Source organism: Juglans regia, chromosome 13 (genome assembly GCF_001411555.2).
Source record: "Juglans regia cultivar Chandler chromosome 13, Walnut 2.0, whole genome shotgun sequence".
Lineage (NCBI taxonomy): Eukaryota > Viridiplantae > Streptophyta > Magnoliopsida > Fagales > Juglandaceae > Juglans > Juglans regia.
In genome coordinates, this window is record NC_049913.1 from 4944257 (window position 1) to 5013231 (window position 68975).

At 36.5% G+C, this 68975-nt stretch overlaps 8 protein-coding genes, 1 non-coding gene and 1 pseudogene across 24 annotated transcripts; 6 read left to right on the forward strand and 4 right to left on the reverse strand.

Moving 5' to 3' along the window:
* Positions 1-1769: 1769 nt before the first annotated feature.
* Positions 1770-5407, forward strand: LOC109020162 (4-hydroxy-3-methylbut-2-enyl diphosphate reductase, chloroplastic-like). Its single transcript, XM_019002578.2, has 10 exons — positions 1770-2192; positions 2567-2763; positions 3196-3375; positions 3483-3614; positions 3704-3778; positions 3868-3973; positions 4085-4179; positions 4403-4588; positions 4724-4810; positions 5120-5407. The coding sequence occupies exons 1-10, from the start codon at positions 1922-1924 to the stop codon at positions 5183-5185; spliced, it is 1395 nt and encodes a 464-aa protein (XP_018858123.1). The 5' UTR covers positions 1770-1921; the 3' UTR covers positions 5186-5407.
* A 1896-nt stretch (positions 5408-7303) lies between these two features.
* Positions 7304-9249, reverse strand: LOC109020161 (annotated as a pseudogene).
* A 150-nt stretch (positions 9250-9399) lies between these two features.
* Positions 9400-10547, forward strand: LOC109020165 (transcription termination factor MTEF1, chloroplastic). The gene has a single exon (XM_019002589.2). It carries the CDS (start codon positions 9499-9501, stop codon positions 10327-10329), a length of 831 nt encoding a protein of 276 aa, XP_018858134.2. The 5' UTR covers positions 9400-9498; the 3' UTR covers positions 10330-10547.
* Positions 10548-10591: 44 nt separating this feature from the next.
* LOC109020166 (phospholipase A-2-activating protein) lies at positions 10592-31923 on the reverse strand. Of its 6 annotated transcripts, none has more exons than XM_035684196.1 (24): positions 31746-31923; positions 31117-31448; positions 30029-30132; positions 29814-29882; positions 27552-27612; positions 26398-26537; positions 19727-19916; positions 19315-19376; positions 18691-18779; positions 17710-17782; positions 17565-17624; positions 17220-17366; positions 17083-17121; positions 16858-16895; positions 16111-16197; positions 15809-15974; positions 15405-15530; positions 15062-15198; positions 13892-13968; positions 13463-13532; positions 12768-12833; positions 11632-11781; positions 10968-11057; positions 10592-10862 (listed from the first exon to the last, which is right to left on the reverse strand). In XM_035684196.1, the coding sequence occupies exons 1-22, from the start codon at positions 31803-31805 to the stop codon at positions 11647-11649; spliced, it is 2328 nt and encodes a 775-aa protein (XP_035540089.1). In that variant the 5' UTR covers positions 31806-31923; the 3' UTR covers positions 10592-10862; positions 10968-11057; positions 11632-11646. The 6 variants fall into 6 exon arrangements, with proteins under 6 accessions (XP_035540089.1, XP_035540087.1, XP_035540091.1 ...); XM_035684194.1 differs by having other exon boundaries at positions 16858-16898; XM_035684198.1 differs by having other exon boundaries at positions 15453-15530; positions 31746-31922.
* A 658-nt stretch (positions 31924-32581) lies between these two features.
* On the forward strand, positions 32582-37496 carry LOC109020163 (probable 1-acyl-sn-glycerol-3-phosphate acyltransferase 5). Of its 7 annotated transcripts, none has more exons than XM_035684202.1 (5): positions 32582-32750; positions 32984-33012; positions 34245-35199; positions 35386-35516; positions 36837-37496. In XM_035684202.1, exons 3-5 carry the CDS (start codon positions 34628-34630, stop codon positions 37259-37261), a joined length of 1128 nt encoding a protein of 375 aa, XP_035540095.1. In that variant the 5' UTR covers positions 32582-32750; positions 32984-33012; positions 34245-34627; the 3' UTR covers positions 37262-37496. The 7 variants fall into 7 exon arrangements, with proteins under 7 accessions (XP_035540095.1, XP_018858125.1, XP_018858126.1 ...); XM_019002580.2 differs by lacking the exon at positions 32984-33012 and having other exon boundaries at positions 34245-34346; positions 34468-35199; XM_019002581.2 differs by lacking the exon at positions 32984-33012 and having other exon boundaries at positions 34245-34346; positions 34550-35199.
* A 224-nt stretch (positions 37497-37720) lies between these two features.
* On the reverse strand, positions 37721-41368 carry LOC109020164 (UPF0496 protein At4g34320-like). 3 transcript variants are annotated; one of them, XM_019002588.2, is made up of 2 exons: positions 41084-41368; positions 37721-39159 (listed from the first exon to the last, which is right to left on the reverse strand). In XM_019002588.2, the coding sequence occupies exon 2, from the start codon at positions 39026-39028 to the stop codon at positions 37904-37906; it is 1125 nt and encodes a 374-aa protein (XP_018858133.1). In that variant the 5' UTR covers positions 39029-39159; positions 41084-41368; the 3' UTR covers positions 37721-37903. The 3 variants fall into 3 exon arrangements, with proteins under 3 accessions (XP_018858133.1, XP_018858132.1, XP_018858131.1); XM_019002587.2 differs by having other exon boundaries at positions 37721-39162; positions 41084-41211; XM_019002586.2 differs by having other exon boundaries at positions 37721-39209; positions 41084-41211.
* A 2382-nt stretch (positions 41369-43750) lies between these two features.
* Positions 43751-44083, forward strand: LOC109020160 (putative lipid-transfer protein DIR1). Its single transcript, XM_019002577.1, has one exon. It carries the CDS (start codon positions 43751-43753, stop codon positions 44081-44083), a length of 333 nt encoding a protein of 110 aa, XP_018858122.1.
* Positions 44084-52041: 7958 nt separating this feature from the next.
* Positions 52042-52178, forward strand: LOC118344351. The gene has a single exon (XR_004798123.1). It is a non-coding gene; the product is annotated as a small nucleolar RNA snoR83 (small nucleolar RNA).
* Positions 52179-54371: 2193 nt separating this feature from the next.
* Positions 54372-63346, reverse strand: LOC109012423 (dolichyl-diphosphooligosaccharide--protein glycosyltransferase 48 kDa subunit-like). Of its 2 annotated transcripts, XM_018994046.2 has the most exons (13): positions 62954-63346; positions 62448-62584; positions 62151-62276; positions 61615-61668; positions 61368-61481; positions 57188-57243; positions 57073-57114; positions 56807-56882; positions 56564-56635; positions 56343-56468; positions 56116-56220; positions 55531-55614; positions 54372-54708 (listed from the first exon to the last, which is right to left on the reverse strand). In XM_018994046.2, exons 1-13 carry the CDS (start codon positions 63219-63221, stop codon positions 54661-54663), a joined length of 1308 nt encoding a protein of 435 aa, XP_018849591.1. In that variant the 5' UTR covers positions 63222-63346; the 3' UTR covers positions 54372-54660. The 2 variants fall into 2 exon arrangements, with proteins under 2 accessions (XP_018849591.1, XP_018849589.1); XM_018994044.2 differs by lacking the exon at positions 62151-62276 and having other exon boundaries at positions 62954-63315.
* A 1431-nt stretch (positions 63347-64777) lies between these two features.
* Positions 64778-68162, forward strand: LOC109012422 (NEDD8-conjugating enzyme Ubc12). Of its 2 annotated transcripts, none has more exons than XM_018994042.2 (6): positions 64778-64899; positions 66458-66571; positions 66935-67043; positions 67187-67265; positions 67364-67480; positions 67556-68162. In XM_018994042.2, exons 2-6 carry the CDS (start codon positions 66463-66465, stop codon positions 67691-67693), a joined length of 552 nt encoding a protein of 183 aa, XP_018849587.1. In that variant the 5' UTR covers positions 64778-64899; positions 66458-66462; the 3' UTR covers positions 67694-68162. The 2 variants fall into 2 exon arrangements, with proteins under 2 accessions (XP_018849587.1, XP_018849588.1); XM_018994043.2 differs by having other exon boundaries at positions 64792-65001.
* Positions 68163-68975: the final 813 nt, after the last annotated feature.

Here is a 68975-nt window from a genome sequence, read left to right on the forward strand (position 1 = left end):
GGCTTGAAGATGTTGCAGTGGGAGAAAGCTCTTATGAAATCGAGTAGTGCCTTTCTGTAACACTTCCAAACGGAAATAAGCACACACACAGGGAAAGAGCTCACTTCGAGGGTGAGCACCTCCAGAAAAAGGGGGAGAAACAGATAAGGAAAATAAGAAAACTAGGTTTTCATTCAGAATAATCATGCCTGCATACGTAGCTACAGTGACTTAAATACTAGGGTTTTCAATAAAAGGCCTCAGCCTTAATACAAACGCAACGTAACAACTGGAATCAAATGAAGGCCCAATTACTTAGGGCTCTCAACTGCAATTAACGAAATAACAAAAGCAATAACATTCGGCCCAAGCCCGGCCCATGATCTTCACTTAAGCACTTCAGAAGGCAAGTACACTACATGGAACTGAAGTAAACACTTCTCTTCCTCAGCAGTTCCTTATCCTCCGTAGACTTGCACGTGGGTTAGGGTTTCATCCCTAACCCTTCCCATCGTCTTCTTCCTCTAATCTCTCGGCACCACCGCTTACGGATGCTCCACGCCGGACTCGTTACACTTTCCGATCTCCAGATTCAATAGAATTTTGTCTAGGGACCTTTGAGACAGCATGGAATCCATCCTCATTGGAGTGATTTTGCTACGTTGGGATTTGCTTTTGGATACCTCTATTATTTTGTTCCCTCAAAATTACCACTAGTTCAAATTGGTTTTTTGTGCATTTTTTATTTTTATTTTTTTAAATATTTAAAAAAAAAACACTAATGCACTAGTGGTAACATTTTTAACCATTTAGAAAAAATTCAAATACACTAGTAATAACTTTGAGGGGGCAAAAAGATGATGTTAACTAGCATTATTCTTGGGACATTTATTCATCCTACTTGGGAGACTATTTTCATTATTGGGAGTTGCTGTAATGTATTTTTATAGTTGTCATCGGACTATTTAGCTTAGGTTTAGATAGTGAGTCAAGATGAAAGTTGAGAGTTGAATAAAATATTATTTTTTAATATAATTACTATTTTAAAATTTAAAAAAATTGAATTGTCTATTGTATTTTTTGTAAAAATTTGTAAAAATTATAATTATGAGATGAGATGAATTGATGGCTCCTCTCAATCCAAACCGAAGTGTTTAGAGAAATAATAAAGTCATAAATAGAGCACACAAAAATAAATTTATAAATTGACATATGAGTTACATAGTTCTCTGCACTATTCCTTCTAGTTTGTGACATAGACAACTATCCTCTAAACATTTTCCCTCTTGTTCTTTCCTTTATCCTACCATTCTCATGGACTTTTTTTTTCCCCCTTCTTTTGGAAACTTGAATACAAGATCATTGATCTTATAATTCATACTTACACAGTTGATGTAATTATTTTAAATGATTTTATATATCAACTACTGAATTAGAAAGTTATTTAAATTAAGACATGTTTTTTTTTTCTTTTATGAATTGAGATTCCATTTAAACTTGTGTCTAAACTCGATGCTGTAATTTAAATCAAGATAAACATAGAAATAAGTATTTGTACAGAAATTATTAAATTTAAAAATTAGATGTGATAAATATTAAATATGCTGAGATTTATGTCTACATGTATTTGATATTTCCATATAATTTGGATTGAAAAGAGAAAAAGGGGAATATATGGTCCTATTTTAATTCAAGAGTCTAGAAAGCAAGCAAAGCCGCACGTTTTAAGTAATTTTAAGAAAGAATTTAAGGGCAAAATGTGATCCACGAATCATGAGAATTACTACAGAAAACAACAAAACAAACAAAAATAAAACAAGAAACACGAGGTGGGTGGCTGCCTGCGGATAAAGCCAACAGTACTCTGGTCTCGGCAATCACTTGTTATCGTGCGCCTGCCTCTCTCTCTCTCTCTCTATCTTGCTCTCTCTCAGTCCGTGCCATGGCGATCTCTCTTCAACTCTGCCGAATTCCTACTCGAAAGGACCTCTTCTTTCCCGAGAGCCTCTCAGGAGCCGGAGCTAATCGTTTCCGGAAGCCTCTTTCCGTCCGATGTGCCGGCGATTCTTCATCTCCTTCGTCTTCGGTGGCGGTCGACTCCGATTTCGATGCGAAGGTTTTCAGGAAGAACTTGACGAGGAGCGATAATTATAATCGGAAAGGCTTCGGTCGCAAGGAGGAGACACTGGAGCTCATGGACCGCGAGTACACCAGTGAGTTTTTTAATCAAATCGCTCGGAAGAGCTTATTATGCGTTTGAATTTTTGTAAAATTGTTTTTTTTTTGGATAATAATGCAAAATGATTTTAAGATTATAATTGGAGCGACTTTACAACAACCGGAGCTTGGTTCATGTAAGGTCCAGGTTACAATTATATATGCAAATCACTATTGGCTCGAACGTATTCTGAATTTAATATCTACCAACTCGCGCTAACGTTAGCATGAGCTTTTCGGAAATTTACCCTGTTATAGTCCATTTGTCAATTCCTTCCAATGAGAAATGTGGCTGTACATTATTTTCTTACGTTTTGGTGCTTTGATTGGGGTTGTGGTTTGTGTGCTAATTCTGTATTGAAAATTTCAGGTGACATCATAAAGACTTTGAAGGAAAATGGAAATGAGTATAAATGGGGAAATGTTACCGTGAAGCTGGCGGAAGCTTACGGTTTTTGCTGGGGCGTTGAGCGGGCTGTCCAAATTGCTTATGAAGCGAGGAAACAATTTCCAGATGAGAGGATTTGGATTACTAATGAGATTATTCATAACCCAACTGTTAATAAGGTCACTAAACTTTATAACCAATCTTCATGGTCATTTGAATTTAATGGAACTTGCTAAATTTGTTTCGTGTTGCTTTGAGTGTTTGCTGGTGTTGGATTCCTGCGAAGATAGGAGTAGAAATTATGATTTAATTCTTCTTAGAAAAATGGTTGTTTCGTATATGACCAATTACATCAGTTATGGGCGTACATATTATGCACTAAAAGAGTTTTTGGCACAAGAGTCCTTCTCTAAAAGTACTTTTAAAAAATCACATTGATGTCTGGAAACCACCAGCTGCAAGCCTAATCTGTCTTACTTTTTGATTTGTACTTTATCGTTTTTCTCGTCTAATTGTGCAACTAGTTGGTTTTTTTGAGTTTGGATACCGTGTATAAAATCTATATTTATTTCTCATAACCTTCACTAATGTGGTCTTTATATTTATTGCAGCGGTTAGAGGAGATGGAGGTGCAGAATATTCCCATTCAGGAAGGGGAGAAGCAGTTCGATGTTGTTGACAAGGGTGATGTTGTCATTTTGCCTGCTTTTGGAGCTGCAGTGGAAGAGATGTTGACTTTGAGTGACAAAAATGTACAAATTGTGGACACAACTTGTCCATGGGTGTCTAAGGTATCTTCTGCAGATATTAGCCTCTTGTTTAATGGGTGCATATTTTCTTTTTAAATTCTTCATCTTTTTTAATAATTCAAGTTATATCTTTATAAATTTGTTTGTAGGTCTGGAATATTGTTGAGAAGCATAAGAAAGGAGATTACACCTCAATCATTCATGGAAAATATGCTCATGAGGAAACTGTAGCAACTGCATCTTTTGCAGGGAAGTATATTATTGTCAAGAGTATGGCAGAGGTATATCCTAGATGCAGCTAATAGCTTCTTTCTTTTTGCACTTTTGTACAAGGAATATTTTTTTTTCATATGGACTTTTAAGAATGCAGGCAATGTATGTATGTGACTACGTTCTTGGGGGTGAACTTAATGGATCTAGCTCAACCAAAGAGGAATTTCTACAAGTACAGATATTTTTGCTAATTTGAGCTTTAATTTCAGGCATTTTTGGCGTAATGCAGATTTTTAGTGATTATCATTGTCTTGCCTGCAGAAATTTAAAAATGCAGTCTCAAAGGGCTTTGATCCAGATAATGACTTGGTAAAAGTTGGCATTGCAAATCAGACAACAATGCTTAAGGGAGAAACAGAAGAGATTGGTTAGTTTTGTAGTTATGCTAATTCAATTCTTATTTTCTCAAGAAGCTGCTACTTGTGATATTTGTCCAAAATTTCCACTTATCTCCCAAAAAAAACTTCCAATTTCACAGGGAAGTTAGTAGAAAGGACAATGATGCGCAAGTATGGAGTGGAAAACGTTAATGAGCACTTCATAAGCTTCAATACCATTTGTGATGCTACTCAAGTAATTTTCTTTTCCCGAATCCTATGGTTTTGCTTGGTCAGTCCTCCTTGTTAGCTGTACTATTGTAGGAAGAGAAGATATTTCTTATAACCCCCATTAGCAGCACACCACCTGACCTCTCAACTGCTCATGTGTGGCCAACTTGCAGAGCAGCCAAAGCAAAGTTGCTTTGAGGCTTTCTGATCTTTTAGGCAGCTAATTTAGTAGTTTGTTTCATTTGCAGGAGCGTCAAGATGCGATGTATAAGCTGGTGGACGAAAAGCTAGATCTTATGTTGGTGGTTGGTGGGTGGAACTCAAGCAATACCTCACACCTACAAGAGATTGCAGAGGCCCGTGGAATCCCCTCATATTGGATCGACAGTGAACAGAGAATAGGTCCTGGAAATAAAATAGCTTATAAGCTCAATGTAAGCATGGATGCATAGAGTTCCATTTTTTCAACTGGTTTTTAGATTCCAAGTCTTTTGTTGTCTGCCTTTCCTCTGATTTCATTTTCATTTAAGTTACTGTCTTTGAATTGTTTTGCTGTGAATTTCTGATAGCATGGCGAGTTGGTTGAAAAAGAAAACTGGCTACCGAAGGGTCCCATAACACTCGGTGTAACATCTGGTGCCTCAACTCCAGATAAGGTAATTTTCTTGGAGGCAGAAGTTGTTATAATCCTGGAAAGCCATTTTTGAGCCGAGCTTTGTTATTCATCATCACCACACATCACAATTTTTTTTGAATTTTTTTTGGGTTTTATTCTTCTTAAACTAATTGAATTCTTCTAGTCATTTGATAAGAGAAAAAAATAAAAAAAAGTGTGTTGTGGTGTGTGAGGATGATGAATAGAAATTTTCTTTTGAGCTAGGTCAACTTCCATTACCGTGCCAGATTTTGAATGCTATTGGGTATAGAAGTAATATAAACTTTGTCTCCTTTTGGATTTTAACCAGGTTGTTGAGGATGTTCTTATCAAGGTGTTCGACATGAAACGTGAAGAAGCCTTGCAACTGGTGTAATTTAGGTTGGTCTAGATGTATGCATCAGCTAGCTTAAACATTATGGTTGGAATGTTCAGAATTTATCAATAGATATTCTAAACTTAGTGCCCCTATGCGACTGCCTTCGGTTCTGATGCAGAGAATGTTGTACATAATTCCGTTGTGTCTTCAAGATGACTCTTTACAGACATGATGCAAAAGAAAATGTTGGGCATCAATGAAATTGCCCATTTAAGCATAGATGCTGCTTTACATAATTTTCCTGTTAAAAAATAGTCTGTCATGGCGTCATATATATATATATATATATATATATGCATAAAAAATAGTTCCATATCGTGTTTAATTCCCTGTATTACAAACATAGGTCCTGCTTTACATAAGTTTCATTGCAGAGAATGCAATAAAACTGTTTCATTCTCCTGTCCTTTTCCCTTCATTTCATTTTTCGGCAGATAAAGACAGGCACAAGTTCTTGTGGCTTGGAACCTTGCCCTGGCCGAAAAATGCCTGTACGGCTGCACCTATACCTTTAGAAGGACAACTTCAATGGCTGAACCAAAGTTTAATTGAACCAACTTGGGATGGAGTGCTTCTCTTATTTCCTATGCTAGACATTTAGGTTGCATTTGAGCAACTTCTTGGCCTTGACTAAAAAGTTCAAAATAGCGATCCAATATCCTCACTTCAAGTGCACTTTCTTTCCATTCCCATGCCTCATAAGCTAGCCACAAATTCTGTCAGGTTCCTTGGAATGAGATGATACAACTATTTCTGGAAACTGATCAAGCAAGCGATTCATCTCTTCTGGAAATTCAGCCTTTGCTCGGTTCGTTTTTCATACTACAATAACTGTTGTTCCATCTTGTATTGCCCAAATCTTTTGATTGCCGACGGAAGAAAATATGAACAGATGAGTATGAACAAACTGGAATCATGTTTTCAACAAAACTATATTGAACCAAAACTAGAATTGAAAAATGAAAATTTTAGCATTAACATCTTTGTACCCTTAGATTAGATTAATTATGATGCAGGGAATAGCGTTCTTTGACGTAAAGTTCATCATCATTGTAACGGGTGTCAAAATGTAAATAGCATATAACAGTTTGAAGAACCTGTATCAAAATTAAAGCATTCGTTGCAATCCTCGAAACAAACATAGCCAATCTCTATCAAATACACACAAATTATACCTGTGAATGAGATAGATAGCTGATGCAAGTTGTGAGCATTAAAGCACCAAATCCAGCTTAAACAATTGGCACTCGGGGGTCAGTCTGAGATGAAAGCATGCTTAGTTCCAACACAAACAAAAATAAGCAGTCAAGAACAATCCATATTGCTTATGAAATTAGTTAATTTGAGTCATCACCTTCAAGTCGAGGCCACTGCTGCCTATTGCATCTGCAATAATAATTCTTGTGCCATCTATGCCAATTTGGAGCTTGAAGCTAGGCCGTCTAACTCCCGCAAATTTCCCTTTCCTGATCGTATAGGATAATTGACTGTAGATCACGAGCAAGCATTGATCTGAGTTTCCAGCGAAAGAGGCAAAAAGAAATTAGATTAGTGAGAAAACACTGAAAAGGGAAAAAAGCATGGCTCAGCCTACAAAATACGTGCATTCCCTCATCCCTAGAAGAATCAGCATATCCAGTCATTGAGAAATACACACATTCCTTTCACACTAGGAGACTCAACATGTTGGGTAAGAAGGTCACAAAAAGCTTCTTGTCTCCATTGAATTTTAGAGGTGCCATAGCCAGATTGAAAGGTCCTTCATCATCCTCAGGTATTTGGAGTGCTGAAAAACTCCAATCTGTCTGGTATATGGTAATCCCATCGTACCTTTTTTTCTTAGGACTAAGAAAATTTTATTGAACAAGTAACAAGGCAAAGCAAAGTACAGATGAAGTATGCAAAAAACTGAACAGTAATCCCATCATACCTTAAAGGATCATTAACGCTAATGGTTTTCCTCATTACCTCCTTCCCATCAATGTCAAACAGTGATCGGCATGAAACTGGGACACCTACAAAGCCAGAGAAAAAAAAAATAATTCCAAGAGGAGGCTTCATCACTAAAAGATTACCGAAGGAACATAATCCATTAGAATGCTGTAGCCTATAGGGCTTCATCACGATAGAGTTATGAACACCCACTAACCCATGGATCTTGGTCTGAAATCTGTGGCGAATGGAAAAAGAAAAATATATTTACTTGAAAATAATTCCTGGAAGCCTTTGATAAAATAGAAGATTTAGACACAGAACCATTAAAACTTGTGAAAAGCTATTTTCGTCTTGATGGATTTTTACTGATGTAAAACAAAATCGATATTTATCTCTCCACTGTCGTAGTAGTCCATGTAGAATCTGTTTACATGAACCTCAGTATTATAGAGAGAAACCCACTCGGGCCTAGTATATCTCCAACAAAAAAATTCAGCCCCTGTGGAACTGTGACTGAACCTCTGAAGCTCCCAGCAGCACTAAGAGTTCCACCAGCCATTATCAGTAGCATTGCTAAGTGTACTCCAATTAGGGCAAATCGACAGGCAAGTCAGGTCCTTTCAAGAAAACCTACGGCAACCACAAATTGGATTGCATTCCGGGTATTGTTAATATAAGGTATTCCCAGAATTTTTCTCCTCCTAGTAAAATGAACGTCTACCCAAAAGAACATGCATGAACTTTTGTGTCCATGTACGGAATACAACAACTTACACCAATTAAATTAAAGGAAAAGTGAACGAGAGTAAGAAAACAGAGCAAGCAACATAAGATGGTATTACCTCGTATCCAGATTCCATCAGAATAACACATATATCTTGAACTGATGCTCTGGGCAGAATGTCTGAATATTCTTGCTTACGAATAGCCTCAACAGAGTCTAAAAAACTCCATCTACACATTTCAGTTAGGTTTTGATATTGAAAAGTTTCTCCCATTTATTCCTAGAAAAAGAGGATACAAATATGAGAGTGATTCAATTAGATCTTCTTGCAATCTTGACCAAAGGGATCTGTGTTGTGTAAGTGCAGGCCAAGATTGATGCACCCAGGAGAACCAATGTTTCAAGGGAACTGGGAGACGTGTACATGTGGTCAAACCCAAGAGTGAGAACCCATCTCCAAGTGAAGAATCCCAATAACGGATTGCCTTCAGGGTACTTTTGAAAGTAGTAGTCTGGAGCTTCGCCTTGATCAATGACAGTACCTGTAGAAGCATTGGATAGAAACAAGAACTATTTTTAATTATAATGCATCAGGGAACACTTTTAGATAATACTAGCAAGTACTAGTATATGAAGCTAAAGCAGCTTGACAAAAGCGCCATCTCCTTATGCCCTACAATATCATTTACAAAATACAAGGCATATTCTAACGGTTTGTATATACATGAAGCGAAAGAGTACGAAAAGGCATTGTTTTTGGCGTACCAAGTTTAAAATGCCAATATCAACGCAATCAGCAATTTATATAGACAAAACTCAAAGGAAATGAAGGCATTTTTGTTAGAACCACGACCTTGTATTTATATACCCGATCGTCCCCAATTCCCAAAAACAGGGAAGGATTAAAAAAAGGATAAATCATAATTGGATGAATTAGGCAAAACATACCCAGGGCCATTAGACCAGCGAGAGTGGACATTTCTCCAATAGCCAAAGGCAGATTAGACAAAATCTCCAGAACCTCAACAGCCCCATCACACCACCTCCACTCCCTGACTTTACTGGAAACTTCCCATTTCCAGCGACTGCACCGCATTCCTCTCCCAGCTGTGGCGCGGCGTCACCTCCGATAGCACAATCTTCTTGGATGTCTTAAAAGTGTCTTCAGCTTGCAAATGAGGGAGAATGAGAGAACTCTTGAACCGTGAAGACTCTTTGAGTTTTGGAACTACGGGGAAATGGTTGAGGTTTGAAGGTGGAGCGGAGAAGATTGGATTGAGGAAGAGGGTATTAGGTAGATATGGGAATCGGGCTTTGGTGGGCTTTAAAGCCTCCATTGTGTAGATTATGGAACGGTCTCCCAGTTTCAGAACTGAACACCGTTTGCAAGTGCCGACTGCCTCTAGAAGATTTTTATTATCGTATAAGAAAAGCAGATTTTTATTTTAATAAAATACCATACTCTCTGTTTCACTGTTGGTACGTTTTAAAATGGAGTTAATATTTTTTGTATTTTATATCTTCTTAAAACTTTATGTAACCATTGCTGGCGTGTCGTTGTCGTACCCACTCATCATCTTCTTCATCCTCCCCAAAACACCGTCCGACCACAAAACGCCCTCTTCAAAAATCCCTCAATAACTAAAGAAGCATGCTTCACACCCTCTCCCTCTCCATCCCATCCATCTCCAACCGCAAGCCCATATCTTCTTCTCTCCCTGCAAATCCTGTACCTCTCTACCTCAAGTTCCGTACTTCCCACCGCGAGAACCTCCGCTACCTCAAAGCCCTCCGCATACTCCACCCCTCCACCAACAACACTAAGCTCCCCTCCCCAGACGCCGTCGATCACATTCTCGCAACCGTACATTTCCTCAAGTCCAAGGGCTTCACCGACTCCGACTTCTCACGTCTCGTCCTCCTTTGCCCCCAGCTCTTCTCCACCACCTTCGAGCCAACCGACGTCACTCCGGTATTCGACTTCTTGACTACGGAGTTACCCGCTTCACCCGAAGACTCATGCGAATTGATCCTCCGGTGCCCAAGCATTCTCTTCTCCGACGTCGAGTTCTGTCTCCGCCCGACGCTTAATTATCTGAGGAAGTTGGGGGTACAGAACCTGAGCACGCCTAGTAATCTGAACGCGCATCTTTTGAACACGGGGGTGGAGAAGCTGCGCAAGAAGATTGGCTTCCTGCGGAGCATAGAGTTCTCGCACGAGGAGGCGGCTAACGTATGCGTTAGATTGCCGGCGATATTTGGTTACAGCCTTGATAATAATCTGTGGCCAAAGTACAAGTATTTGTTGAATGAGATGGAGAGGAGTGTGGAGGAACTGAAGAGGTTCCCGCAGTACTTCGCGTTCAGTTTGGAGAAGCGGATAGTGCCGAGGCATTTGCACTTGAAAGAAAAGAATGTTCGCCTTCCATTGAATAGAATGTTGCTTTGGGGTGACCAAAAATTCTATGCCAAGTGGAAGTGAAATTTGGCAGTAATTCTTTTCCTTCTCTCTTTTTTGTTTATATCTTCTCCCTTCTTTTTTTTTTTTTTTAAAAATATATAAATTATATATTAAGAATGTACTTAAAATCCTTTGCATGCTTTACCACATGAAGCTTTGTTATGCGACCTGATGAAACTTTGAGACTCATCTCAATAGAATTGTACCTTAGTACGGGGTCCTGTATTGAAGGAGCAAAATCCTCTCAAATCTCTTTTCTTGCATTACCGCAAGGTGGTAGTAATACTTTCAAGACATTGAATTGAAACCCATTAAAAGGAAACATTAACTTTGATATTTTACTCACTATGATTGCACGCATATGAAGAACAAAAGCTACAGATTATCCCGAAATGTGAAACTCCCATCTCTTTGAAGCTATATTATTTCAATCAAGGGTCGGTCTGCGCATATGGTAGGTACAACTGAGGCCAGCTACACAATTAAAGAGGCATCACGCACCATTTTGTAGCAAAGACGAACTCCATGGGCCTGAGCTAGATTCGGTTAAATTCCTTGAAATAGAAAATGAAAGCTCGTGACAATCACATTCTCGGCCGTCTACATCAATTTCAGTATTTCCTTGTACACGACAGGAAAACAGAGACCCGGTTTCTCACCTTCGTAATTCTGTGGAGTCTGTCTAATCAACCTTCTCGAATGTTCATCTCTTTATTAAGTATCAATTCAAGCCGTTGATGTAACCAAACCTGAAAAGTTGAAAAATGGGTATCAGCTACGTATACTAAACTCAGCAAAACAAGCCTGAAACCTCTCACTTCGCGGGATTGGCCTCAGAAATCCCCTTTTGCTATTGTGATTTATCAAGGACCATGTACTTCATTCAAAACATAACCGCATTGGCCATGTATGACCGTGCATACATACAGTATAGTGTTATGGCAGGCAGATGAAGATTCCAACCAAATCCCCAAGAACCTCTGAATACCTTGGGGCTCTATATTTCTTCCGTCCAATTTGTTAATAGAATAGCTTCCCAACTCAGGCTGGGTGGCGGCGGCAAGTATATTATAATCTTTAACCGACTCTTAAATCAGCTAAGCCAATTACTGACGCATGTCTCATGTCTACCTATGACAAATTGCTAGGGAACATCATAAACCACATTGTGGAAGCTATCTCCAGAACAGTGTGCATCTGTGTGTGTGTTTCATGCTTGCATTAGTATGTGCGCATGTCATCTAGAGATGCACGCATGCATCTCCCAGTCTTTCATATCATACACATTTCACAGGATTTGTCGAGAATTAGAATATTAGTTACCAGCATCTAAGAGTTTCAACTCTTTCTAGTTAACACTTCAATGTCAGCTCCAATTTCTGCAATTTTGGCTTCTTTAGAAGCTTTTGCTGCTTTGGCAATACTCTCAACATCCAATTCCAAGGCAATTCTTCTCACAAGACCCTCGAGCATCTGCATCACGGTAAACAGCAAAGATATTACTAAAGAAAACAATTGGTCAGCTAAAAGGATAAATGCTATTAAGAGACATAAATGTGACCAAAACATTGTCTCGATGCAACGAGTCTACGTTTGCTATTCAACCAGTTCGAATTATGTTTAATAAGTTCTATTCATTGACTCTTTCTCACTAAATTCCAAACTCTCTCCCTCTTCATGCTTAACATTATAGATCCAGGCATTCGGCTTCATGGATGCACAACATCATGTACAAGAGACAAAATATTTGTTTTTTTTTTTGTTTTTTTGTTTTTTTTTTAATAATTAAAAATTTATTATTATCAATTGACATGACCAAATACATTGGGTGTATACAAGAGAGAACACCTAGCCCATAATAGAGTACCCCTAATAACCAGTAAGTCCATCCAATATACACAAGCCTGATTGGGATGAAAAGCTCCTCCCCGCAGCAAAGCAACTGTAACTACCCCAACCCCTTGTTTCCACAAAACACACCACCCGAAACTCCACAAAACTAAGACAAAACATATATTTTTGCCTTTTGGACAAAAAAGCTACTACTCTATTTCACTGCCTTTTGGACAAGAAAACTAGCACACTAATAATACTTCACCTATACGATGGAGAAAAAATGTCTAGGTTTACAATCTCAGTATCAAATTATCTTGTTACCCAACTTCTCTTTAAACTCTCTCTCTCTCTCTCTCGGCTACTTTCCTCTCATTCACTCACTTTTTTGACATGTAACTTCTCTTGGCACTTGTTCACAAAAGTAAATCTGATCATTTTTCACTTTCGAACAATCATTTCATAGGTATTATTGATACACCAAAAGTGAAAGGATTATCTTTAAAAACCTACACAGGATGGTCAGATCTTCAACAAAATCAACCACCATCATCACCCATATACAATAATAGAATAACTGATAAAATGCCAATAACCAAGATCCTCGACAGAGGAAGAGATGATACCAGTGATCCAATGGCAACTAAAGCACGGAACTTTGAATCAACATCTACATTTTCCTCTTCCGCAATCTGCCAAAAACCATAGCTTAAGATCATGTTTTTTAAGGTAAGATCATAAAACATGAATTTTGATGATTCTCAATTCTAAAAAGCTCTATGAGATCATTCAAAAATAAGGAAAATTCATCTAATGATCCCAAGGGTTTTGCTGAATTTCAAACAGGTCCTTACGGTCAGTTTTTCGAAGAAACAATACAAGCGGTACAGACCAAAAGCCGTCCCTCCATCTAATATTTGTTCTATGACGAAAAATGCTATGGTGGAACTCAATTGCCACTTCACAACCAACCCACATAATAATTTTTTAATGATGAGGAATCAGGAGACCGTGCAAAGGCAACATGTCTTTTACCCAATTAAACCCCAGACCCATGTAACACATCCGCATCACACGGATTAGGTAAATCATCGGCTTTTCACCAATGGGACGTGGCCCCAAGAAATTGTTTGCACCCAAGGTTTCAAACCTTGGACCTAGAAGGAGCATGCCACTAAGACCAAGGCTCTTACCACTTGAGCTAACCCCTAGGGGGGAAAAGCCAAATGAGGGGGAAAAGGCCCCGCAAGAAAACTTCAAATTAGAAAAGCATGTGAAAGGTAAACATTTGCAAATTGGCAGACATGTGAGTTAGACATACCACAAGAGCTGCTGAAAGAACTTGAGATTGACCTTGTTCATCCTTCCTTTCAATTAACAGCACAGAATAACTGTGAAGCTCACCAAGAAAAGCTAAAGGTCAATGCCAAACTTAGCTAGCTACAGAAAGTATAATTGTGACATAACAGGCATGGAATTATTAGTAAATAAACATATGCCTGAATTTCTACCTTTTCCTCAGGAGTGTCAACAATAATATAACATGCATAAAAAATAGTTGCCTATGCTATCAGTACATATAGGTCAAATTTGAGCTTATGATGCAGGATTTGAATGATTCCCTTCACAAAGGTGTGGGTTGTTCTGCTTGTGGACAGAATCATCTTCTCTTAAATAGGACAACTGCATGTTTAAGTTAAAAATTACTTGAGTATAAAGTAGAGTAACACAAAAGTCAAGAATTACTTACTTGAGTATCAAGGTAGAGTAAGACAACTGCAAATTCTTATTTGGAGATGAATAACAACTTGAAAAAGCATCAAGAATCTGCAAAATCAGTTTGAAAAATAATATATATCAACATTTGTATATGAGAAACATTGACCATATAAACTTAATCAGCAATTATTTTGAGCTTCAATCCAGTAACGCATGATATTTCCTCCCGATTAAAAACATGCATGGAAATCAAGAATTTTTTCTTTGGTCATGAGTATAAACAGAAGGAAACACGAACTGCACGAGCACGGGGGCATCCCCCAGACAACCCTCAAAAAACAGATGGAAAAGCAAAATATGCAAGGAAAACGCGAAGCCTAGTAAAGGAAAGAGACCTGACTGGAAAGGAGAGGAAACAGAAAAGAAAATCCTAATAAATCACTGATTAAAATTTTTTGATGACGTTGAAACTCGACCAAGGTAAGCCCTTTCATACCCAGCCCTAGGGAATAAACACCAAATGAAAATGGACAAGAACCTTAGCAACAAGAGGAATTGTTGGCTATTTTTTTCATGAAATACTTCAAGAACTTGCTCAAATCAAGTAAAAAACCTTCCCCCAAATACTGCTAGAATCATGTTCTTTATATTTGTGATATTAATCAAGTCAAAACTATATTGGAAGCAACAACATTTGTGTTTGAGTGATGTTTAGGAAGGAAATGAGATGAGAAATTTTGAGATGAGATGAGATGAAACCATCTCTATTCCCAAACAACCCCTTAATCAAAAGAATTGTCAAAGAGAGTTTCAATCTCAAACACCTTAAGAAGGTTAAAGAGATGTTGCTTTAGAAACTAAAAGGTTAAAGACAAAAAAAAAAAAAGATTTGAAGTCAGTGAGAAAACATGAAGTTCCAATATATTAATAGGAAATGCTTCAAGAATATAATAAGACAGCACAGAAGAGAAAATTGCATATGCAACAACTAATTTGATGCAAGAGGTGGTTGCCAGCAAGAATTGGGAAGCCATAAATCAATACTGCACCTATTAGCGAACACATATAGAGAACACCAATACCCACCCACCTGCTCACATGCGTTACACACACAAAAAAGGCAAACAACACCTACAACCAAACTAATGTCACTGCTGACTACATGTGGTCAAACTTGGAAAATAACAATACTCTTACCAACCTCACTACAATTTTTATGTAACCAATTGTAGTAGCATGGATTCTTGAATAGATTAGTAACTGCACGGATGCTTGTTAAAAGATTTGCAGGAATAGCTGGATCCTTCGTGACTTTCTTGATCGTTTCCATAACTACATCTATGTATACACAAAGTTTTGAGTAAAGATCAAATTTGGCCAAAAAAAAAAAAAAAAAAAAAAGATAAAAAAAAAAAAAAAACTGATAAGACCTCAATAATAAGTTCATTTAACAATTTCAGAATGGTTACTCTTTATATGCATATAAGTGATTCCAGGACTGAAAATGGCATAACTCAAAAGCAATTAAACCATTTGCATGGTACATTTTTCAGAAATAAGACACGGTTGGTGCTCATCTTTAACTTGGATACCATTTTCAGCTTCAACATGCTTGAGAAGTAAAGTCGCCCAATCTGGGTGGAGGACACTCGTCCTCAAAATATCAATAACTGCAGACAGATAGTAAAGGCCAACTAGGTTAGCACAAATATTTTCCTTGAAGTATAATGCTACTCCATCTTTATAGAAAAAGAGTATATATATATATATTTTGATAAGTAATAAGAAGTTCTATTAAGACAAGTAAATAGGCATAGCCCAAGTACAAAGGAAGTATACAAGCAGAAACCTAAATACAAGCTAGGAGCTAGGGGTTAGAAAAAGCTAGAAGAACATCATGAAGATTAACCTGGAAAAATCATGCGCCTTAAAAGTTTGGCAGACTAACCTGGAAAAATCATTGCAAGTGGCCATGAATTTAGTAGTTTAAGCAACAAAGCAACATCAATATCTGCAAACTTGCTACAATGATAATGTGATGTGTCCTTCAAAATCTTGACAATGGCACCCAATCTGGAAAGCTCAGGCTCTGTCAACGATAATTTCTGTTTTTCCTACAAAAGTTTGCCAATAAATCCACATTAATCAGGAATTAATATTGGTAGATTACAGAGCTGCATCAAAGATTCTTATCTTTAACGAAGCAGAATTTAATTTTTTATGTGCCCTTAAACTATGCAAAGAACATACCGGGTCAGAGAGTAGAGCATTGTTAAACTCAGTAATCTTTTTGAGGATCCCATCAAATTGAGCCACATCAAAAACAAGCATTCCTTTCTGGGAACAAAATGATTGAAGAACAGTGGCAAGTAAATGACCAGATGAATAAAACTAGCAGCATATCTCCTTTCAATCACCCACTTTATGATCTCAACCAGCCATAGATAAGATATTGAAATAATGATTCCCAACTAGATATAAAAAAACAGTACTAGCCTCCAAATAAAGAATAAGAATATCAAAATAAACTCTACCCAAAAAGCTCAGGGGAGAAAAGACTGATAACAGCCTTAAAAAACCAATGATTTGGCATAGCTACCATATAATTAACAGAATAAAAATATTTGTTTGAAAGAATATACAAAAAAATAGCAAAGACAGAAATTTGTACAATAGAACTCATAATTTTATCAAACAGCTGACAACCAATACCATGGAGAATACAATTGAAGTGTATTCTAACAGAAATACATACAAACAATACCGGGCAGAATAAGCATCTCAGAGTAAACCAATTATCAATAAGTTATTACAAGTCAGTCAACTCAGATAAAAAAAAGTGTTACTCCCAACTCTAAAATGGTGAAAGTGGTAGGCGGAGTACAATTCAAAAAAGGTACACTATGACTCTATGTTCACTATATTATTTTTGAAAATGCATAATAAACACTTGACAGATACATCCAAACCTTTTTACATTCAACCATAAGAGCATACCTTAGGAATGTGCTTGAAAGTAGGTTTCGCTGCAACTGCTGCTAAATAAACAAGAACAAGGAAGAACGAGCCTCAGAGAGAGTCTCAAAGTGAGAAGCATATAAGAGAGTATTTCGATCAAAAAAGCATAGAAGAGATTATTAGCATAGGTGAAACTAAAAGAAAGTGACAAACACTAATAGTAACATTTAATTTTTTAAACAATATAATCGTACAGATGCATACCAGACAAGCTGGAGGGTTCGCCAGGTATATAAGCATTAGCTACAGGAAAAGAAAATATTAATCAAGAGAAAAGGAATCAACTGCATCTATCAACACAAATGTTTCATGACAAAGAGCCATAACAACATTATACTCACAGCCAGTATAGGGATCACGAAATGATGAATCCAGGTTAAAATTCTTTTGTCCAGAATTTTGGAGTATGAACTCTACGATTTGTTGCCGATAGGCAGTAGGAAGATTCTCTTTGAGAAGCCACTTATCAGCAGTAGCATAAGGATTATCTGGAAATATATAATATGGTGTTACTTTTATTACAGTAATAGATGAACATCAACACTGAGAAGTGAAAGCTTTAAGAGAAAAATAGAGACAGCAAAATCATCATTATAATGTTAAAAGACAGCAAATAAAAAGAAGAGCAACAAATACAGAAATTATGAAACCATCGCAGCTAAACACGGGACCAACAAAATTAATACCTGATCGATTGTAAGGCAACTTACGAATAGGCTCGCCATCTCCAATATCGACATCAAATACTGAGTAACAAAAGAATGAAAGATTTAATCATTGCTGAAAAAAGGTAACTATATTACAAGTTTCGAAACAACGTATGATGCTGACCATAGTCATACTCAATTCCATCAAGTAAAGGACGTTTCATGTTGTCATCCGGTCCATCAACAACTTCACCAATCTAAACAAAAACAAAGTTTCGATAAAAAATAAAAATATTCTAAAGTACAAAACCAAAATATAGGGACAACCAAAACGCAAAAGAAACTCAGCATGTAAAAGAATCCAAGAAACAAACCAAATGAATATTGTATATTATAAAATCTGTAAAAGTCCAGCTAAAATTCAATCCAAAATTACATTTATGCATGCATAGAAGAGAAGGAAACCTTACAATAAATAACTGGATAAAGATAAGGGCATCATTAAAATCATCAGCATGAAAGTGCATTACAACTTTACAATAAGGAAAAACTGCTTCAAACCCCAGGCAAAATAGATACCAAATTACACTAATCCAAATGAAGGATGTTTTTTATATCCTACACTCTAAGAAATTGCAACAAAAACATTCCTCATCGATCTAGTGATAAAATGATATAACAGGACAGTGAAAAGAAATATATCGAGGCCAGAAATTTACTAAAATGGCACTATAAAAAAAACCAATTAAGTAGGTAACAAAAATAAAAACATGTAAACGAAGTCAGGCAAATGGGGGGAAGACAGAAAAAAGTGCAAAAATATGTAACATAGACAACGGCTTTGTAAGTATCAAACAGAAAATTGGATGTGACGACCTTCTACACAAAAAGATCCTTCACTTCCTTCTGAAATAGAAAAAGAAAACTAAAATCTTTTCAGTTGTCGTAATCTCCTATTTGCAAAAGCAAAGAAGTCAATTTTTTTGAAAAAAATGAACAAAGATACAGGGTATATAGTATTCTAACCAAATACCAAAACAAAGAAAACAAAATTGTAAAGAAAAAGTGTATCTAGCGCCAGATCGGAAAACAATTAATGTTGAATGGAAGATATAACCATATGGCAACTTGTTGGTATGGTTATTAAAATGAAACCATGAATTACTTTATCCCACTTTTGTTCTCTTAAATTCCACGCATATGCCACACCATTATCGCCCTCTCTGATTACTTTTGTCTGCCCATCACTGGTGCCTGATAAGTGAAAGATGAAATACAATTATATAAATCAGTATAAGACAGCAATCTGGTGCAACATACCAATCCTGCAGAAACATCTGAATGCTAGGTTTTGGCATACATAAGAAGACGGGAAAAGGAAAAGTCTCTATTGCATTATTCATGGAAGCTCATTTTCTTCTTATTTAGTAGATAAAATATCTTTAGAAAAATTTGAAAATAAAAAATTGAAGACAAAGCCAGGTGCATGCAAACCATACAAGCAAGAAATGTTTCCTACTTTTTGTTTACAGAACTTTTATGGAAGAAAGTCTCCCTTTTCATTGAGTAGTATGATTTACACCGCCAACATATAATACATTAAAAAAGTACTTATTACAACAACTTCAATTCAGAAGTCCTTATTACAACTATTTCAATTATAAAAAAAAACTTCCCGTCCCAACTTTAAATGTATATCAACCCAGCAACTGAACCGAAGTATTTTCAGTCAATTAAACTAATATAACATTCACTTAATGTTTAAAGAGATCAGTATTGTTAATCACACCTGGAACCTGTAAAGCCTCCAGCCCTGGTAGATCCTCCAGTTTCAATCCTCCGACCCTCTTCCTAACACAAACAAGTAGACATTCATTCAGATGAGTAAAAGCTGATGAGTAAAGTTGATCCAAAATGGAAATCACGTGATAATCATAAAATTCAGAAATCAGAAATTACTTTTTTAATTATAAATAAATAAAGAGCTACAGTATTCAAACAAAAGTTATGGGAATTTCATAAATAGATAAGAGGTTCATAATTTAATAATATATTTAAAACAAAGGGAAAAGAGGGATGTCCCCAGAATACAAAATCTATTATATAGGAATGTCACAGAGGATGCTTATCTAAATTTTATTTATTCCAAAATTACAAAAAATCCCGTGCATCATGAACTGGAAGCTGATGGATGATCATACCTGCTTCGCTTGTATTGGGAAATTTGGGAAGCATAGGATTCAAGTTCTAGAGAATCAGCAATCTTATCCTGATGACTCGTCCAAATTCGTATGACTCCATCTGAACATGCAGTTACAATGTCTCCATTATCCAAGAATTTGGCATCCCAAATGCAACCGGGATGCTCTATGCTCTGAACACAAACTCCATCTGAAACATGACATCGTGGCCCAAATAAACATCCAAGCTATAAAGGAAATATTACACAGCAGGAACCAAAATTTTATCCATTGAGGTTGCAAGAAGCCAGTTCATGTGGAACAATTTTTTTTTTTTTTTTTACGAGTAAGAAGTAATTTGATTGATATAAAGATAGACATAGTCCAAGTACACCGGAGGTATACATATGAGTACACCAAATTAAGAACTATTACAAGAAAATCATGGAAGCTGAGACCATTTAATGGTCCACATAAATAAAATCTTCCAAAAAAAACGCCTAAACTCCTCCGAGGAAAGTTCATGATCCAAAAAAATCTATCATTTCTTTCTCTCCAAATACACCAGAAAATACAAATAGGAGTTCATCTTCCACACAGCTACAATCTGTGGTGTCCCTGTGATCCCTCTCCACCTAGCTAGTAGTTCCACCACCCTTCCCGGCATTACCCATGCTAATCCCATTCTGCCGAAGAAATAATTCCATATGTCCCGTGCAAAGTCACAATGTAAGAGTAAATGATCTACCGTTTCCCCACTATTTTTGAACAAACAGCATCAGTCCGTAATTATAAGTCCACGCCTTCTTAGACTATCAATGGTTAGAATTTTCCCTAAAGCTGCTGTCCAAACAAAGAACGCAGCCTTGGGAGGTGCTTTGCTCCTCCATATGTTCTTCCAAGGAAAATTGGGCCTGGTTTGAATTGTAAGTATGTCATAGAAAGAGCGTACCGAGAATTTCCTTTTTTTAAAGGTCTCCATTCCATCTTGTCTTCAGCTGGAACAACAACAATGATGTTATACAGCAAGCTAAAGAAATCCACCAAAGCACTCACTTCCCAATCTTGTGCCTCCCCAATGAGGTTGATGTTCCACTTCCGTGAATCATGTCTAATTGCTCTCACATTAGCCACCATAACTTCCTTTTCTCGTGCAATTATGAAAATATTAGGATAAGCAGCCTTAAGAGTCATATCTCCCACCCACACATCATTCCAAAAGTTGATTTTGCTGCCATCCCCCAAATACAACCTAGTATTACTCGAAAAAGCCCCCACGCTTGCCGTATATAATTCCACAACCCCACACCATATGCCCCCCTCCCCTCATTAGAGCACCAACCCCCCTTGCACTCCCATATTTCGCATCAATCACCCCTTTTCATAAGGATTCTCTCTCATGATTATAATGCCACAACCATTTCCCTAATAGAGCCTTATTAAAGGTCCTAACATTATGTAACCCCAACCCACAGAAAATCTCTTTGGAGTTTCTCATTCCTAGATGCAATGCTTGCTAGAAGGGGAAATAAAGACAAGAAGTATGCGGGAAGGTTAGATAGAGTGCTCTTAATAAGTGTGGTCCGCCCCCCTTTCGATAAGTATAACCTTTTCCACCCGGCCAGCCTACGTTCTAATTTCTCTAACACCTCCTTCCAAATTGTCTTAGCTTTGAAAGTTGCTCCCAACGAGAGACCAAGGTACTTCAACGGCAGCGAAGAGACCACCCATCCCAATATGTTGGCCAGCACCCAAATATTTCTTACTTCACCCACCGCAACCATCTCCATTTTAGCAAGATTTATCTTTAACCTGGATACTGCTTCTAAACAAAGTAAGATAGCCTTCAAAGATTGAATATGTCCTGCATTATCCTCATAAAACAGCAATGTATCATCTGCAAACAAGAGATGAGAAATAGCGATGGAGTCGTGGTTAATAAATAGCCCCCACTGAAAATCCTAAAAAGAAACCCCCCTCTATGGCAGCCGACACCATCCTACTAAGAACCTCCATCACAAGGACAAATAAGAGTGGTGATAGTGGATTGCCTTGTCATAACCCCCGCGAACTATTAAAGAAACCCACATGACAACCGTTTACCAAAACCGAGAAACGAGCCGTTTCCACACAATGCATCATCCACCCCCTCCATCTTTCCCCAAATCCACATCTACTTAACAAATAGAATAGAAAATTCTAGTTGACATGGTCATAGGCCTTCTCCATGTCTAGTTTACACAAAATACCCGATACTCCCGACTTGAGCTTGCTATCTAAGCACGCATTAGCTATAATAACCAAATCCAATATTTGTCTACCTCTCACAAAAGCATTTTGAAACTTAGAAATAATCTTATCCATTACTGTGTTCATCCTATTGGCAAGTACCTTGGCGAGTATCTTGTACATGCTGCCCACAAGACTAATAGGCCTGAAATCTTGCACCTCTATTGCACCAACCTTTTTAGGGACAAATGCAATAAAAGTAGCTTTTAAACTTTCCTCAATTTTTCCAAACAAGAAAAATTCTTGAAAAACCTGCATAACATCCTCTATCACCACCTCCGAATAAGTCTGAAAAAATGTCATAGTAAAACCATCTGGGCCCGGCACTTTATCCTTATTCATTTTTCTAATTACTAGTCGTACATCTTCCTCTCCAAATGGTCTCTCTCCAACCAAGCCATACTATTTTGATCAATGGCCTCAAAAGCTAGACCATCTACTTTTGGCCTCCATGCATAAGGTTCCGACAACAATTGTTCAAAATGTCCAGCAACATGATCTTTTATTACTGCTTGATTTGAAGATAAACCTCCATCTATGGTCATGGACTCTATGGCATTAAACCTCCTATGTAAGTTTGCGACTTGATGGAAAAACTTTGTACATTTATCCCCCTCCCTAAGCCACAATTAGGGGTGTAACCAATCCGGTCCGATTTTGGACAAAATTTAGGCCCGAACCGCAATGCACTAGTTTTGCATTTTCCGATTACGCACCGGTTACCCTCCTAAATCGGTACCTCCGGTTTTATCCGTTCCGGTCCAGTTTTCCAATTTTAATAGTATTAGTATGGCATAAAATGTAATTAATATATTAAAGTATACTAATTAATTAAAGTGAAATGTAATTAATATACTAATGTATTATATATTTATTAAAAGGAATATGTTGAGAATTTATTAGGCCATAAAATGTTATAAATATATATAATTTATGTTTAAAGCATATGATCAAATAAATTTTCATGTTTAAATTAAAATTTTATATTATAAATTATAATAACATTATCTTATATATAATTATAATTTATATTATTATATAAATTATATATAAAAATTATAAATAATATAAAAAAAATTAATTTAAAATATATAATATAGTGAACCAGTCCGGTTCTAAAAAACATAAGACCGAAACCAACTGCCCATTTTCCGATTTCCAGATTAATTTTTACACCCCTAGCCACAATGCCTTTGACTTTTGCCTCCACGAGATCTCCCTCATTAAGATCAACCTTTCTAACTCTGAGACTACTTGGCCTTTGCGATCGTTCATCTTCTACACCCTCTAAGCTTTGTAATTCTTGTAGGAGATTCTTTTTTAGTAATGCTACATTACCAAATACCTATTCATTCCATGTCTTCAAATCCATCTTCAAAACTTTCAATTTTCCAGCCAATACCTTGCTAGAAAATTCCACCATTGCCTAACCAATTCCACAAACCCCTCCGTTTTTAACCACATATTCTCAAATCTGAAAAGTCTTCTACCCCCTGGAATTTCTCACAGTCTAACATTATGGGAAAGTGATCAGAGGATACCCGAGGAAGTCTCTTCTGACACACATCTGGAAATTGTATTTCCCATGAAGGAGATATGCGGAAGAGAAATGATATTTGCAATCATGGAATGCGCAAGTGCCGTGCACCCCTTTTGAAAATAGTGAGAAAATATAGAATCCATATGAAAAATTTAATTTTTTAATGATAGACTCTACTCTTTTTCAAAAGAAGTGCGCGACACTTGCACAATCCATGATTGTATCTAGCATTACTCTATGAGGAATCTATCCAGCCTTGACCAAACTTGGTTATTAAACCAAGTATAATCACCTCCCATGAGAGGTAGGTCCATGAGTTCTAGCTCAAATATTGAATCCGAGAATTCCACCATAGCATGATTTTGTCGCCCCTCCCCTGATCTTTCGCTGGGAAATTTTGTCATATTAAAATCTCCACCAATACACCAAGGAACCTCCCACCAAGTACATAAGCCTACAAACTCATCCCAAAGCAACCGTCGTTCACAATCCAAATTAGGGCCATAAACCCTAGCAAATGACCATACAAAACCATCTACAGAATTTTTAAAAGAACACCCCACCGAGTATTCTCCCACAAATTCATCAATGTTCTCCACCATCCTCTTATCCCACATAACCAAAACTCCACCCGAAGCCCCATTCGAAGTTAAGTATGACCATCTATATACTGGCAGCTCCAAATACTACGTATGATTCTTCTTGTAATAAGCTTCAACTTTGTTTCCTACAAACAAATTCTATTTGTCTTCCATTGTCTTAACAAAGATCTTATTCAGAGGCTTTTGTAGATCTCATTCAACCCCCTAACATTCTAGATCAAAATTTTGGGCTTTATTTATCAACTATTACAGCCCTCCCGTTGTTCCTACCATGGCTTGCGCTCACCTCCTTGCCATCATAGTTGATAGACCAATCTAGCTGCTTCAACTCCCTACTTCTTTTTGGCCTTGTTCCCTGTTGGTAATGGCCTGCCTCAATGGCTATTAATAGTGCCCTAAATTGATATGCATAGTCCTCACACGAAATCCCCACACAACTCTGCAATTCATCCACATTTTTCATTACCCAATCAGCAGGTAGAGGAGAAATAATACTTATCGAAGAAGGGTCCTCCGATACAGGCTCCTCACCCACTGATCCAGAAGGCTTAAATAGGATCAACGTTCCTTCCCTTTCCACATTCCCTTTCTCCATCTCAGTCCCACTCTCTAGAACTACAAGATCCTTAGCTACAAGCACCTCTTTTCCCTCCATCGGCATGTTCTGTGGCAGCCCAGAACTACAAGATCCCTCCATCGGCATGTTCTGTTTCATCCCAGGACTCGCCGACGTGAAGTGTGTCTCGCCGACAAGTTCTTCACCGATGTACGCCAGCCCATCACCTCCATATTTTCCCCCTTTTCTCCTTCTTGCGCCTGCGAAGCCACCACAACCAGCGAAGTGCAAAATAGAATTTCACCCTCCCTCCTCCAACGACATTGCCGGCTCCGACGCACCACTAGAAGACTCACCAAGGACCGGCAACAGTTTCTGTGCGAGGGGTGGTGCCGACGTGTTGGCCTCCCCCAACTCTCCCGAAACACCAAGATGCCATTTCGGGCCTTTACCTTCCAAACCCATTTCGGGCCTTTCACCAAATCCAGCCCAACCTCCAGCAAACCCATCCCCACCCCTTTGACGCACCATTTCAAACCGTTTATTTTACACTGCAATTCCTCTACCTACGATTGCATCTCTAACAGAGCCTGCAGAATGCTTTCCTTATTAAGGCCAACAGCACCCTTGCCACCATCCCCACTACGTTGAGCCTCTGCAGAAGCGGTGACACCACCTTGCAGGCCAAAGCTAGCTATAGGACCTCGAGTGCAGACTTGCCTTGGTTTCTGCAGCACCTCCATATACGATCGAGAAGAAGGTTGCGCTTGCTTTGTCGCTGCCATCGTCACTGGTGGTACCGACCCAGTAAAACATCCTTCTCTGCCAGCCTCCCTCAAAACCTCCACCAATTTTCTCCACCCCCTCCCATCTCTGTCTTTAGGAATGAAAATACACTCTCGCCGACTCCCCTGTTTGTGTTCCACCAAAGCCATGAACACCCCTTGGGGGTGGAACACCTTTGAGCTATGAAGCTCGTCTCCTTCATGGTGAGCTGTGTAAAACTCCCTTCTCCCCATCTTCAAGCAGTCCTCCAACACCTTTGTGAACCACCGTGCCGTGGTTAACTCTAAACGAAGACTTTTCACTAACTTCCATCCCCTTTCAGTGATGATCACCCATCGACCATCTCTTACTACCTCAAAAGCCTTAAGTTCAATGATCACAGTATTCGACAGAACCATCTCCCTTCCCATACATGCAAGAATCACTCAATCAAAAACCCATGGATAACATCTCCAGCCAACTTACGAAAAATGAGAGAGTGTACGGAGAGAGAATAGGGAGGAGAGAGAAACTTTCGTCTGGAACAAATTACATTGCAAGAACAAACATTATCCATTGTGGTTGCAAGAAGACACCTTTAACTAGCAAACACAATTGATATAACAATGTCAATAAAAACTACCACTGCTTCATAAACATTTATATTCTTACTGAAGAAGAAAAAAATGAGAAGGCATCACCAGACTACAGCTCCAAATATGAAGGTTCTGCAAATCTTTTGTCCCTTAGTCAGAAAAGTTTTATTTTACGATTGCAAAATAGAAATTATCACATCCAAGTCTTTTAAGGATAGAGCATTCCATAACCTTAAATATCATCCTAGATTTTAATTATAATTGCATCATGAGAAATAAGAACATTAGAGAATCCACAGTAAATAGTTTCTCCAAAACGAAGCATGAAAACCAGATAGTTCTACCTTTCCATATCTTTGCAGAACAATCTTCACTACCACTGACAACAAGTCCAGAGAGATGTGAATCGATGGAATAGACAATGGAAGTATGACCAACCATCTCCATTAATACTTCACCACTTAATGCCCACAACCTTATGGAACTGTAGGAATGGAAATAATAGAAATTAGGGTCACCTAACATGCAAAACAAATAAGGATAAGATAAATTTGAGAATTCAAGAGGAATTGGGAAAAATAGGAGCAAAAGATGAAAGAGAACAACATTTCCAACAGAAGACAAAGCTTTCCAAATCAACAAATATATGCAAACTTAAATCACTAAGAAGCACCTATGATTAACTCAAAATGAAGACCATTTTGCTACCATTTATGCTCTCAAAATCACGGAATAGGGAAGATAATTGTTTAATCACAAAATTACCAACCAGCCATCCAAAGAAACCTTTTTTCTTTTAACCAATCAATCATCAAGGCACCAACAGAATGCAATGTAGATCTATGGTAGATCCCACACTTTCTTTTTTCTCTTGCTGGGAATGCAACAATTTGCTTAAAATCCATAGTGTCTCAGTGGATTCAATATTATTTCTTTTTTTTTATAGGTAATGGATTAAATATTATTCTGACAAAAACTATTGATTAAGTTAATCCAAAGCCAGAGTGGCGACTTATGGTGACGATTCACATAAACAGTAACAAATATGTGTCAAACTATTCATGGAAGGATATATAAATTTCAAGATTCTCAAGCTGTTTTTTTATAAGATTCTCAACCTTTTTTCACATCATAATTTATTGATCAAGTAAAAAAAAGGACCAAGAATGTAGTTTGAAAAACCATAACAACTATGGGGGTAAGTAATGCTTCAATAGATCCAACTTCTCTATGCTTCCTACTAGAAAGCTTAATCTACTAAGAAGGCATCTTGACTCAAATGTCTGCTAGCTGCATGTCTCCTTGCCATGAAACTAAATCCATTTTGTTGGTTTATTTCCCTATGTTTCGTTCTCAATTCCAGAGTATCTTTGCTTTGAATGCCTCCCCATCACATTAGGCACTCACCCCAAAAAAATGCTCTTCATGAAAATGAATATTAAAAGAGAACGCCCAAAACAGGATATAAATAACAAAACTATTGCAACAAAAAACCCACCCATCATGTGATGCAGAAAGGATTCCCAAACTAGACATCACTGCCAAACCTCGAACGGTATCTGCAAATCCACAAGTCACACAGATACATGCTTAAGATAATAACTACCTAGCACCAAAAAATTGAGCAATAAATTATGCAATTCATCAATTAATTTCTTTTTTCGATAATTAATAAGAATTTTATTACCAAGAAAAGGCACAACCCAAGTACACTGAATGTATACAAAGGAAATACCCACTACACTCTATAAAGCAGGAAACTAAGACAAACAAATTCAGTACATTATCATCATTCCTTACAAAGATCTTAGCCCACAAACTCAAAGTAGAAAAGAAAAAACTTCGAAGATCTTCAAAAGAACGCTCCTTGTCTTCAAAATATCTCTCATTTCTTTCTAGCCATAAACACCACATTAAACACAAAGAAATCATTCTCCATCTGGCTGCAACACCTTTCCTTGCCTCAAAACCACGCCAACAAGCAAGAAGATCCACAACTTCCTTAGGCATCACCCAATATAAACCAATCCTCCCAATAACCTCATTCCACAAAGACTTTGCCACCTCACAATGTAAAAACAGATGATTTACAGATTCACCATCCTTCTTGCACATGACACACCGATCAGCTATACACAAACCACGTTTTCTAAGGTTATCCACCGTCAATACTTTCCCAAGAGCAACCACCCAACTGAAGAACGCCACCTTAGTAGGTACATTCACCCTCCAAATGCTTTTCCAAGGGAATACATAGTCAGAATTACAATTAAGCACCTTATAAAAAGAACGGACTAAAAACCTGAAATTTCTAGAGTGACAAGTAGTATGTGGGTTTAATTAATTTCATCCTCTGTTAGTAGAAGAATTAAACCCACATACTAAAAAACGAACAAAATTAAACCTAGAATTGTCCACACTTGAAAAACTTTCACTGCACTTGCAATTCATGGGGAATATATTCCAATTCTAATTCAACCATCTATCTTTGTAGGTCAGCCAATGTTGGCTAATCATTATGGCCAACTTTTGGGTGTATTTATCACCACTTCCACAAACAACGTCAAGCATAATGTGCATCTCTCCGATTTTTTTTTAATTAATAAGAATTTTTTTATCATGAATAGACATAGCCCAAGTATACAGGAAGTATATAAAGGAAATACCTACTACACTCTAGAAAACAGGAAAACTAAAACATAAACAGATTCAGTACATTCTCATCATTCACTTATAAAAAAAAAAAAACATTCTCATCATTCCTTACAAAGATCTTAGCCCACAAACTCAAAGTAGAAAAGAAAGGGTTTCGAAGATCTTCAAAAGAGCGCTCCTTTTCTTCAAAACATCTCCCATTTCTTTCTAACCATAGACACCACATTAAACACAAAGGAATCATTCTCCACCTAGCAACAACATCTTTCCTCACCTCACAACCACACCAACATGCAAGAAACTCCACTACTTCCTTAGGCATCACCCAAAATAAACCTGTCCGACCAATAACCTCATACCACAAAGAGTTTGCCACCTCACAATGTAAAAACAAATGGTTTACAGATTCTCCATCCTTCTTGCACATGACACACCAATCGGCTATACACAAACCACGTTTTCTAAGATTATCCGTAGTCTATACTTTCCCTAGAGCAACCACCCAACTAAAGAACGCCATCTCTCTGATTATTTTCAATTCAAGCCACACCACTATTACATTTGTGCCTTAATCAAAATCAGTTACATAATGAAAGGTGCTATCATATGTAATCTAATTGATTGAAATAACCATCTCGAAAGTAGGGGGAAAGGGGGAGACAAGCCTGAAGTTATGAGGTGCATAACTCACACTATGCAGGACTAGCTCCTCAAAAGTTGAGATTTCTAGTCCAAGCCTTGCCGGGGGAAGATTTCGAAATTGGAGGCTCTCACACTTTTTTCAATACCTACATGTGGGCTCAAACCCTTCACCCTTCTGTTAAAAGAGGCGAAGGTGCCCTTTAAACTAGAGCTCATCGGTAAGGCTCTCACACTTGAGCAACAAAAATGTTATGACTACCTGGAATACTGAAAATATGATCACACTAATCTCCACAGTTTAATAAATTCAGCCATGTAAAGCACTGCCCATAAAAAAACGTTTAAAGTACTAAAACTGTGAAGGTTTTCCATGTCAAAATATTTACCAATCATGCCATGAAAGTCATAAGCCTCATGATAAGATTCTTCCATTTCTGACTTATGGCAAAAGTGATAAAAATACCTGAATGCCCAACAAAAGTGTGTACACATGACTTTCCTCTCCAAAGTTTTAAAGTTGTATCACTTGAACCTAAATCATGGTTAGAAAACAAATGTAAGTTCATCCTCAAAACAATAGTTGGATCCAAGCATTTGATTCCGATGACGGTCAGTTTGAAAACTAACAAATAAAATAAACAATATATACTTGTCACCCATCCACTGAATTCAATACACCTGTAACAAGCTCGCCTGAAGGCAGCTTTACAACTGCTTGTATTGCTGCCTTATGAGCCTCCCAGTATTCTATGGATTGGCCATTTCTCCAACGTCTTAACGTACTGCACCAAAGAAGCCAAATAAGGTCCTAATCGAAACTATTAAGAAAATATGAGTCTAAACTTTGTGGATATAGCAAGCAATAAAATTACAATTCAAATAACATGGCTAACATAACAAAATGAAAACATAATATGCATATATCAATGTTTAATCAAAGTGACAGATATAAAGACATCACACAGATTTTGCAAAGAAATTCGCACGTAGCAAGCCATGCAGTTCAAATGGCAGTCCTCTTATTCCTGATTTTCGCATGCTTGGGCAGGGCAATATCATTAGACTTCCAAATTGATAGAAAGCTCCATAAGTGATTTTAAGTGTTGCTTTAACATGCGTGTGGAAAGCAGACCTGTCTTCTCTCTTTCCCATTTGATTGATTAATGGATTTTCAATATGTTCTCTTTTCCTTTGGCCTTCCATGATAATTTAGTTGAATTGTGTCCCTTGGCACTTAATCTGATAAATTCACTTGAGCAAAACAAAGAATATAATTCTTTTTGATAGAATTAATTCAAGGGGTTGCAGCTGTAGTGTTTTAAACCGGTATCTACTGGTTGGAACGGGCCAAAACAATAAAAATAAACACTAGTGAATTAGTATATGGCTACAAAATAAAAGTACTAAATCGATTTTTTTATGAGCGATAAATTTCATTAAAAATATATAACCAATCAATAACCTCCAGGAAAAAAAATTCTTTTTGTTCCCATACATAACAGGGAGAGTAAAAAAATCCATCAAGGTAAAAACTCGTAAGTTGACTGAAGAAGACACAACTTCTGAGTCATCAACATGACAAGTTAACAACATAATTCTTAAAATACTATGCTTACATTTCTATTCTCATGCACAGCAGGCAATAATTTCAATTAGGAACGACTTTGAACTCACAAACGACAATAATGAGAAACGGCACACAGCGCATATCAACCAACAATTCGGCTAAATTATACAAGCAAATCAGCTTAAGCACACAAACTCACCAATCGACTGAGGCTGATACGATGTCTCCGTCATCCAACGTAACAGCGGTCACCTGCAACTTGTGACCTTCCAGCGTCTGCACCTTCTCGCCAGTCCTCAAGTCCCACACCAGAACAAGCGTGTCCATACCGCCGGACACAATACCGCCCTCTGGGAACTCCTCGTTGGGAGAAATCCACACCAGCGGGCCTACGAAGCTCGTGTGGCCCAACAGAATCTTCGAGGGCGCGTACTTGCGCTGGTCCGACGGATCCAGGGACCAGAAACGCACGGTTCGGTCCCAAGACGACGTGGCTATGCCCGCATTGCCACACACACAAATTCCACGAGCCTAGTCATCGTATTTTACACAAAAATAAACAGAATTTCAGCCAACAGCACAATTAATTCAATGATTCTGAGATTGAAAAATTAGCAATCTTCATCAGTGGAAATCATTTCAGAAATAGGTAAAATTACAGATTTCAAAAGAAAAAAATTCTAGTTTACAATTGATGATAAGCGACTCTTAGAAGTTTAAAATAACTTCGAAGTAATAAAGAGTGTAAATATGAAACGTAAAAAACAGACGGAAAAAGTGAAATAAAGAATGGTTTTGACAAGGGCATGGATTTGGAGAATATCTTACGTCATCTTCGTGGCCTCTCAGTTCGCAGCGCAATTGGTATTCTTTGTAATCGAGTTCCATGTGAAAGTTTTAGAGATGGAGAGGGAGAGGGAGCAGAAGCGAGAGAACTAGGTAGAAATAGTGAGAGCCGAAAGAAGCGGGGGTGGGGGGACCGGGGAGCCTTTGCTTTTGGAACAAACGAAGCAAAGTATAAAGAGGAAACAGAGAAAATTGGCGAGCAAGAAAACGATTACACATGGTTGACTATGAGCTGGGGGCCTGGTCTTTCGGCCCGCACAATCCAGCCCAATAATTAAGGAGTCTCGTAACTCGACCAAACAGAGAAAATATGAGGGTAAGATTTGAGTAGATTCGTAGACAGTTTTATTTTGTATTTTTTATTAAGATATGTTTAATTTTTTATAGAAAATTGAAAAATATAATTTATCTTATTAATAATTAATTTAAAATAAATTAAATAGATTTTGACATACAAATATAGCCAAATTATATTATCTATTTAGTTAATTAATAAGATACATTTAATTATGTATCACCCTGTCAATACCAAAAATAGACAGGATCTAGGATGGGATTCGTGGCAAAATTTGTAATTACAAACATCCGTGTTCACACACTTCTCTCCGATTGAAAATTAGATAAAAGTTAAAAGGTTAAATAAAATGAGTAATATTATCTTTTATTTTAATTTTTATTATTTTATAATGTGATATTAAATAATTAGAAATTATTTATTATATTTTATTTATAAATTTAATATCATATAATATGAGATGATAAGAAAATGATAAAAATTGAGATGATAAATAGATTTTTCCTTTTCTAATTCTCACCTCTTTTTACCTTTTTCTTCGCTGAAACAGTCTCACCGACTCTCACAGGCTCACAGCCTCGCCTGGTTGATACTTGTTAGCTTCACAGTGTGAAGCCTCTTAGAGTGTTGTAGGAGCACCCAAAGGCAGACTTTTTTCTTTCCGTCAAAGCCCGCTCCAAATCCAATCTTTCGTAAGCCACTCTCTCATTCATACATACTGTTAATTCTAAGACTCCGTTTGGTTGCCGAGAAAATGATTGACAAGTACATGAGGAAACTTGTTTCTCCGAGTATTCGTTCAATGCTCCGGTTGATCCAAGCGTAGTTCGAACTCATTGGCTCATTTGAGTTTTTTCATGTTTGTTTTGAAAGTAAAAACAGAAGGCAACGTGCTGCTAAGATTCTGTGTTCTGTGCACTTGCAGCTCCTCTGTTTTCTCCGCAATCAAGCGAGGTTTCCGTGGGATTCTCATTTCGTAATGAAATCTGATTCGATCCGTTGTTTTCCGATTCGCGTGACGTTTTCATTTGGATTAGGATTATGATGTCCTTCGATGTTGCTTGTTTTAGGTACTTGGGGGAAGTTTTAAGGAAAGTCGAATACTAGGTTAGGTTGAGCTTCATTTTTACTTAACAAAAAAAAAAAAGTTAGGTTGAGCTTCATAATTGTAATAATTGTGTCATCTATTTTGGGGGCGTATATGGTATTGGGTTTTTATCAGGGTTGGATTTGGTATCTAATTACAGTAGTTAAGTACGTATGGGCTACTATATTGTGAGCAGATCCGGGTTTCTCATTATCTTTTGAACTAAGGTTTGGATACGTCGTGTATTGGAAATGAGGGATAAACTAATTAACTGTTGGGTGTTAGATTCTCTTAGGTTCTGCTCCTGTCATTGATTGAGTTCCTTTGTCTTGTTAATTTCTTTTGTCTCCCATACGATATAAATCTGATTTCTTTTTGTAATTTATTGGCTTGAAAGCTCAATCAATACTTCAATACAAAGCCTTTACAGTATACACTACTAATGCTTTCATCATGGGCTTGAATTTCTTGGGCATAATTGGTTATAAGGTCTAAGTTGCGAGATTACAATGTTTTCCATAGTTTGCTAATTCACTGGAAGAGAAATGCACATATGTAGTGTTAAGTTCATGTGGAGCAACTTGCGCACACTTCCCAACTCCAAATCTAATTGTAAAGGAAGTTTTAAAACAACATCATTTACTTTTGGAGGGCAGTTTACAATTGTTTTTCTTTCCCTAATTTTCAAAATCTTCTTCTTTTTATTTTCTACTTATGTGTTTCTAATGTGTACTTCATGTCTATTGGAGTAGCACCCCTTCGATTTCTACAAATATATCAATAACTTTATAAAAAAAAGTTCTCTCAAAACTATATGTAAGCTTATGCTCTAGGGATGTTTAGACTGTGAAGCAAAAATCATTGAGCTAATTTGTTCTCAGAAGTCTTTATGATGACTGAACCATCTCGCAGCCATGAGCTTTCAAAATTTGAAAGTTCTGCTATTTTTCCTGCTATTACATGTTAATGAATTTCCCAGCTTTTCTGCACATCATTTCACATCAACAGGTTCTTTCAGTTATTTTCCAGGCTTACACTGCATATTTGTGTTACAAGACAAATGAAATTTTTGAGTCTCTTCCTGACTCTCTTTCTGCAGGGCAAACGTGCAGTGTCCTGATTCCTCCAGTTCCACGAGTAGCTTCCTTGCATGCATTTGTTGTGCTGGTGCCGTCAGCAACTTTTACAGAAATTCCCTCCTGTAAGGGCATTTTTTGTTAACTAAACCAACTAAACCACCCTAGATTCCCCCCAGCCCAGTCTTTATCATTGCTCAAAGCGAGACTGTGTTTCATTATATGACTCCCTTGTTCCATCTTCAGGAGCTTGTTCATCTCCAAATTCTCTTTTCACAATTAACAACCCTCTGAGACCCAATACTAATGTCAAGAACATCCTAATTAGGTAAGCTATCAAACATAGGTCGTGCAGAGGTGTTGCAGCTACCTTGGGCAGGGAGGTTGTAACTAAGTTTGATACCGCATGGAAGATCATAAGCGCGTAAGTTCAACTGAGGGAAAAAGGCGCCATGAGTTAACTCCACTAAGGGCGTGTAGGGGTTTAATATGTTTATTGGTGCTACTTTCAACTGCGTTCATAATGTTAGTGTATTTTGGCTTTTTGAGTGCTGTTATGTTGCGAATTTTCAGCATTCATTACAGCAGAAAGGCAACATCCTTTTTCTTTAGTGCCTGGCTGGCTTTGTGGCCTTTTCTCTTTGAAAAGATAAACAAGACTAAAGTTGTTTTTTCTGGGGAAACTGTTCCTGCAAGGGAACGTGTTTTGCTTATTGCAAACCATAGAACCGAAGTTGATTGGATGTATTTGTGGGATCTTGCATTGCGGAAGGGAAGCCTGGGATGCATAAAGTATATTCTTAAAAGCACTTTGATGAAACTACCAGTGTTTGGTTGGGGATTTCACATATTGGAGTTCATCCCAGTGCAGAGGAAGTGGGAGGTTGACGAATCTACCATGCGCCAGATGCTTTCCACATTTAAAGATCCTCAAGATCCCCTCTGGCTTGCTCTTTTCCCAGAAGGCACAGATTTCACGTAATATCTTGTATTTCTTCTTCTTTCTCTTTTTGATCCTTCGAGTTGATTTGGTATTATTTTTAAATGATGAACCAGATGTATTCAGTGTATATGTACCAGAATGGAAATTGTGCTTTCTGTGCCCTATTGCTTATCCATATTAACTACTGATGTCTTTTAATTTCGTCCAACTCTTTTGTGCAGTGAGCAGAAATGCATTCGAAATAAAAAATATGCTGCTGAGAATGGCTTGCCCATCCTAAAAAATGTGTTGCTTCCAAAAACAAAGGGCTTCTGTGCCTGCTTGGAAGAGTTAAGGGACTGTTTGGATGCAGGTTGTCTTACTTGTCTATATATATTGCTTAAATGACTATTGCATCAACTCTACTTGTTATCATTTTCATAATTGGAGTGGAAATTATTGAATATTTTGCTGTACTAGTATTTGGATGATGTTTTCATTCCTGGTCCGGGGAGAAATTCTTGAAGTCTTGCTTCTAGTTTCTAATTATTTTCCTTTATTGTTTCTCTTAACTAGGTGTTTCCTCTTGTATATTTCCTATGTACTTGGCTATGCCTATTTCAATACATAAAATCTCTTATAAAAAAAAAATATTTTTCTTAATTGTTGCTTTTTAGTGTGTAATAGAGGTGTAAAAATGCTGTCAAAGCCTGGAGATTCTAGAGCTTATGATTCGGATATCGACGATTGCAACTGGTGAAGTTGATCAAATAATATGTGAACCATAGGGTAGTATTGACACTGCTGCTCATATTATGATAAAGCTTGTTGGAGGTATTGGCCTTTGTGGATGGTTGTGGCACTTGAGTTAAACGTTGGACTTAATGTGATTTGCTGCCATTTGTGATTTTATATTTTGAAATGTTTTTTGTTGTAATCATTTATGATCAGACTTGTATTTCCAGCCAATATTTTTCCTGAATTGTTTGCACTGGTATGGCCTTCAACATTAGACGTGATGAGAGCAGATGCAATAGAATTTGAAATGCTATACATCACTATATGCGTTGCAGGGTTATTCTTTCATTCATATGCATATGCAGGATCATTTTGCTACAATCATTGTCTGATTGAATCTTATTTCTTTCATGGTAATATGCTGTCAATGTTAAAAATGAGGTATTAAAGGATACAACATAATTGGAGTGAAAACAAATGGACTTGTATAATCTGCTTTATTGTTTAGGTATGAGTGTTATTTAATCTAATCTACAAGAGCTTTTTTCTTAAATGCTGTCTCATGTCAGCATTCCATATGAAAGGTCACTATTATTTATTTAAAGGGGAATTACACATTCCACCCACAAACTATCACATATTTTTCACTTTGCACTCCAAACTATAAAGCTTTAATTTGCACCTAAACCAACTATATTATAAATTTGCACTCTCAATTTTTTCTTTTTATCTGCCAAATGTGCAAATTGAAAATATTGGTAGTTTTGGTTATACATTAAAGCTTGTAGCAGTTTGGATGCAAAGTGAAAATAGGTGGTAGTTTGTGAGAGAAAAGTTTAATTTCCCCCTTTATTTTGAACTCTTCACAATCCTGCTTCTAAATCTTAGCAATTCACCCTTGATGACTTTCTTCCTTTTACACCTTCATATCTTATGGTATTTGTATGCACTGCAGTTTATGATGTAACCATTGGCTACAAGCATCGCTGTCCATCTTTCTTGGACAATGTCTTCGGGGTAGACCCTTCCGAGGTTCATATTCATGTTCAACGCATCCCTCTCGACAATATCCCAACATCGGAAGACAAGATTTCTAGTTGGTTGATGGATACATTTCGTCTCAAAGATGAGTTACTGTCTAACTTTTATATTCAAGGCCATTTTCCGCAAGAAGGAACGGAAATGGAGCTCTCCACAGAGAAGTGGCTTGTCAATATTGTCCCGGTTATTGCATTGATCAGCATTTGTATTTACTTGACCTTTTTCTCATCCGTCTGGTTCAAAATATACGTGTCTTTGGTCTGTGCTTATCTGGCATCTGCAACCTACTTTAATATTCGACCGGTGCCAATTTTTTGCCTCGTCAAAGCTTTTCTCTAGTATGTATTGAGCAGGAATATGAGTTCTGTTGTTGTAATTTTATGGTAGGGCCAAGGTTCATAGGTTTAAGGTTTTTCCTCAAGTAAAGTTGGGGGACAGTCTCTGCCTCTCTGGTACAGATGATTCTGTATTGAGGGTTCCAACATTAATGTTCTCCTTAAATGGCGTTGTATGAATTATCTTTTGATCATTGATCTTGTTTACCTCTTCCAATAATGCATTTTCCTTTTAACTTTGCCATGGCTTTTCTCTTGTTTTGCTTGCATGCTCGCACTATGTACGTTAGTATTAGTTGTACCTCAATGTGTTATTGATTTTAACAAAAAAATTTCAAGTCAAGAGTAGAAGACAACCGTCGGACAAGAAATCTGTTTTCGTTTTTTCTTTTGGGTTCATTGACTAGATTGCAAAACAATGTACATCAGCCCCAAAAAAAAGACACGTTCCCTAAACAACATCTTGAAGTGAAATTCACTAGCACTCTTAACATTATTTTCTTAACACGAATCCAACAGCGTGGATCCATGATACAATCTAAGAATCGAGGAATAATCATTATCATAAACCACAAAGAAAACAGTTTTCTAACATAACAACAGTTGCAGGTGGATTTATAAAGCACCAAGGAGATTCATTTATGTTCTAATGATTAGGATGTTTTATGATCCTCTGCAAAACTACAGTTCTTGCCCGCCGAATATCCCGGCTGCAAATGTCAGCTTGCACCCCCAAATCCTCAACATTCTTCATAAACACTCCTAACTTCTTCTTAATCTCCTCTATTGCAATCTTAACAGCCTCTTCTTCAATAGCAAATTCTGCGCTCTGCAAGAGTGACTCAATCTCAATTTCCAACCGATCAATGAGAACCCTGATGTTGTCCAAGTCCTTGATGGCAACATAGGTACCAACTTGCATCGAGCTAAGTATTTCCTTCTGCCCTTTCAAAGCATTTTCATAGTTCTTCCATAAGGAATCAATCCACTTTCCCATTGAGCCCACGGGGATAGATGTCGCGGCAGCCAATGCTGCTGCCACTGGTGGAGCAGCCATGGCTGCCGCCACAACCGAGCAAATCAACACCGCAGCGAATGTGGCAACAAATATCATACTTGAAACCTTCCTCCAAGCATGAATGTACTTAAGCTTCTTGTCGAGTTTCTTCTTTCTGTGTTGCAACTTCTCAAGCATAAGCATCTGCTGCTTATAAACAGACTCAAAGATTTGGAAGAATTCTTGTGTGAAAGGGTCTCCAGCTGCCTTGAAATTCTTCAACTCCTGCAATGTCCTCCCGTACCTACTCCCTCCCATTTCAGTACTTTCTTCGTCAAACTTTTGAAGCGCAACAAGAATGAGCAATTGGTTATCCCGAACCCGCTTCAGGCACTTCTCTAATGCTGTACAGAAATCTAGAGTCTGCAAACTATTTTCGAAGTACTCCTCGACGAGCTCAAATAGTTCTTGATCCTTCCATATATCTTTCTTGCATTCTAAGATGACTTTAACAACGTCCTGGTTCATCTCCAGGAGACATTCCGTGACCTCTCTCAAAGAATCAAATGAAAGGGCTCGAACTTCCACTCCCACGGCAAGAGTGTTGATGACCTGATTGGTACGCGTTTGGAGGGTGGTGTCAAAGGACTGCAAGTCTGCATCAAGCTTGCAAGCAGCCTCGTAAGAGCTCAATTCACTAGTGTACTGTAAATTGGTACTGAGATTGATAGCCGTGGAAGTTTCAGGGGCCTTTTTGCTCATATGGCCTCCCATGACTTTGATTCTTAGATCTGACGAAACCAAGCACAGAACAAAAAACCAGATTCAATTCAGAAACTCTGCAGATGCTTGAGCTTGCTTTTCAAAACCCCTTGTTTATCCTCGCCAACCAGCGGCTTAACTTTCTTCTATGTCGAGACAGAGAACGAAAACCAAATTTCTGAGTGCAGATTTCCTAAAAGTACATAATATATATATATATATATATATATGATGAACAAAATCCAACCCAAGTTTCCCAGCTAATAAATAGAATAATTAACATACATATCAGAACAAACCCACTTCACCAAACTAAATCTAAAGCTAAAACTTCGTATGCATGACCTTCCTAGTTGGCAAACTTGATCGCCACAGATGAGAGTGCGGAGATTTTTTTTCCAGATTTTGAAACCGACCGGAAAGGATCAGACCAAGAAAAGGATAGAGAACTAAGAACCTTGGCAAGTCGAAAGAATCTTAGAGCGACGAAGAAAATGGTCGGCCTAATTGGAGACGGATATAGTTTAAAAGGAGGGAAGCAATATAAAGGAAGGTCTGGATCATAAATTGAGGTGAATGAAGAAGCTTGAAGAGAGCTGCAACTGTTGAGGACCAAGAGACGTGGGGGTGGTGGAGGAGATCTGGGAATAGCTTGCACGCATGAGATAAATGAGAGAGTTGGGCAATGTAAGACGCAGGAAGCAATATGTATCTCCTTCTCTCTCTTGCCTTTTTTCCAGTTTTAACGCGCAAAGCAACTGTTACCAAAGAGAAGGGAGAGCTGGAGCTAAGATAAAGCAGACATAAAGGCGGCAGAAGCTTCGGTTCTAAGACTTCGGTAATAACATGGAAGAAAACACAAGTCTTTGATTCGAGAAAAACAAGGGTATTGGTTGATGAACTGCCAAGGAAGCCAAAGAACATTAATGCCGAAATCTTTTTTTTTTTTTTTAATTGGAGAAAATATTATCTTTTATTCTAAATATTACAATTCACTACAAGAAAAATTCTTATTTATAACTTGTTAATTCCTTAATTTTGCACAACTGACCGAAAGGTAGGAAATAGTCATTCCCAACTCACGATGGTAATTCGGATTTTGATAAAGTGTTTTTTGCGTTCATCTATATAATAAATAATAAATAAACGAATAAAAATAAATAAATAGAGAGACATAAGGATTTACATAATTCGTCATAATGCCTAATTGAAATATATGTGAGGTCATGAGAAATTGTAAAATCACTCATTATAGTAGATTTCATCCCAAAACAATCCGTGGACGTGAGCCAAGATGATTATTTCCTCCCTTTCGATCTATTGTACAAAATTAAGGCATTAGGATGTCTCTACTCTTACCGCTGGGAGCTCCCGTTGAGGGCTTTCGCTATAGATTAATCATAAGGCATTAACATAACTAGTTATATGCTACGATAATTTGTTATAAAAAAGAAATTATTTTCACGGTAAATAGTTATTCATTTTAAATATTATGAATCTATGTGTAGGTGAATTTTTTTTCTCAGCTTTATTATTTTATTTTGCATTTTCAATATAAGCTTGAAGTCGATGACTGTGGGTCATTCTAAGAAAAAGAGAGAGAAATAAAGCTTAAAATCATTAAACTCAAGCGAAGATGTATTTTTATTTATTCTTTCTCATGCTAGAAACTTATCCCCACAAATATATCATGGAACGCTTGTTGCTTGTTGGGAAGCTTAGAAGGAAGATATTGAAAAGGTGAACAATGAGGAGGCCCTGTTGTCGTCACTTCAAGGGAATTATGACACAAGATATTCAAAAGAAAAAGACCTGTAATTGTTTTCTCCAAACCATTTTTTATTTTCTGAAGAGCATTGTCCTGGAATTTAGATATCTCTATAGCTTTTGAAGCATTAACTTTTCCCATTAAACTTTCCAAAGTATCTGTTGATCTTCAAGATAATAATTTGAAACAGAAACTAAAATGGTCGAGCATCAAACTATAAGGCTGAGATTCAAGAAAAGTCCATCCCCCCCACCTATATATACATGCAAACAATTACAAGAAAAATGAAATATACCTACCTGATTGCATGCAGTTCAGTTCTCGAATGATCAGAGCAACCAGATAAGTAAGTAATACACGGCGGAAGGAACTCACAGCCTCAAAGGTGTTTGCAGAGGGCGTTCAGATAGTTAAATATGTTTGCAGCTATATACCAATATGAATGTATTTTTATACTGAATATTCTTGAAATTCAAAAGATGACTTGGTGTCTAAGAATCAACTTGCCTATTTCAGTGCATCTGTATCCAAAGAAATTTACAAGAACGTACGCGACTAGTCGGCAAAGCAAAAACATGAAGAAAAGAGAATGAAATAGGTTAAAATGACAGGGTTAAAAATGGAAAAACAAATAGCTGATGAGAAAAGCAGGGACAAGTGGTACCTCTAGACCGAACCAGACAAAAATGAAACGGGAACATAAAGGAAGACGAGAAATACTATTCCTTTTTTACATTGACGCTTTTAATATAAAATAGATATCCGACTTTTTTTTAAGAAAATAAGTCAGATAATATATATTTTTGGAGATGTAATAAAAATTAGTATGAAAAATAATATGAATATATATATATATGAAAAATACTAGGAGCCCGTTTTGGGCTCTTTTTTTCTCCGATTGAGTTTTTTTATTTTTAGTTACTGATTAAGAAAATATTATTTAATAATATTATAAATTTTTAAAAAAAATATTTAAAAATGTTAAAAAAATAATGTGAAAAAAAAAAAATATATATATATATATATATATGAGTATTAGATAGTATTGTTTAAGTTAAATTGTTTGTCTTTGTCAGCTTAAAATACCGAAAACATATCTGAAAAAAAAAATAATAATCCTTTAAACAAATTGGAAAAATGGCGATGTTGTAATTTCAAAGTAAGGCAAGGGTTGTTTTTGGTGGCGAGACTCCGTATAGCACGAGGAAAACGAAACCAAAAAGCAAGTCCTTATCCAATGACAGCACTGCGTGGTCTCGTTTCGGGGTGGGGGCTGTTATAACCACACTCGTCCACCTGACGCGTAAGCTAACAATACGTGTCGATGAGTAATTGGGTGCCGCCTTTTAGTGATTTCAAATTATTATTCCACGCTACGGCAACAAAACTCTTCCAGTCACGTGTTTTTGTGACAGTTCGCTCTTCTTCTTCTTCTTTTTCTCTTGAAATATGTTAGTTTTTTTTCCTTATGTTTTCGTAAAGAATAAATATAAATTATTATTAAGAGTATTTATTTTATATAGATAATGTGACATTATCTTGATTATATATTTTTTTAAATGAGTATTAAGAATAATTAATTAAAAATAAATATACAGTAAATATAAAATATATACTATTATAATAATTTCTTTCTAACATTACTCTTATATAATTATTAAAAGATTGTAATTAATTAGTTCAGTCCGATTATATTTTTGGACTGGACCGGTGGCACCTTTAGACCGGACCAAACTATATGTTCGGTTGGTTTAATCGATTCATTCAGTCCGAGCTCGTGCAAAATAGGCCTTTTTTTTTAGTTAAAGACTCAACTTATCAATAAATACTATATATTTCAAACCAACTAAAAATTAGTCCAAAAATACTGTTTAGTTAATATTTTATATAGTTAATAATTATAAATTAGATGAAAATTATATAATTAAATTATATAACTATATAAATACTATATAAAAAGTTAAAATTTATTAAAAAAATTATATATGTAATTCGGTGTCTGATCGGGGTGAAACCTAGCTAATTTCTACCATTTAAAATTATAATTATATAAGAAATGTTATTTATCATTCTCACACTATACATTAATATATATGTAATTTATCATTTTTATCTTTCTATTTAAATTTAAATTTATACATTAATATGTATGTATTTAAATAGAAGAATAAAAATAACAAATCACATATTAATATATGGTGGGAGAAGAGACTCATTTGCTATCATCATGTGAAACTTATCCGAAAGATCAGTTTTTAAATTTGTTTTTTTTTTAGAAATACTATTTATACTCATGATTTTATTTATATAAACATAATGTATCAGAAAATTGATACATTTTAAAATTTGAAATTTAAAATCTAAATTTTAAAAAATATTGATAAAATAGAACGACCGTTCAATACGTATAATATAGTCTTAAAATTATATGTATGTGTAGCACTATTTTTTTTTTTATCACAAAATCAATTATATGTGACGTAAAAATGAAAATGATGAGCAGAATTTTCTATACAATAATATCACGAAATAAAATGTCACATGGTCTTGAGGTTCACATGCATGCCTCCATACAGAAGATGCCTTTTTCTTTTCAATAAACTATTCGGTCCATATAAAGTTCCCACAAAATACAAAAACCTTACACCACTACTGTACGACCCGTGACAGTACCGCCCATTGTAATCCCCATTTTTGCGAACTCCGAACTGCATGCAGTCACGAGCCAGCCTGTGACTATATTTTGCGTCCCTCCAAGTAAACGACCTAATTATTTATACTAAAAAGATATATGATGACTCAACGATGATAAAATAGTATTTTTTTCTTAATTATTGCCTATCCCATTTTGCTTATATATAAGTGGCCGGCCAGTTAATTAGATACGTACATAGCCATCGATCACTGATCTCTGAACTCCAACAAATTAAAGAGATCGGCTGAGCTAGCTGTTTGAGCAAAAAAATATGGAAGGTGGATACAAAAGGCTAGTCTTTGTTGCATTAATGTTTGTGTTCATGGTCATGATGATGGGATCTGAGTCGACCATCATGTTGGCCAATGGTCAGACATTATGCCGCATGACAAAAGAGGGTCTCAAGGCATGTGAGCCATCGGTGAGCGGCCTATTCCCTGTTCCTCCCTCAGCCGCCTGTTGCTCGGCTCTCTCCAACGCTGACATGCAGTGCCTCTGCCTTTTCAAGAACTCCAGGCTGTTTAATCTCTACGGAATTGACCCCAACCTCGCCTTTGAGCTCCCCGCTAAATGCAATCTTCCCCAGTTCCATTGCTCAAATTAATATATTATATGCTAAAACATGATATATATCCCGGCCCGCTTAATTTATTATATATGCATGTACTATCTATCTGTTGTAGTTTTTCCGGATCTTCTTTGTGCTAGCTAGCTTGTTCATGTGTGACGTTTTATTATGATCATGATGCACGTACTCATGCGGCTGTTGGTTAATTTCAGCTTGATTGCTTGTTTGTTTTCATGTCTTGCTTTTACGTACGTCGTCGTTATGTAATAAACAGTACTCTTGTTAAGATATGGTACTGCATGGTTTGCTAATTATCTTTTGAATCTTCATGGCCTCCAAACTTATTATACGTACGTACTGCATATACGTACTACTGATGATCTCGCTCTCAAGTTTGTTTTAATTAAATCGAGCCATCATGTTACTTTTTACCAAATATCCTCCTACACACACACATGACACCTTATGATGACACGATCTCATGGTACTGGTACTGTATAAGATCAATTAATATTCCATGTTCACATGCAAAGTTCTGATATTGATCGAGGCCGGGATCATAAACAAGAACGCAAAGAACACATTAATAATCCTACATTAAACTTCAATATTCATTCATTCATTGCATTGCATTGCAAATTGGGAGAATCGGCGAAAGGGTACTAGTACTGAGTCCAGTTTGACGTACAATATTTCTCCCATGACTAATGCTAATCACACAATGATCCTTAGCATAGGCATATAAATATAAATACATATATATATATATATATATATATATATAAATCTCTGATAACTGCAATACGTGTGAGTGATTCAGCATACCTTCTAACTTAATCCCTTGTACGTCTTTGCAATACACAATTCAAATGGGCCATGATTACGATGAGTTATAACTTGTCATGGTTTATTTTAATTATTTTACAATAAAAATATTTTTAGAATAAATTTAACATATCCATGCAGTTTGTAATTAGATGCATGCATGCATGGTTTTTTAGAATTAATTTTGAAGATATCAAGCATTTCCCATTGTAATAGATAGGTTCTTATAAAATAATTTTCGAAAAGTGTTAATTACTTAATTTCTAATTATCGTAATTTCTTCAATCATTGATATATACATGCACACGTGCCGCGTGCCCACACACACATGAATATATGGGAGCATGAGGATAGGGATGCTTAATGCTTCTCTCATGCATGACATAATTCTCTTTTAATTTGTACCTATCAATTTGTTACCTAGACTCTGTCCAATCGTTAGCTTGTCACTATCATTTTATTAAATTACAAAAAGAAAGAAAACCATTTACGTGCAAACATAATAACAAAAACCAAATTCTAATATAAGTTTAAGAAAAAGCACGAGATAAATACAATCTCATGTGAACCTTAATTTGTACGTTTATGGATAGCGTCGAACACAACATTAATTAATACAATAAGGTCTACATGCTCTATCTATATTTATCCTAAGTTTGAGAAAAGAAAAATATATATTCAAGATGTGATTCCATAACATTAAATGAAGACAACATTAATTACAATAATTAAGGTCTACATGCTTCATCTGAATTTATAGAAAATTAGACTCAATCCAATCCTTGAAACTCCATGCCACTTATAATGCTTTATCTGAATTTCTTCTTGTTCTTCGCACCAAGAAACTCTAGAGTGATCAAAACCATTAAGCCAAAATATTGAAATCTCTTTGTCTCTTAGAGTCTCTGATCTGATTAACCAGACCACCCTTTCCTGGAACATTCAAAAAATGCTAACCCTCTTTCAGCAAGATAGCATATGGGAAATTCAAAAAATCCCGTTACTTTATGCCAGCCAAAGATCAGACTGTTCGACTTGGATAAATAGCCAAAATGGAAATTTTTCTATCAAAACAGCTTACCATCTTGCAGCAAAACTTGCAAATACACTAATGCCAAATCTTCCTAATTTCTCAATGTAAAAAATCTGGAAACTAAAAATTCATGATCGCCATAAACTCCTCATTTAGAAAATCATATGGAACTTAATACTCCAAAACCGCCATAAACTCCTCCTTTGGAAAATCATATGGAACATATTCATGACCACTATAAACTCCTCCAAATATTCCATCCTTTAGCTACCCACTGTGCGAAAAACAAGAAGAAACTATGCTCCATCTTTTTATTGAATGCCCAATCACCAGAATTTTATGGAGTCAAAGCAGCTGACCATTAAATCTCTATTCACTGGCGATCACTACAATGCAGTATTAGATACAAATTATCATTAATCCCGAATCGAAGTTGGGATTAAATTCTCAGGAATAAGTAAGAACATCCTTTCCAATTATTTGCAGTTCTGATAATAGAATTTATTTGGAAAATGAGGAATGATGTAGTCCACAACCAAATAGTTTTTTTCTCTAGAGAAGGCAAAGGAATAGTTGGACACTTCATACCAAGAAACCCTACATGCATGGAAATAAAAGGCGAAATCAAATCAGTCATAGAAATGGCAAGCCCCATCCAGATATCAAACAAGCATATCTTTTGATGCTGCAATAAGAGATTCATTCTCAACATCTTCAACGGTGAGTCGAGACTCAGATGGCAACTTTCTAGAAATCTGGATAGAAAAAAAAATGCTACCACAAACCCCGCCATAGTAGAAGCCTAGGCAGCAAAACTAGCAATAAAAATGGCAGAACAACTACAAAAGGCTTCAACAACCCTAGAAGGAGATGCACAACTCGTGATTTCAGCAATCCAAGGAGAATCCATTGTTTGGCAAATTAACTCCATTACTAAAGACCTCAAGTGTTGAAAAATCATAACGACTGGAGCGTTAAAAAAATAGATCGATCACAAAATTGATGTGCGCACTCGGTGGCGCAATGGGCAGCAACCAACCTTGTGTTTGGTAGCATACCCGTAGAAAAACTACCTTCTTGTATTTTTCATATTGATAGTGGGAAAAATCCTCCCCCTACTAGATTGTAATTTCCTCTTATTTATAAAAGTATAGTCGAAAACTTTTTCCATATCTAGCTTTATCGTCATTTGGCCATTTCTCTTCATTTTCCTCTTGAGATGGTGAAACAACTCATGGACAATTATAGAGTTTTCTTTGATGTAACAGCCTGGGACGAATGATGTTTAAAAGGGAGAGATGATATTGGGGAGTGTCTTCTTTAAGCGATTTGCCAGAATTTTGGTGATGGTTTTGTATATAACATTAGTCAAGCTGATTGATCAGAAATTTTGAGGGAAGCATGGATTGGAGATTTTTGGGATGAGAGCTATATTTGTGTGGTTCATCTGCCTCAGTAGTTTTCCACTTCTAAAGAAAATCTGGACTGCAGCTATGACTTCTTTTTTGATGATCTTCCAGTAGTGTTTATAGAAGAGAGTTGTCATTCCATCCAAACCCGGTGTTTTATGGTTGGGAATTTGCTTTAGTACTCCATAGATTTCTTCTTCAATAGGTAGCGCAGTTAGGAACTCATTTTCTTGATCTGTTATTTACTTTTCAAAAAGATTTTCCAAATCTTCCAGGATAACTGGATTTAAAGTGGCACAAATAGACCTAAAATAAGTAATGAAATACGATTCACTGATATCATGGTCCATTGTCCAGTTACCTAGGCTTAATTTGACGAGTCGATCTCGTTGCTTCTTCTTCGGATTGTTGTTGAGAGATGGTAGAACTTTGTATTCAGAGCTATTGTAGTGAACCAATTGATTCGTGATTTTTTACGCCATATTATTTATTCATGTTTTAACTGATCTTGGAGATTTGCTTGTAACTGCTTCTCTTTTAAATTGACTCTGCGGACATGGGGTTGCACTGGATTTAATTGAGTTCGCTTTCTATTTGCTGGATGTTAACTTGAATCTTTCCGAAGTGGACTTTGTTCCGGTGTTTTAGAGCATCTTAGTGGCCTTGATTTTGTTGCATAGTATGAAGGCCGGATTTCCATTGAAGTGCTTACTCCATGCTTCCTGAATAATTATTTGACTGAGTAGTTCTCGGATCCAGAATTCTTCAAACTTGAAAGATAAGGCTCTATTTGTCACTTTTGTCGTGGTGAGTAGAAGCAGATGGTGATCTGATGCCGAGGAAGTAAAGTGGTGAATTGTGGCATCAGGAAATAATAATCTCCATTGTGTGCTTGTTATCCCTCGGTCCAGCCTCTTTCTGATCAAGGCCTTGCCGTGTCAATTGTTAGTCCATGTAAACGTGGGCCCAGAGAAACCAATATCGATTAGACCATGTGTTTCCATCAAATTTTTTAATCCACCAATTGACAAGGATGTTATTGGATGCCCCCCAATTTTCTCGTTTTGGCTTAATATATCGTTGAAATCTCCAATGCAAATCCATGGGCGGGAAAAGAGTTGTGAATTGAGTCTAATGATGTCTAGAAATTTGCTTTGTGTTACCACTGTGCTAGAGCATAGACATATGTAGCTAGCCAATGATGGTTAGGAGGATCATAATAAATTAAAATAGATCTTGCATTCATGTTCACATGTACTGGTTCTACATCTACACCCGGTCGCCATATTAGCAAAGTGCCTCATTTTTTTTCGAGGTTGGGAAATTTACAAAATGATGGAAACCTAGACTATTTACAATAGTAGAGGTGCGTTTAGCAGGCACCATGGTTTTCGACAAAAATATTATGTCCGAGTTATATTTTCTAATATTAGCCCTTATACTTCTAATTGCTTTGAGATGGGCTAGTCCCCTGCAATTCCATACCATCGTCTTCATGGAGCAGTTGGAGGCATGGTAGAGCCTGTCTCATCAGCTTTATTTGATTTCCCAGTTGTTGCTTCATATGGATTTGCCCAGTGATATAGTTTGGTTCTAACATGCTCTTTTGATTTTTTTTATTTTTCTAGTTATATTCGATTGCATTTCAAGTAGTATGAATGCCAGATCTTCCTACTCATTTATGGGGTTTTAATCTTTCCTTGTAAAAGGAGCAAGTGGTTCCTTAGAGGTTTTTTGAATTTTTTTTCTTAGTCTGTTGACTATCTTCATGGATTAGTGGTGTATTTATTTTTTCTGCAGCCTGTGGTGAAGAAGACTCCACGGGGTTGAAAGACCAATTTGTTGCTTTTAACAAATCATGTGGCTCTTTTATTTTTTACTGTCGTTGGGATAATAGGCTCTGTGGAGTGGATTGATTATGTGCTTTGGTGGGCACTTCTACGATGGGTTCCATTTCATTATCTGAGGTGGGCTCACTTAAGTGGGCCAAGTGGGTATTTTTAGAAAGGCTGACCCGTTAAGCCTTAAATCCCATAACTGCAGCTTGGATTTGCATCCATTGTGTACTCCATGCTTCTGTGTTTAGGGCAGAGGGGTAAGTAAAGCTCTGCAGTGCCGATTCCATCAGATTGCTGTAGAGGAGTTGGTTTGCCGTCAACTGTGTGAACTTATGGCCTGGAGTGATTGATGGAAATACATTCGGTGGGAATGAATTTACTCCCGAAGTGAATATGCTTTGGGTGGTTGGTGATGGGGCTTTAATGTCCACAGTAGATGGCTAAGAGATTCTCTACAGTGAACTGGTGGAAGTGGCGCTCGCTAGCTTCAGGTCACTTTATAGAAGATAACCACCGTAACTGGTTGGGTTTCTAGACGCCGAGGTGGGGCTTCCGCTTCCTCTAATATTTCTTACTTTCCCTTCAATGTTGAATTTCAATCCTTTGTTGTGTATGAAAAAGCATTTTTTCTGTGATTTCCGTGTTGGAGAAGAGGTCTCTTTGTGATGCAACCCCGTTTTGGGGCCTGGAAGGTTGAGGTGGCTCTGTTGTGATGTAACGACAAATCTGTGCATGGAGGGAACCATGTTTGGGTCATGTCTATGGTGAAGATTGGGGTCTTCGGTGCCGACGATCTTTGCGATATGAGTAAAGGATGTTCTTCCTCTAATTTCCTTTTCCCTTTGTCTTTCCTGATTTCTTCAACTATTTCTTTGTCTTTTTTGCTATCATCTCGCATATCTGATTGATTAGCTTCTAAGTCTTGGGTGTTTCTCATTTGTTCATGGGTCAAGAGCACTGGAAATAAAGGTGCCGATACTGCCATCATGTTGCTTTGCTCGATTATGGTTAATGGTTGTGAGTTGACCTTGAACAGATCCTCTTCTGCAATTTTTTCCAACTATGTTGTTCTTGATATGATTGTTTGGCCCTATTGAGGTGGTAGAATGATTCTTGAGTTGTGACTTTCGGCTCTAAGCCAAGGTCTAAAAGGTAGTTGGGTAGGGATGACTTTTAGGAACGTGCAAAAGATCTGTGAGTGACCTAGTCTACCACATGCATAACAAAAATTCGATGGCCTCTCATATTTGAAGGAGACCCATGTATCTATGTTGTAGTCTCTTAGAAGCCAGAAACCTTGCTTCAATGGATTTGTTATGTCTATTTCTACCTTGATCCTTATAAATTTTTCACATGCTATTTCGAAATGTGGATCTACTTCCACCTCCATAAGTGTTCCAATGGCTTTCCCAATTTTTGTGGCATTTGCAACAATCATGTGACCCAATGTGAGGTCGTGTATTTGCACATGAAAAACTAATGTATTTAAACTAATCGCATGCCATGTAGATCTAGCAGGCCACAGCTTTAGGATGAGCAAGTGTCCCTTGAAGTTCCATGGGGCTTGATTAATGATTCTTTGTTTATCATACGCTGTCTAGAAAGTGAAGAGGAAGAGATTTACATCTAAATCTTTTATGTGGGATTTTTTGATAAAGTTCCAGACTGCTTAGAAGTTTGCATGTAGTGAGATTTTATTTAGTGGCCGAGTTGCAACTATTCTTCTCACTAATGCAAGTTTTGTGGTTTCTTTTGCAATTTCTATGACTGGAGTTACGTTGAGATCCTCCCATGATAGAGCTTTTGTTTGTTGAATTAGAGAATCCATCTCCATGTCGAACACTTGATCTAAACTTGTGTTTTACTCCATTAAAGGAGTAGGAGTTTTATTGCGAGGTGTAGAGAGACTCTAAGAAATGAGTAGTTTTGAAAGGATAATAAAATTAATGAAGGTGAGATGTATTGAGAAAATGAGATAAGCCTGGCATTGTTATGGAAAGTTAATTAAAAGCATAAAGAAATGGTAATTAAGACTCATAAAGAGAGCTATTGAAATAAATAAATAAGTTTTTTATATACATTTAAAATAATTAATTAAGTTCAATGTCTTAACTAGGGAGCAATTTGTGGAAATTAGGTCTGTTTGGTTATTAGATTGTACTGAGATCAATTCAGTTTAGTCTAATTTTAAGTTGAGTCTAATATCTAAATACTCAATTCTTAAATCACTAAAGTCATTTCAATTCAAAAATTCTTTATACGGAGGATTTATAATTTTTTTCAATTTAACACATCTTTATATGCAGAACCCATAAATTTTTTCGAATTCTCATAAATATATCTAAACTCATTTTAATATCTAAATATATCTAAATTCATCTTAAGTGAGTCTCACAAAACTTACTACACCATCTCAACTCATTACTATTCATAAGAACTCAATTAATCTCAATTAAATTTCACGTCCAAACACAACCTAAAATATATTCTTTTTGAGATAAAACTGTCTTTAATATTTAATGCAATTAGGTTGTTAGAAAAGAAAAACTAATGAAAAATGAGGGACAAATCCTAAATTATGAAGGGTTAGGGTTAGGTTTTCAGGTTCGTCGCCAGGGACTATAAAACCCCAACACACGCGGACGCCAAAGGCTCCACATTCCAGTCTTAAAGCGCAGCCACAAAGTAGAAGGAAACCCACCCAATTTTTTAGAGCTCAGAGCTTCCTGCTTCCAACCGATTGTTTTCAATACTTCTGTTCTTCTCGATCTCTTCCAATTCGCACAAATTGTTTCAATGCCAATCGGATGCGCCTTTTCTCCGAAGTCTTATTATAGTTTAAACTTTACAGATCTCTTTCTGTATACGATAGATAGAGGTGCCTTCATAATCCCAGATAAGCTAAAGCTTCGGTGCTTACCTGATTCATGGGAGGCAAAAAGCAAGGTTGGGAAGTTTCGCTGATTAACGCCTACTTTTTTATTCATCGCTTTGAGGCGTTTACTTAGTAACTTCGCCATACATGCATTTCAATTTTCCATTTTCCCCCTTTGTTTTCCTTCCAAGTTTGAAAATCGATCTTTTGAAACCCCCAAGTTTCTTTTTCCTTGAGTTGTGTGAACCTACCTACGTAGCTGGACTTGGCCTTTGCTGCGGTAGGCTAAATGCAGAAGCTATATATATACGGTCCCTTGTTTGCCTTTTCAATCGGACGTCGATTCATTCATGACCTGCTCGTTTGAAGTTTGAAACCTTAATCCCAAACAGTCATTAATAATCTATTATATTTGATGTTTGGATTCCTGTAAAGGATCGTGCTACAGCCCCCGCTGGGTCTCCCGCTGGGGGCTGTAGCCATATATTGTATGTGTTTTTTTTTAAGTTGTTTTTTATATAATATTTTTTAATATTTTTTAAGAAATAAAATAAATTTAGAACATCATTAAAAATATTTTCTTAATTAAGAAGTAAAAAAAAAAATTATTAAAAAATACTTCTTTAATCACGAAGTAAAATAAAAAATCATAAAAAAATATTTTATATTTTACTTTGTGATTAAGTAAGTATTATTTAATAATATTATAAATTTTTTTATTTTTTAAAAATATTTAAAATCATTAAAAACATCTATATAAAAAAAAATTAAAAAATACATATGATAAAATACATTAGAGTTCCAGAGGGAGCCCCCAGTGGGAGCTCCAGCATTATCCTTCCTGTAAATGGTTTGGTCAAAAAATTTGTAAAGGATCGTGCTACAGCCCTGCTGGGAGCTCCCGCTGGAGGCTGTAGGCATATATTATATGTGTTTTTTTTTAAGTTGTTTTTTATATATTTTTTAATATTTTTTAAAAAATAAAATAAATTTATAACATCATTAAAAATACTTTCTTAATCAAGAAGTAAAAAAAAAGTTATTAAAAAATACTTCTTTAATCACGAAGTAAAATAAAAAATCATAAAAAAATATTTTATATTTTACTTCGTGATTAAGCAAGTATTATTTAATAATATTATAAATTTTTTTATTTTTTAAAAATATTTAAAATTATTAAAAATATCTATATAAAAAAAGAATTAAAAAATACACATGATAAAATACACTAGAACTCCAGCGGAAGCCCCAACGGCAGCTCCAGCATTATCCATTTGTAAAAAATCTCGAGTGTAAATGGGACAGCCTTCTATGTACTTTTGCGTCTTTCCACCATAAGTAATTTAATTTAATTTTTTTTATATATTAATAATATCATCAGAATATCAGAATATCAGAATTATTGTGATTCCAAACATGGATTAGAACACGCACACATACAAAAAATATTAGATATAATTATAGATTATTTCTTTTAAAGAAAACGTAAATTAACTTTTTTAAAAAATATTATTTTCATATAAATTTTATATTTATTCATTTTCTAGAAAGAGCTGACACGCTTGCATGATTGCAAATATAACAGACGCAGGAATTGAATTGAGTTCGGTTACCCCTCCATGCCAAAAGAAAAAGGAAGTGAAAAAGGAAGTAATTATAGGAGCCAGTTTGTACTTCAGGCATCGTTTTTTGATAAAAGTATATTTAGGCTGATTTTGAACGTTGAGTTTAGATGAATTTAATTTTTTATAAATAGTAGTGAATTAAATAATATAAGAAGTTATGTGAGATTCATTTAAATTAAATTTAAAATATGTTTAAATGTTAAGATGAATTCAGTATTTTTTACGAGAAGTTGAAAAAAGTTACAGATCTCACATATAAAAATATGTTAAATTAAAAAAAAATTGTATATTCCACTTATAAAGGTGTATTAAGTTAAAAATGATTATGGATCTCACGAGTAATGAAATTTTGAGTTGAAATGAATTTAACAATTTCAAAATTTGATATATTTGAATGTTAGATTCAACTTGAAATTAAATTGAATTTAGTTAAATCTTGCAACCAAACGCAACCTTAAGGATCTTGAAAAACGATTTATACAAGTCTTAAATAAACAAATCCAAACTCTTGTAAAAAAGTAAACTCCATCTTAAAAAAGTGTAAAAAAAACTTTTCTTTATTAGTAAACCCATTTTTTTACAAAAGACTTGTATAAGACTTGTCTATTTGAAACTTGTATCTAACATTACTCTAAGGATCTTAGTTAAGAGTAGATAGCATTTATCCCACGCATTTGTTGAGACCACTACCAAAATGGGTATTCATGGTTATGCTCTAATGACTGCAATTTCAGTGTCTCTAGATTTTCCATTGGCCAAATATCATATTCAGACATCCTTGAAAATACGCAATTGAGTTAATGAAAATGACTTCAACTACAGTAACAAATAAAAAGTGATGTATCTGATGGCAAATTGCATTTTCTTTGACCAAACTATCAACTTATGTGTCCATTATATAATAAAACATTCCACGTGACTCATTCATTGCTGGATCAAAATTTCCAATCCAAAAATTGGGCTCTAAATCCCAATGGTACATTTTCTCCATATGCAATGGTTCTACAGCTACTTGTTGTACAGGTGGACCGCAGTGAATATGAAGAAGCCTGCCATCTGCATCCACATTTAAATTTCAAGTTATCTTTAAGCATATCTTATTCTAGCATACAAATTCAAAATTGTTTGCTACCCTGACATTTCTTCTTTGGGAAAAGTAATGAGCAAACCCTGACATTTTACAGCATTCCCAGAACAGAAAGAAGTGGAAACTCAAGCTAAAGGTTTTGTGATAAAGAAGGGAGTGCAAGAAAACAGGAGAAAGACCAATCTAAGAGGAAAATCGGCGACAAATAGTTGGAATAAAATATGCCAAATTAATGTCAGGTATCGAGTATAAGCTAGTTTCGCTTAAGCTAAGACTCATCACAAGTCGATAGACTACTTGCCAATAACTTGAGCTCAGCTCATAAGTCTGCTTGCTTAAATCTGCCAGCAATACTTGCCAAGGTCAATTTGCATGGTAAGCCAGGTTCGAGTAAATTATTCAATATGGAACGAAAATTTCTGCAGAGCTCAACTCAAGTCAAACTAGGCTAAGGCTGAAAGCTTTTAACACGTAATCTGAGTAGGCTGCCGTTATCTGTATACCGATCTACAAGGTGCAATTAGAATTACATCTTTCCCAACCTAGACTATCCTAGCATTAGTGGAAAAAAATAAATCCCAGCTTCTGTAGAAATGACCACAACAGCAGTAGGGCAGAAAAGCAGTTTGCCAGGAATCCGAGGAGGATCCTCTAATTATCCCTCCAAGAAATTTAAAGAAATAAGAAAAATAAACAAACAACTGAAAAGATAATTTGTTTAAAACTGCACATAGACAAGAAGACTGATGAGAGAGAGAGAGTGAGAGAGAGAGAGAGAGGGTGTTTCATACCATTGAAAATGCTGCCCCATAATAGGGATAAGCCGCAGGTATAAACCTTTCATATTCATTGTGCCTATAGGGCCGGACTGGAATCTGCATTAAAAAAATTATCAATACATAGTATACATGGAAAAATGTGCTTATATATTGTAACATTGAGTCGGACTTGCAAGTAATGTCAAAGATGGCAATGTTGCAGATCTGTCATGTATTCTTCTATTACATTTCAAAATCAGACCATTAAATTTCACCTTATTAAACTCAATAGCTTAGCAGCAATATAATGTGGAGAAGGCACAGATCATGGTCCCAGTTCTGTCTCATTTTTTAAGTTTCAACCAAGACCCGACATAAGCATTACATTCTTCGCAAGAATGCTCAGCCAGCTATGTTTACTTCTAAATTACATACTAGGATCCAACGCTTTAGAGTTTTTTCTCTCTCTTTATAATGGGGGAACCACCCCACGGCAGAGCCCTTAGGACTCACCTATGGAATGCTTTAGAGAGTTATCACATATATAATTCTCTGAGTAATAATCCTAATGTTGCTCCTCTTTACAAGGTCTAACTGAGAATACTATATGTTATATACCTGCTTTGATAGGGATAAGCTTGTGTATCCAAGCCTTTGGTACTCAACCTTGAACTGGAAAACCCCATAAACATCTGGAACCTTGAATGCTGTAAAATAACGACCCTGAAAAAAAACAAAATTATAAATAAAGGTGTTCATTCCCCCTTCAAAGAAAGAAAAAAAATAAAAAGTCCGTAGGAACTCAGCCAGTAAAATCACATGCAACTTTGTAACTACTTCTTCACCTTCTTGTCAGTGGATAAATTCTTCAGAACATAGGGACTCATCATGTAAAACTGCACCTGAACGTCATCAGCTACATATGGTTCCCAACTTCTACCAGACCACTCATAAATCTCAACCGAATATACCTTCAACCGGATACGAAGTGTTAGTAGTACAGAAAACCTTTTAATCAGTCTTATGTTGTGCTCTGAAATCAAATGAAAAAGTAAAGCAAAATTACCAAGTCATCATTGATCCTATACATGGACGGTTCATCAGCCTCCCCATCTTTATGGTGTTGTACATTCACAGCCTATTGATCAATAAAGATCTTAATATGACGAAGTGGTAAATAACTAAAAAATATGGTAATCAAACAATGACACGATAATTTAAATGATCCAATAAGTCAACTATTCTTTTTCCCCAAACTGTCTTAAGAGGAATTATATCGTAAACAAAACTACTACAATAGGATGCTGACCTTGAGATGTCCTCTTTCATGGAAAACCCATTTGCTAAGTTCAGTCAAAAACTGTTCATTACTCGATTTCTCATGTCTGTTACAGTAAAATAAACACATAATCAGTTTTTCTTTCAAAAGGCAGCGGTGTGTAGATAACAAAAAGCATCAAAAAAGTGCGCTTTTGTAAATACACTCCACTATTGGTAGGCAAAGCACTTTGGTCTTGGCACTGTGCTCTTACCAACACTGCACAAAACAATGGCAAGTCAAAAAGGTTTACTCACTTAGTCAGAGTCCCAGCTTTCTGCACCCCAGATCTGAAGAATCTGTAAGAAAAAAAAATTATCAAAAGAGGGCATGCAATAGGAAAAAATTGTTTAACTGGCAAGTACTACATACCGATTGCTGAACATAACCAATGAGCCAGAGATCAAAATCCGAGCATTGTTTCTAGCCTGAAACAAACAAGATCTAAGCATGTTTAAATTTTACATATATATTTATATATATATGTATATGTATATGTATATAAGCTTTCATGATGATATCATTTGCAGCAATACTACCCACTAAATGGTATCAAAATGTTATTGCAAGCAATAGGTTTTAATTTACACAAAATCAGGCATAAATAAGTCCTACTCCATAAAAAATATAAAAAAAGTCAAATTTTGTAACTTTCAAACAACAAGTTTATCATCCCTTATATGAACCGAACGAGTCTGTCCACCCCCACCGTGCTCAAAGCTCTATACCCCAACCAACTTGCTCGGACACAAATAAACATGCATTAAGGTATATACTACCATCCAACAGCAGTGATGCTACCTGCCATATACAGGTGGGTAGCTGTCTTCCCCGGCCCTAGCCACTGTCTGCCCGTATTCGTTTAACAGGCGGGTTCATTTCACCCTATTTTCGCCCATAATCCGACCAGATCAGCCACAATCAACATTATTTATCACAAATCGACAGATCTATGCAAAAATCCATAGCAAATGAAAGAAAGCCACCCAACAACAGATCTGAAAAACCACAAATCGACAAAAGAAAAAAACACAACCAATGAGATCTCCTGAGACGTTTTCTACAAAACCCCAAAAAAACACATTTAACGAGATCTCTGTGTTGAGATCAAGGGATCTCTATGCCGAAACCCTCGGAGCCTGCGAAGACCCATGCCTTTGCACCAAGAAGTAATCTGAAAAAAGACAAAGAAGAAGAAGAAGAAGAGGGAGTAGAAGAAAAAAATAGAGAAGAGATGGAAGGAGAGGTGTGAGGGAAGAGGGATGGGGAGAGCAGCTGGAGGCTGAATGTAGATGGGAAAAGAATAAGAATCTAGGTTTTTTTTTTTTTTTTCTTTTATAGTGAAGTGCGGATGGGCGGGTAAAATGTGATTGGGTAAAATCCAACCCACTATCCACCCGCTTTACATTTATTTGCTAAGGCATCTGCCTGCCCGCCTGAGTTAATGGGCGGGTTTCCCACACGTTACCCCTGCGGGCTGTGTGGATTGGGCAGGCAGGCCAGATTGCAGGGGGCCACCGCCCAGCCCTATCTAACGGGAGAACAAGCTATAAATTCTAATAGCTTTTTACAAGCCTATTAAGAATATGAATTGCTCAGCACATGTTTCATTTTATGAAGGCAGGGCTTGTTCTTAGAATCAAGCATGAGAAATGAATTGGTAACAAAGAGGATCAAAAGCAAACTCCAGTAAATGGGTTCAATACTAGAGGCAGTTTCCATGCTCATAGAGCCATGGAAATAATGTGGATCCAACACAAAAAAACACAACATGTAAGAACACAGCTGAATTCATATTCTATTGTTTTCTGCAAAGTAGTGACGTTATTTGAAGTAATTCTATGTTCCACAAGGGATCTGAACGAGAAATTAAGCTACTTTTCAGTTGTTATCTTGTCAGACAGCGGTAATGGATCTCATTATTAAACTTCTCATACACTGATAAAAAAAGATATCGGTAATGGAAAAAGGTTCATGCCAAATGTGTATGTAGGCCGGACCTTTTCTTTTTAGTATTCACAAAGCCACTGTGATACGCCATATTTTTTTTTTTTTTATAAGTTAAAGATTTTATTAAACATAATGTAATAGGCGAAGCCCAAGTACACAGGGAGTATACAAAAGAAACACCTAGTTACATTCTAAAACTAGAGAAACGATGACAATAACTCGTTTACAGCCCCACCCTTGAGTACAATAGCAGAGAACCAACTAAGTAGAGTGCTTATAAAAAGCTTCCAAAATGCATCTCTATTGCGTTCCCGATCATTAAAACACCTCTTATTTCTCTCCAACCAAATGCACCACATAATACACAGAGGCATCATTTTCCAAGCAGCCACCACTTGGGAACAAGTATGCATTTGAAAGTTGGTCCAGCTTGCTAGGAAATCAACCACTGCTTCTGGCATAACCCAGCTCAGCCCAACCCTTCCAAACACTCCATCCCACAGCACTTTAGCCATTTCACAATGGAGTAGTAAATGGTTCACTGATTCCGCTTTTTTCTTACACATAAAGCACCAATCCAAGACAATCATTCTGCGCTTCTTCAAGTTATCTATAGTCTGAATATTCCCTATTGTTGCTGTCCATACAAAAAAAGCCACCCTTGACGGAACATGAGCCTTCCAAATCTTCTTCAAGGGAAAGCAAAAATGGGGCTGATTTAGTATCACCTTATAGTATGATCGAACTGTAAACTTTTTAGAGGCTGTTTGTCTCCAGCATAGTTGGTCCCTGCCCTGTCTTCTTATCTCCACAGAATACAACAATCTAAAAAAATCAATAACCTCCTCTACTTCCCAATCCTAGGCAGATCTGGAGAAACCTACATCCCAAAGCACCACTCCATTGGAAAAACCCATCACCTCTGAAACTGAAGCTTGCTTATTAGTCGCCAATCTGAAAACAACCGAAAAGGCTCTAGAAAATTCAGTATCCCCACGCCAAACATCAGAACAGAATCTGATTTTTGAACCATCACCAACCGAGAAGTTAACTTGTTTCATGAAGCAACCCCAACCTTTCCTAATATACTTCCATAGACTCACTCCATACGAACCCCTACAATCCTTAGTACACCATCCTCCCCAATCACTACCATATTTTTGATCGATCACCCCCCTCCACAATGCTTCCTCTTCCCCATGGTATCTCCATAGCCACTTCCCTAACAATGCCTTATTAAAACTACGTAAGCTATGAATACCCAGACCTCCATCAACAATCGGGCAACAAACTTTTTTCCAACTCACTAAGGGAATTTTAGTCTCCTCTCCCAAGCCTCCCCACAAAAAATCTCTATACAATTTTTCAATACGATTGGCCACACCAACTGGTAAAGGGAATAGAGAAAGAAAGTAGGTAGAGATATTAGAAAGAGTACTCTTTATAAGAGTAATCCTACCTCCTTTAGATAAATATGTCATTTTCCAAACTGCCAACTTCCTCTCTATCTTCTCGACCACCCCGTCCCAAATGTGTTTGGCCTTAAAAGATGCCCCTAGTGGAAGTCCCAAATATTTTATAGGCAGTAATGCAACTTTGCACCCCATAAATTCTGCCAAATGATGAATGTTGTGGACCTCTCCCACCGGTATCAATGCCGACTTGCTTAAATTCACTTTTAATCCAGAGATGGCTTGAAAACACAGCAGGACAGCCCTCAAAACTTGAATTTGTTCCCCAACATATGATAAGAGGATAAGGTAGATGGTGTATGGGATCCCACATTGTTTGGGAATGAGAAGTTCTTACTCTTTATAATGTTTCAATAGGGTTCCAATTGAATCATTACTAGTCCTTTTGGAGTATAGGCCATGTGGCTTGGGCCCTCCATTGTGGCGTTACAAATGGAATCAGAGCATATCCCAACTAGAAATGTGGGACTTGAGTCGTGTCATCTACAACAGATAGACCCGACGAGAACGTTGAGATTTAAGGGAGGGGAGAGATTGTGATATCCCATATGATAAGAGGATAAGGTAGGTGGTGTATGGAATCCCACATTATTTGAGAATGAGAAGTTCTTGCTCTTTATAATGTTTCAATAAGGCTCATATTGTATTATTGACTAGTCTTTTTGGAGTATAGGTCATGTGGCTTGGGCTCTCCATTAGGGCGTTACAACCACTTCAAGGAAGTAAGAAAAACTCCTATGGATTGTATCTTAAGCCTGATGCGTTACAGAGAGATATCCTACTGAGGCACTGGAACGAAAAGTAACAATATGAAATTTGTATGAATCTCTACAACATTTATACACTTGGCTCGACACGGGGCAATGTTGATATGGAGAATGCCAACTACTTTAGAATAACACAACAAAGATTAAGAGCTTGGTAGAGCTGAATAAACTAAATACTAAATGTTATCCTTCTTCTTCCCACATACATACACCTGCCTCTATATTGTATAGAAATCATATATAAAACATGAAGAAACCATAAAAAGCAGTAAGTAACAAATCAAGACAAATTATTGATCAAAACAAATCAAGAAAAATTACTTGGTCAAAGAGCAGAGGAAGACGAGTTGAGTACCATAATACCTGCAGTATAGAAACTAAAGAGATAGCAGATCCAGTGAGTGATGGAGGATTTGACAGCTTGGACTTCGGATTAGCAGAATATGCTGAAGGAGAAGCGGAGAGAACTTTCAGCACCTAATAATGTGCAAAGGACATTAGGAAATTACAATGAACACGGAAAAGCATATGAGCGATTAAAATTGAAATATTCTCGTGAGCATTTACTTATCTTAGTTGTTGAAAAGCATATGAGAGGGAGACGTCATACCAGGCTATTGGCAGGACTTAAAGAATGGCCAATTCCTTGGAAAAGTACAGGAGCCTGTCACAAGTTTATCCAAAAACTAATAAAAAAGCTGAGCTTGTGATTGTCATAACCACTAATGACACACAGTGGTTGGTCAGTGGTTGCAAATGCACATTAAAATTGAGCACAGACTGTTATGAAATGAAGTGACATCAGAAACTAATTGGTTATGAAAATTCAGGACTGAGGACGTAGTCATTGCAAAAACTATCAAAGTACAAATCAGGAAAAAGGAAATGATGAAATAAATAAAGTTGGAGTGAGTTGTAAAACCATCCATTTTGAAAAATATAATAAACAAGAACTGATAAGTTAAAAGAAAATCATAAAAACTTTTTTTTTATAAGTAAAAACAAAACTCAAAAGAGACGGTGGATAATTCATTGAAATATGTGTAGAGACCAGAGGTATGAGTCAAATACAAGTGTTGATAACATGTACATGGTTGTGTTACATAAACTGAATAACCAAGATTGACTGTCAGAGCCTGCAATAACCTCAATTTTCTCACTGCCCAAAAGTACATTAGACTTGATGAAATCATCACTAGCAATCAAAGTATGGTCTCCTTCAGTTTCTGAAACTGCATAGCTCGTGTGATCAATAACCATAGCTGCCGGGTCCTGTACCCATAAATGATTAAATAAAAATAATAATAAGGCAACCAAGATGGTTATTGACTGAATTTTTTTAATGAATAAATAAATCACTCGACCACCTAGAAACACAAAAATACTGGACGGAATTGAAATGTTGAGGGAAGAATATATTAGGTTCCGATGATGGATACACACCTCATCAAAATCAACTCCACACTCAGTGGCAATTTCTCTTATTAGATCCGATGCATTATTATCAGCCGCAATAATTAAATCATGACCAGAATCAACAAAATCCAGTATTGCAGCCAAATCAATGGATCCTCCAAAACCTACAAATTTTGACACAAAAAATGGGAGAAAAACTAAACAAATTAAAAAATGCATCTGCATTTCTGATCCTCCTCCATCAATATAAACATTGAAATAAATAAAAAGGCAGGTACCCTACAAATCCACCTCAAATCGCTATTATTAAGCTTTAAACATGTTTGGTTGCTGAGACGACTGAAAGGACTATAAATACAACTTAAGCCCTTGATACTTTTTATAAACTCAAAGGTCAACTTTCGGTCACCCAAATAATAATATATCACTATTTCTTTCAGTTGAGCTAATGAGATACAGGATTTCACCTATCTTTTCGCATTGTCCGATAAACCAAACAGATCGAGAACAAAATTGAGAAAACACGAACTTACGATCGGTCGTGGGGCAAAACAAGATCAGGCCGTCGTATAGATACTGGCCGTAACGCTGCAGCCCGATCTTGGGGTCATCGGCGAGCTTGAAATCGAGCTCGAACCCACGGGACTGGAGGGACTTGAAGTAAACCGAGTGAGACGATTTGAGGGCGAGGTCGTCGAGCAACACGAGGACTCGGCGACTAGAAGGGTTCTCTGGAGAGAAGGAGGTGCATAAAAATGGGAGGAAAGGGATCAGGATTAGGAAGAGGGGGAGCTTCGGCATGGTTGGAGTTAGGGTTGTCGGGGGTGGGGGGGGTGCACAGAGAGATGGTGAGGAGACTTCTGTTAGTAAAGAGGTAGTTTTAGCCAGAGATTGAAAAATAGAAATTGGGGTAGTTTTGGAGATTTCTGTTTGTAAAGGGGTTAATGAGTCATTCTAATTTCTTTAGTGCTGCTTTCTAGCTATTTTTTATTATTATTATTCTTCAAGTTTCGAAAACGTTATCAGAAAAGGAAAAAAATAAGACCAATACTAAATATAAATTTTAAATAGATAAATTTCATATAATTTTTTTATACAAAAATAAGTTCTACTAATAAAGAATAATTATTTTACACTTTTTTTTTTTAAGTATAATCCATTTTTTTATAATATCTTATATGAAACTTATCTATTTAAAATTTATATAAATTATTTTTAAAAAAATAGGCCTCCTTTAGTATTACTTTTAAGTGTGATATACATATTGTATATCAAACATATAATTTTTTTATAATTTTATATTAAAATTAAATTTATTTTTAATTAAATTATATAATTATGTTGATTGAATTTATTTTCTTATAGATTATTTAAAAATATGATGTTTTGAAAATTTTAATCTAAATTCAAAGAAAAAAATGAAAAAAGTAGTTAGATAGTAGATTAATAGTAAAAGAAGTATACGGGTATATATTCATGTCGAAAAAATTGCATAACAGGCCAGAATGGGATAAATAGTCATTTTCGACCTACTATGACGATTCGGGCCTCGATCGATGTGATCTAGAGCCCCCAACAGTGTTCCGGTACGATTGTACGGTGTCAATGTGTACATCCATGACAGTGAAAGGAAAATAAGTATAGAAAAAGTAAAGAGAAATAGACACATAGATTTACGTGGTTCAACATGTTGCCTATGTCTACGAGATGTTTGGGGAGGATAAATCTATAATAATATGTTTGTTTTCAGTCTCTCATAGCCTCTCATTTATTACTGTACAATAGAGATCTTGAATATATTTGCTAAAGAAGACGTTCATGTTAGAGCTCCCCTTTGAGAGGTTGAAGAAGCTGGAGCAGTCAAAGAAAAACCTGCTCGAAGTCGTCTGACTGTCTCATTTTATTTGATACCTCTTTCAGTGTGCTTCTACAGTGGTAAGGCATGATTCGCTTTCGGTGTTTGATATCTTTTTTTTTCTTTTTCACTCTCTCCTTTACATTCCCGTCCTTTTCTCCTGACATATTTTCTCATTTGTCTCTTTTGTCCCCATTTCTCTCTCTTCTTTTGCTTCCTAGTAGTGGCCTTTACATGGATTGGGCCGATTTTGGGCTTAAATATTTTATCTCTAACAGTATCATTACTTATCTTAATTTGGAAAGTGTTAATATAATTCACAAATGTCTCCACCTAATATATCAATTCATATTTTTTTATTTTGTTAATAATAAAGAAAGTAATTTATATATTTTTTATTTTTTATTTTTTTTAAATATTTAAAAAATAATTAAAAGGAAAAGAAAAAATCATTTATATTGATATGCATATTTAAATCTTGCAACCTAACATTGCATGATTTAGAGATAGAGAGAGAGAGAGAGACTCCACTCCTAAAATATAAAAAATTATCGTTCAGATTCCTTCTTAGCTAGCTCTCTCTCACCCTGCAGAATAAAAAGTCCCTTGGCTTATTGTCACAAGGTAAAAGCTATACTCTGTCTTCTCTATCATAATTTCCTTGCACGCGATCGTATCTGTTACCTTTTTTCTATCTTCACGTCCCTCTCCGATAATCTGATCCAGGTAACTAGCTTCGCATACGTTTATTCTCCATACAACTTTTTGGTGGCTTTTGATCGGGTTCTAGGTTCTTTGCGATTGGATTTACTTGAAGATTTTGTAATTATGCAGGGTTTTATTCTGTTTTGGTTTTTTTTGAGTTGTTTTCTAAGTTTGCGGTCAACGAGGTTATTTTCCTCATGGGTGCGTCTGTTGTGGATTGCTTATGATTTATGTATTAAGAACTAAGAACTATTGAACTTGTTGTCTCTCGGTGGTTTTTTTGGTAATTTCATAACTTTTGTTTAAGCATGGTGGTTTTGTTTTAAAAGTATTATGTGGTATGAAGTCTTTCACGAAATACCATTGGTAAGGAGCTGTAAGTTCCTGAATTGTTGTATGAACCATGTTATTGGTTGGAAGCTCGAATAGTTGTGGGATTTTTTTGTTTCATGCTCTACAAGTTGTTGTCATTCGCTATATATACAGTTTTACGTAACTGCATTACTGTAGGATCATGGTAATATATGGTGGGAGATATTCTTTTTGGTTTGCTGAATTTTTGGTGGCTATAAGGCTTCCTCGATTCCTTGATTGGGTAGTTTTGCTGAAGAAATATTCATTAAGTTATTTTGTTTGATAAAAAAAATTATTCTGTTCAAAGGGTTTCTTAAAAGAATTAATTTTTTCATGAGAAGTTATTTTTTGTGTGTTTCTTAGCTATATATCAATACCTACATTTGTTTGGACGATATTTTGTCATGCATCAACAATTCAACATTGAGAGTCATTAACATTATACCCACATCCACCCCAATATGCTCCAGGTTTTTTTCCTCTAGTTCCTGAGAGTATTCTGGAGCAACTTGTGAGGAAGCTGATAACAGCCTGTTACAAAAAAGAAAAGTTGCCTCATCTGTTTATTCTGCTAGTATCAAGTGGATAGTTGCTGGATTAATGTTTTACGTGCCTCAAGTATGCCAGTAACTAGATTGGCATCTGCACCATCCACTTATCTATCCACGTGTCAAAGTATTCTGTTGTATATTTAATCCTATCAGAAAATCACTAATAATCCATCAAATTTGACATGCGGAATGATTGAAATGCCCATGTAAGCTGATAGAAGAACTGCTTCTTAAAATGTGGTGAAAATATCAAGAGCACATATCTCAGAAGTGTGGCTGGAATTGGGTGTGGCTTGAGGGAGAATTTTGGGCCTGGTTCTCCACGCTGGTCATTCTCTTTATGGTGATCATCTGTGTGCTGCTTCCTTGGTGTCTTAGTCTTTGATGCTGCCACTTTTGTGATGATCTTTGGCAATCATGTGCATTGTGTATGCCAAGACAGACTTCCTGTTTCTCTATATAAAATATTTAAGTGTTAAATTTTTATTTAGATCCTATTGTGCTGCCTAAGCTTTTTGTTTGATATGGTAGCATTGCATTCCTTGTAAACAGATTTTGTTATTTTGTTGTAGGAAAAATGATTAAGCTATTTAAGGTGAAGGAAAAGCAAAAGGAACTTGCAGAGAGTGCTAATGGAAAGTCGCCTATCAAGAAGCAAAGCGCCGGAGAATTACGTCTTCACAGAGGTATTGAATCCAATATTTTTATTTGAATGACTAGAATAATGTACTTTAAGCTTTTCACTCAAGGTACCTGAAACAGTTGCTATGAGGTACTTCATCCTATTAAGATTTGGTTGACACATTCTAAAACTGTGGACCAGCTTAGCCAACTTGTTTTTTATTTGAAAACTTTCTTTGGCATTGTTTCAGGATCTCGTTGGCGTACATTGGTTCTTTACTCAGAATTCCTAATAATCTGTCTTGTGGGCAAATTGATGTGAAAATTGAAAGGCAGTTTCTTGTATAAAAAGCACATAATCAACCCACTAGCTTCCAGCAGAGCTATATAGGTTATGTTCTAAGCTTTCTATGTTTTTCATTGTGTAGACATCAGCGAACTGAACCTGCCAAAATCTTGTAGCATATCTTTCCCCAACGGCAAGGATGACTTGATGAACTTTGAGGTTACCATTCGGCCGGATGAAGGATATTATCTGTAAGAATACTCTAAAAATCTATAGCATTCTTCTGTGGCTGGTGGAGTATTATGTTTATGAAGTTTTGATGATAAATCATAATACCCTGTGCCATATTTATGGTGGAAGTTTTGAATACTCAAATCTCTTATTTTTGTAACAGAGGTGGTACTTTTGTGTTCACTTTCCAAGTCTCACCTATTTACCCTCATGAAGCACCAAAGGTCAAGTGCAAGACAAAGGTAAGTAAGCACATCCTGTCCTCTAAAAAGGTTGTTTCTTGATAAATATTATAAGTTATGTGAGGTAAGGCAGTTTTAACATCGCATCCAACATGCAGGTGTACCATCCTAATATTGACTTGGAAGGAAATGTCTGCCTCAACATTCTAAGAGAAGACTGGAAACCTGTTTTAAATATAAACACTATAATTTATGGCCTATTTCATCTTTTCACGGTATTGATTATTGTTTCACGAGTACATTCTTGCAACTAGGTGGATCCCTTTTAATGACAAGCTGTTTGTACACAGGAACCCAACAGTGAAGATCCACTCAATCATGATGCTGCTGCAGTTTTAAGAGACAACCCGAAATTGTTTGAATCCAATGTGCGAAGGGCAATGACTGGTGGGTATGTGGGGCAGACCCTCTTCCCACGATGCATATAACTGCCACTTGTGTTGCTAAGCACCAACTTCATCACTTGAAGGTTCAAGGGCTGTAAATTTGGTTGCAGAACTTCCTAGAATGGTGCTGTTTGGACGGTTCTTCAGGATGTGCCCAGCAGAAGACGTTTGTATGATGTGTAACTTAGTGACATGTTTGAGTTATTGGTTGGGGACATTTGATTTTCTTTATTTTAATGTGAATCACTGGGATAAGACTTTAGTTATGTATTTATTTCTTTTATAGTTCTTGGGGAAAAACATGCCTTGTACTGCCTTGCTTGGGCAAATGATGCTAAACTCCGACTGTCATTAACCTGTCTTCAGCCTCATTTCGTTGTTGAGCTCGAGTTCACTTAGCATTTTTCCTCCTGTACGAAAGAAACGGAGGGATGAGATGGAGGCTGAGTTGTGGGTTGAATACTTATTACATGTGTAATTTATCCATTGAGAAAGTGCTATGATTTCTTTCTATTCTGGCCTGCGATCCTAGGTAAAAGTGATATATTAGTGAGTACTGGAATGACTAATACATATATGTAGGTAAAAGTTTGTAATCATGGTTCCATTTTGTGATAAAATCTATATGGTTTATTTGGTAAACCGTTTATGGCACAGGTTGGGGTTGGCAACCTGAGCTGCTTTAAGGGTCCAAGGACTATAACTCGGCAGAGCAATTCGTTATTATGCTTCAAGGGGCAGCGATGCAATGGCATCGGTGGACGAAGAACATCTCTGTGAAATGCACACTGCAGCCTCAAAAGATCATGTCCAAAAATGGGTCTGATCTTAAAGCACAAACCAACACTATCAGCAGCGTTGACGAAGATCCCTTTTTGAGAGTGTGAATGCCTCCATATTGCAGTACAAAAATTCGAAAGCCCCTTCCATGGCCATGAAATCATCTTCGTACTTGCAGTGAGAGGCGATGTAAAGGAAACATTAACCTCGAATGAAAGACACTGCATATATTATTGGGTGCGCCGTCAAGATGCAGCATTTCCACAAAACAGTCATTTCTCTAGGACATCATTTCTCTGGGTATTTGATTATGAGCATGTAGCCTGTCGTGAGCTAGAACTTTATGAGAGACCAATTCCATTTCAAAGGGGACTCAATATGATATGACAATTTCGGAGGGATATCAAAGTGTATAGAAATATGTTTTTGGGCGAATTACAATTTTCACCCACAAACTACTAACTATTTTTTTTAAATGTCTTTATCTAAACTGAGGGTGCAAGTTAATTAAGTAGTTTAGGGTGCAAAGTGAAACATAGGTGGT

Bases quoted from the DNA above. Each gene is read 5' to 3' on its own strand.
- LOC109012423 (XM_018994046.2), bottom strand. From the start codon at position 63,221: ATGCCGAAGCTCCCCCTCTTCCTAATCCTGATCCCTTTCCTCCCATTT. The intron at 61,669-62,150 runs GTTATTGCAGGC...AACTTGTGACAG, and splicing joins TGGGCAGTGAGAAAATTGAG to GCTCCTGTACTTTTCCAAGG. The intron at 56,221-56,342 runs GTGAAGAAGTAG...GTTTTTTTTCAG, and splicing joins ATTTATCCACTGACAAGAAG to GGTCGTTATTTTACAGCATT.
- LOC109012422 (XM_018994042.2), top strand. From the start codon at position 66,463: ATGATTAAGCTATTTAAGGTGAAGGAAAAGCAAAAGGAACTTGCAGAG. The intron at 67,044-67,186 runs GTAAGAATACTC...TTTTTGTAACAG, and splicing joins CCGGATGAAGGATATTATCT to AGGTGGTACTTTTGTGTTCA. The intron at 67,266-67,363 runs GTAAGTAAGCAC...TCCAACATGCAG, and splicing joins AGGTCAAGTGCAAGACAAAG to GTGTACCATCCTAATATTGA.
- LOC109020166 (XM_035684194.1), bottom strand. From the start codon at position 31,805: ATGGAACTCGATTACAAAGAATACCAATTGCGCTGCGAACTGAGAGGC. The intron at 19,377-19,726 runs GTATGATCATCC...TGTTTGTGTTAG, and splicing joins TCCCAATACAAGCGAAGCAG to GAAGAGGGTCGGAGGATTGA. The intron at 17,783-18,690 runs GTAATTCATGGT...GTTTTTGTTTAG, and splicing joins GAGAACAAAAGTGGGATAAA to ATTGGTGAAGTTGTTGATGG.
- LOC109020160 (XM_019002577.1), top strand. From the start codon at position 43,751: ATGGAAGGTGGATACAAAAGGCTAGTCTTTGTTGCATTAATGTTTGTG.
- LOC109020163 (XM_035684202.1), top strand. From the start codon at position 34,628: ATGGAAGATCATAAGCGCGTAAGTTCAACTGAGGGAAAAAGGCGCCAT. The intron at 35,200-35,385 runs GTAATATCTTGT...TCTTTTGTGCAG, and splicing joins CCAGAAGGCACAGATTTCAC to TGAGCAGAAATGCATTCGAA. The intron at 35,517-36,836 runs GTTGTCTTACTT...TATGCACTGCAG, and splicing joins AAGGGACTGTTTGGATGCAG to TTTATGATGTAACCATTGGC.
- LOC109020164 (XM_019002588.2), bottom strand. From the start codon at position 39,028: ATGGGAGGCCATATGAGCAAAAAGGCCCCTGAAACTTCCACGGCTATC.
- LOC109020165 (XM_019002589.2), top strand. From the start codon at position 9,499: ATGCTTCACACCCTCTCCCTCTCCATCCCATCCATCTCCAACCGCAAG.
- LOC109020162 (XM_019002578.2), top strand. From the start codon at position 1,922: ATGGCGATCTCTCTTCAACTCTGCCGAATTCCTACTCGAAAGGACCTC. The intron at 2,764-3,195 runs GTCACTAAACTT...TATTTATTGCAG, and splicing joins ATAACCCAACTGTTAATAAG to CGGTTAGAGGAGATGGAGGT. The intron at 3,779-3,867 runs GTACAGATATTT...TCTTGCCTGCAG, and splicing joins CCAAAGAGGAATTTCTACAA to AAATTTAAAAATGCAGTCTC.